Here is a 72,089-nt window from a genome sequence, read left to right as displayed (position 1 = left end):
TGGGGTGCCATTGGCGAGGTTGGGGTGCCATTGGCGAGGTTGGGGTGCAGGGGTGGCATTGGCGCGGCAGCAAGCTCCCTGGCGGTTTCCTGTCGGGCGGGGGGCCGCGCAGCTGGCACTGTGTCCCTGGGGGGGGGCCGTGGCTTCGCCTCCCCGGGGCCGCTCGCCCTGCGGTCGGGCACCGTGGGCTGGAACCGCCGCGGAGCTGCGTGTCCGTCCCCGCCCCCCCCGATAGCCGCAGTGCCGCACGCAACAGAAGTTGCTTTTAACCACCGTGGCATTAATTATTCTGCAGCATTAATTATTAATTTCCTTCATAGCAACGCGGTGCCTGGGGAATCACCTGCTTTTCTGGCTACCGTACAGCGGGAAGCAAACTTCCCTCCGAGCGCTCGCGGTCCCAGCCCTCCTCGCTCCTCTGCTGCAGACAACGCCAACATCACGTTCCCGAACCCAAGTCTGAGCGAGGCAGCGCCCAAAGCCGACGTCCCACCAGAGGCAGGGCCAGGTAACACGCTTTGCGTAAACGCTGATTTTCTCCGAGCGCCTCGATGCGTTTCCGAGGCTCTAACACATCCCGGACTTCCACCGAGTCCAGCCGCGCTCCGGTTTGATTCGTATTTCGGGGCAGCGCAGAAGAGGAGAGGAACTCGGCGTAGCGGCAGCGTCGTGTCGGGCGGGCAGGAGGAGGCGGCCGGAAGGATTTGGGACCTGCCCGCCTTCGGGAGAGGTGCCGGAGCATCGCTTCGGCGCAGCCCCTCCGGGCAGGGTCCTTATCTGCGGGCACCTGCTTTTTGCAGGATTGGCTCTTCGAGCCCTCGCCGATATTGCTTGTGCTGGATTCTTTATCTGTGGCCATCAGAAAGGTCTTTCGGACTCCCGAGCTTATGTCAAATTACTCTTTCACGACATATTCTGTGGCTTTCCTAATAGGCTTTAGCACCTGGTAGAGCAGTGGCTATTTGCAGCGGTTCTGCCTTTTGAGGCACGGGTTGAATCACACCCAGGTAATTATAAAGAAAAAACCCCCAGTGTGATTCATCAGGGAAAAAAATGCGCAAGATGTGGACTAAATACCTCTTTAGATCTCCTCTTGCCAGAGAAGAGGCGTTGTCATCTTAGTGCGCTGTTGTATTAAACGGCGATGCTAATTAAAGATGTATCACATTACTCAAAGGTAATTCAATTTTTTTAGCCCACAGGACAGTGGCAAAATACACGCTGAAGTACCACATCAATCGGCGCACGTTATTTAGAAATGTCGCAGCGATGTAATCCGAACGTAAAAAGGCAACACTTACCCAGTCCTTCCAATATTCCTCTCCCTAGAAAAAGAAATCCCAAGCCATAGAAGTCATTCTGACTCATGAAAAGGAAAAAAAAAAAAAAAAAAAGCTAATGTGTTATTCCAGGGCAGAAACTTTGGGGGTTTGTGTTGAAAGATTGAAAGACCTCAACGGCAATGAAATGCCTTCGGGAACACTTGTTTCTGAGGAGAGCGGGCAGCCGGCGGGTGCTGCCGGGGTCAGGGCTGCAGACCGACGCGCATCCCGCATCCAGACTCCTTCCCCCGAGCTCACGACAGCCCGCGCTGCGTCGGGCCAGGCAGGAACGTTCGCAAAGCTCTTCCTAAAAAAACCAAAACCACCAGGCGTTTGAGGGACACCTTGGTCGTTCAGAGAAATCGGGCACATTTCAAAATGAAGGAAAAAAAAAAAAAAAAATTGGCCAAGGAATTCTGGTGGGGAAATAGTTGCTGACTTGTGAGAGCAGGATGGGCTGGAGGATACCGGGTCAAGCATAAGGGTCAATAAAAGGCAACTTTCCCCATATATCCTCTAAGTATCTACCTACCCAGCAAGAAAGGCACCAAATAGCGCAAGAATCTGGTATTGCTAAGAGAAACCCAAGCGGAGGTGGGTTTCCTGGGCGGGGGGCGTCTTGGTGTCTGGTTTTTTAAACCCAGATAAATCACTCCCAAGCCCAAGCGATGAATATCCCTTGGGACAAGACGGGGACATTAGCTCCTCCTTTTGCTCATTAGCTCTCACACTCTTGGAGTCGGGGAGGTTGTAAGCCTGAGCTGGAACCGCGGCACCCCCCGCTCCAGCCCGTGCTTTGGGCACTTTGGGTGCTTTTTCTCCACGGAGGAGCCGTGCAATGGAGCGTGGTGAAGCACTGGTCCAGAAATAGCCTCTGAAGTCCATACTGAGACTTTTTAAAAACGGACGGAGGAAACGAAGGCTGGGAACAGCATCCTTTCCCCAGGAGAGCGAGGAACCATTTCCCAGTACTGCAGTAACGCATTTGCGCTAGCGTTTCGTGACGCTGCGTTTCAACAGAAATTCAAATTATTTGGACACACCTAGGAGGGCTGAAGAAGTGGCCAAGGGACAGTCAGCGGCGTCACTGGCGGGGCTGGAGGATGCAGTCCGGTGCCTGATCACGGACCCGGCTCGTCTGCCACCCTCAGTGGTGGGGAGGACGTGGGAGCATGCAGACACTCGATATCAGATGTGGCTTTGCAGCATGGGATGGGTGCCACAAAAAGAGTCATTGAGATTTTGAGCTGCATGCACAAAGCCATCATCCTTTACAAAGGGGCATCACACTTCCCCTAAATAAATGAAATTTTGCCTGATTTTTTTTCCTCTACTTTTCTCTTCCTGCTATCTGACGGGTCCCGTTCTCGGTTCACAATTCTTATTTTGGCAATGCAGAGAGGTCATTGATTTTAAAAGGGACGAAAGCAAAGGTCAGAAGTAAAACAAAGCAGAAGTTGGGGTAAATTAAAATCCCCTGGGTCGTGTGCTGTAGGGAGAGGAGGCTGAAAAATGCAGCAGCATTTCGGATGTCCTAAAGGTGGAGGCAGGGATGGATTGAAGCTCTTCCAGTCTCCTCATTTTTCCACTTCCTAGAGCAAATCCTCATGGCAGCTCGGTGCACCCAGAGCAGGAACCGCTCCCTCCGGCTCGCGGTGGCGTAGACTTCTCCCGTTTTTCCGAAGGCTCAGAGCTGTTGGAACCGGCTGAGTGGGGAGCCTGCCAGCTCCGGGTACAGCCTGCGATCCTTCTGCGTGAGACCCATTGGGTTTAATGGCTCAGATGCAAGAACAAGCTGATGCACTCTGCTTTTGAGCTTGGCATTGTGGTACGCTTGACAGTTACATATGAATATTAGCCATCTGCAGGATATGAAGATACAGCTATGATTTCTCTCTTTCTCTATCTCCTCTTTTTTTTTTTTAATTTTTTTTTTTCCTTTTAATTTTTGGTGGAGCAAATTATTGCAGAACCATGTTTACCGGTGGTGTCTTCGGTCCCGGATTGAAATGAACACTTCCGAATGGATTTGGCAAAGTTGACTGAGAGTAAGGTAATAAATGGGAAAAAAAAAAAAAAAAAGAAAAAAGAAAACGGTTTAAAAGCTATGTTGAGAGAAATGGGCTGTAGATAACTGCAGTTCTGATATGAAGAGTTTATCTGAACTTTGGATTGTCCAGCATTTGAATGGGAGTTTGGCACTTGTGTTGAGACAGAGGTCATTTATCTGGCTAGTCTGGATGACTAACCGTATTTGCAGAACGAGTCTAACTTGCAGGGCTTTAGTCATCTCTTTTTAGGTTACCAAATTAATTATTTTTGCATAGCTAAAACTCACTGTACCTGCTACTGCTCTGTAGTCCTTCTCTGTGGCATGGCTGACAGTCTGCATGGCAGAGCGGGAGCAGGGCAGGGATGTTGCGCAGCACCCATCCCATTCCACAGCGCCCATCCCATTCCGCAGTGCCTGTCCCATTCCACAGCACCCATCCCATTCCACAGCACCCATCCCATTCCACAGCACCCATCCCATTCCACAGCGCCCATCCCATTCCGCAGCGCTTGTCCCATTCCACAGCACCCATCCCATTCCACAGCACCCATCCCATTCCACAGCACCCATCCCATTCCACAGCGCCCATCCCATTCCGCAGCGCTTGTCCCATTCCACAGCACCCATCCCATTCCACAGCACCCATCCCATTCCGCAGCACCCGTCCCATTCCGCAGCGCCCGTCCCATTCCCAGGGGAGCAGGGACTGAATCAGGGATGTTTTGGCTCGCACGTCCGTGTTCGCTTTTACCTGTCAGAACTGAGCCAGCAACCGTTTCCCTTAACAGGAGCTAAACCCAGTATTTTAAAGGAGCGTTTCAGCCGACGCTTGACTTTCCCGGCCGCTCGGTCCGCCCGTGGCCCATCGCCAGGGAGGGAGCATCGCCTCGCTGAAAGCTGCCTCCGCAAACCAGAAACAACCACCAGCGGCGCATCAGCCCCTTGAAATGATAACTAGCAGTTGAAAAGGTCCTACAAAGAGGGGAAAATCCCTTTTTGCTTTGTCCCCAGCAAAGCAGAGGGCATCCCACGCCTTACCTCTTGCCCTGCCGCCATCAGCAAGGTAGGGGCGTCCCCGGCAGGCTTGCCGGCGACAGAAGAGAACGAGTGTAATTGCTTTCAAGAGCACAATTAAAAAATCACTTACTTGGGCTTTGTGTGATTTTGCCACAAATCATTTTAGCATGATGGGATGTGTATTCTGCGCCTTGAAAACATATGCTGGGGCATACTGGCATGTGGAGAAATTTAATCCAGTGCATTGATGTGCATCTAAATACGGGAACAGAAAACATCTTGATTGCCCATGGAAGGAATAACCTTCTCTGGGCAAAAATCATGCTCAAAGGAAACATTTCTCCCTGTAGTTCTGTTGACTTCACAGGGATATGGAGGGAGAGGAGGAGAACTGGTTCCCGCCTTACGCCTCCCCTGTTTATAGGGTCACACATCTTATCACAAGGAGAATTCCTGAGAAATTCCTGGGCCTGGGGGATGGGAGACATGGAGACGGCAGCGAGGGGGCTCATCCTGTCCGGTCCCGGCAGCGGGACAGCGCCGGGAGTTCTGCGGCAGGGCAAAATACAAAGAAAACCACCACAGGACTAGCAAGAAGAGCCTGGCGATCAAACCGAGAGAACCCATCGCGAGGCTTTTGTGCTCCTCCAGCTCTCGCTCGCGGGGACCTAGAGAGAGGGGCAGCAGATCAGAAAGACCGGCAGCTCATTACCCACGATCCCCTAACGAGCCGGACTGCCCCTTGCAACGCCCATGCTAAACTCACCTCACCTAATTAAACACCCAGGGGAGCTCCTCAGGGAAGTGAAGCGCTTTGCATAAAAGAAACACAAAAAGCCCCAAACCGACCCCGAAACCCCACCGATACCCAGGCGGCGGGAGGAGCTGCCTGGCAGCTGGGGCTCAGGGGGCTGCCTGTCACCCCCCCAAAACTGGTCATAAAACCGGGTGGAATTAGGTGCCAGCAGCAGCATCGCCGGAGCGGATCTGTCAGAGGGCAGGCGCTGCCCGCATCCCCTTGCCGCCGCATCGCCTGGCACCGCGCTTCGCCTCCCTTTTCTGCCCGCACGGCACGAACTCCCGCCCGGCCCGAACTCCCGCCCGGCCCCTCCGCTGCCGGAGCCAGGCTGGGCCCTGCCCGCGGAAAAACACCACGCCAAGTCCTCGGGTCAAAACGCCCAATTTTTGGCCACCCGGCGCTTCCCGGGGCAATCCCAACGGCTCGGCCGCCCGTCCTTCGGCATCGGCCCCGCCGGCAGGGAAGAGCGGGCTGCCCGGCTCGGCGATCCCTTCCCGCCGTGGGAACGGGCTCCCCGCTAACTTTGGAACTTCATCGTTAACAAAGGTTGTGTTTAAGATTCCTGTGTCTACCGCTTAATAACACCCAAATTAGTCTCGATGGAATTAGCTGTAATTAAGGACATTGTGAAATATGGTGGGGGCAAACAGAATTACACTGTATTACTTTATTAATAATATTCTTTAACTACACTGTAAATTGCTATTAGGCCTGCATATTACTGCCTGGATATGGAAATAGTCTTTTGCTATGCTAATCTAACACAATTTTCTTTTAAATGTAAACAAATTATACTCTATTAATATGCTGTTCTACTTGCATAGTTAATTATTGTAACAGTAAGGAATAAAATTGTTCTGCTTTCTCTGTTTCTGATGGAAAAAGGGCTACATAAATAGTTTAATAGGGAACTAATTATGCAAAAAATTTAGATGCCTAAAATGTGTTTGTAATTGCATTAAAATGGTCTTCTGTTCAAATATTGGAAAGCCTGCTAATTGGAGGCTAGCTGGAAATTTAAATATTGTGAATCAATGATTTTAATACAGTACATGTTTGGTTGTGTTTCTGTTCATATTTGTCTTCAGAAATGAAGAGAATATTTACCGGTGTTTAATAAGAGGAGTTCTGGCTTTCATACCAATGAGGTCAGTAAGCGGCGGACAGGAACGGTACATGCGCCCGCCGCGCCGCTGACCTCGCCTGGGGCGGGGGCGAGGCGCTTGCTCCGCGGCAGCAGCATCCCCGGCGAGGGATGCTCACCGGGACGGCGCGCGGGACGATGCTGCCAGGCCGCCGAACAAGCTTCCGCGGCCACCAGGTCCCTCATCACCCCGGGCGTGCGAAGACGTGCCAGCGGCCGTCCCGCGGGGAGCTCGGCTGCGAGGACGATGCCTGCCTGCCTGCCTGCCTGCCTGCCTGCAGCGGGAACACCGGTGTGAAGCGTGCTCTTCACTGCGGCACACCTAGGCAGCGCCTCGGGCTCGGTGTGAGGCGTCTGCACCGGCACGCTAGCACCCGAGTATAGCGATTTGGAGTGGAACCACGCAAACAGCTTGTGGTACAAAGAAAAGGATAGATTTCCAAATGGCTAATCTCCAGCCACCCACACAAGTTTTGTCTCTCTTTAGCACCTTTCTCTGTTGCTAAGTCTCGCATCCAAAAAAATGAAGAGGAGACACTCCAAATTATGCAGCAATATTGTGTCGAGCAGCTGAAAACAGGCTCGGAGAAGATCTCAGCGAAATCGTTATTATCTTTAGCAAAACGACACGGGGCAGCGCAGGGCCAGCAGCGGGACGCGCAGCGGGGCCGGAGCGAGCAGGCGAGGGCCGTGCGTGCGTTGCCGTGCCGGGCTGGCGCGGACGGCTGAGCACCGCGTGGGCAGGTCTGGGGTCCCTCGCTGCCACCCGAGGAGCTGGGGAGGGCAGCCAGCAGATGCAGGCGGGTCTGCGTCACAGGGAAAGGGTGACCGTCCTGTCCCGTGGCCCCGTCAGGGAGCGACGCTGCCCGCACGGCCCGGGCCGAGCTTCCCGTGGTGGGGAGGACCCTGCGTCCGCACCAGGTTGGCTCCCACGTGCTGCTCTCCGCTTCCCCGGCTGTCGTTTCACTGCGGGTCGTAGTGATCTGCTCGGTAGCCATCAGAGCGGCGGGAGCAGGAGCTCAGCAAGAAGCACGTAGCAACAGTGGCAAGAGAGGAGTTATTTACTCGGGCTGTCCTAGTGAAAAGAAACACAGCAGGGAAAAAAGCGATGCGATGCAAGCCGGGGCTCGCGGCCCTCCCAGGGCACAGGGGATGCTTTTGTGTGCCCGCAGAAGGTAAATGCAACGGGAACAAAAGTCCCTTGGCAGCGGCTGGGGCCCATCCAGCCCTGTGCAGCCGCAGCAGCCCCAAACCGGTCTCTGCCAGAGGGACGCCTGCAAATGAAGCCGCGGCTGATGACGCAGCTTTGGGGACTGAAGTAGAAGGCCACGCGAAGACGAAGCCCCTGGGGAGGGAGCCACATCCCTGCCTGCCGGGCTGGGGGCCAGCCGTCCCCGCATCGGCCGGCAGCGGCGGCCGGGGCCGCGTTTCAAAGCCTGTCTTAAGAGCAAGGAAGCAAAGGACCCGTGCTGAATGAGGACCAGGGCTACGCTCGCAGCGCGGCACAGGGCCGCGTCCATCCTCGGTCCCCATGAAGCGTAATGCGGCGTGGTGCTGGCGAGCCTGGTTGGGTCTCCTCCCGCCCCGAAAGCCGGGGAGCCGCGTCCCTGCCCATCTGCTCCCCTCCGTCGTAGCACCCAGCACGAGCCCGAGGCCACCCGAGCATCGTCCGGCGCAGCGGGGTCGCTGCGGTCGCTGGGACAGCTCCCGCGCCGTCATTATCCAGCTCGCCGCTTGGTAAAGCGTCAGCGACAGCCGGGGTATGAAAGAGGCCGTGGAAAGGCAATTTTATCCCGCACTCGATAATCCCTCTATTTGCCCTTCAGGATGCGTTAGATTAAATACAGACACTTAAATTTGTTTTATGTTTTTTGATATGACTGACCCGTGCTATTTTCGTATGAACGTGAGAGGGGGAAGAGGAAACCCTTAAAACATACCTGCAGTATGCACGGGCAGAGGAGAGCCCTCAAAGTGAAAACGCCTGGCAAATTAGATCGGTCCATGAGTTATCACTTCAATTTTCAGAGTAAATACCCTATCAAACAGAATTTCTTAAGCTTGCTTGTAAGAAGATGAAGAAATCATTTGCTACGGGAGAAAAAACAGAAAAAAAGGGGGGAAAAAAGAAGAAAAAAAAAGACATGTCATATCCCAGCTATCCTGCCAAAATCCCCAAACAGCTTCCTTGCTGTTTAAGAGAAGAGCATTTTAAATATCTTTGCAGAGTCTTGTCTGTTTGTCTGACAGATGTCTGCAATGTACTGGGAACTGTATTCATGCTTAGAATGTAAATAAGATTATAGGTCTTTAAATATTCCCATTACATTGTATTTACCTAGATGCTGATGAAAATAAATAGGAAGCGTTTCTGTTGGTTTTTTCCCTAGCAGGTTTTTTTCTCTGCATCCCACAAGCAGGCTTAACATTTTTTTGCCTTGTCAGTTAAACGCACAGGTTTCCACTCTAATCTCGTGGTTAGTCCAAAGCATACATCTGTTAAACTAAAAGGGCAATTTCTGCCTAAAAATATAAATTGCTCATTTGGAAGTATCATTCACACCACTGTGGTTTTTTTCTTTTTTTCCTCCGCCAGAACAAATAACAAAAGTCTCAACCGCCGAGTTTATTCAGACCCTGCTCCGTTCGCCCGGGGACCGCGGCGCTGCCCGGGGGCACAGCCGGCTCCCCGGTTATACCAGATATCCCACCGCACCGCAGTTCAGCAAATCAGCGCCGTGAGCTGACACCGGAGATGAAACGGGCTCTTTGCATTCACCAGCTCCCACATCATTAAACACCGGGAGCCGTGCAGGCGTGCTCGGGGCTCAGCTGCCGAAAGCGGGGCAGCTCGGGGGGCCCCCCCAGCAAACCGCCCCGCAGAGCGACCGGGGTGTCCCGGGATGGGTGCCCCTGCCCGTCCCCGCCCCCGGAGCGCTGCCTTTGGGTCTTCCCCTGCTGTGAGGGGAGAGGAGAGCTGGGCTTTGGAGGGGGCAAATGGCCTTTTTGGGGTGCACGGGGAGCGCGGACCCGTTCTCTGCAGACCGGCCGGGACAGGGGCGAGCGGGAGGGAGCAGCTCCGGGGCACCGGGGGGTGGCAGGGGAGCAGCGGCCCCGGCAGGAATTAGTCATTCCTCTCTTTCCATCCACTGCAAAGACTTAATTCCAGAAATTAATTCAACAAAAATCTACATTCATAAAACAAAGCCTTTCTTCAAAGCTCAGCACCAGATGAAACAGCCCCGCTGATTCACCCTTCCCCTGCCCCCTCCCAGGCCTCCAAATAGGTTGAGCGGTTTTGCTAAATACCCGGCGATCCCCGGCTTAGATCTCGGATGCCAAGAGTCAACCCAATGTTATGGCTGAGTAATAAATCCCCTAAAAGCGGTGTTTGAATTTGTAATGGAAATGTTGACAGACCCTCAACTAGAGCGGCGCAAGCTCCGCAAAGTCAATCTTGTAATTGATCCTGACTTCTACACGGAGCCACATGTGCGGGGCTTTGTGCGCTGGGCAGCGGTTGTTAATATAGCTGCTTTCACCTGAAACAAATGAGGTCTAATTAGATTAATCTGTAAATCAGTGCTCACCAGTTGTATGATTAATGAGCGCTTTGCATTTCTCAAAGATCAGATGAATGGATTATTTGCAGGGATTTAATAGGAAATAATAGATTTCCTCAGCTGTGACAGGGCTAGCTGGGATCCCGCGTCTTCCGCACGCGCCTTCGAAGGGGGAAGGAGCAGCGTAGACGAAGAAACTGGAGGCTCGAGCTGTCCTTTTGGAGGAGCTGAACTTCTGATTGTGCGGGTGTCAGATGGACACTCTACAGCTGTTCTGGAACCATGTGTCAACATTATTTACCAAACTAATGTGATGATAATTACGGCATAAAGTATGGGGAGAACGCATGCAGGCAGAATGGACATACATACTTAATGATTTTATTCTCCTGCATTCAGAATCAGTAGGAGCCGAGCTTGTCGCTGGAGACATGTTGAAGCAGCAGTGCAAGCTGTCTGTGCAGGATCCAGCGATGACTGTATGCGGCAGCATGCATTCAAAGTAAAAAATTAATTTACAAATGGTTTTCAGGGTTCCCACCAGATGGAAGAGCAATGAAGTCACGAGCGGTCCTTCTCTGCCGCTTAACCCTTGCGCTGGCGCGCCGCGGCAGGAACGCGGCCAGCTATAAAAAATAATAATCTGAGGCCCCATTCAGAGTTTATTTTTAAAATGGTTACTTTAAAACCGAAACACCTGTACTTTTACTGCTGGCTACGAGGGACTGCACCATCACATGCAGAAGGCAGATGTGTAACTGGAGCCCTCGTAACTGGTTCGAATTATAAAAACATTGCTTTAAAAGAAAGGGAGGGGGCTTGGGAATGCATTTTTAAGAAAGGCTTTTATTTCGAGATCAAACCTGAATCTTTAAAGAGTTTCTTCACGTCACCTTTTGCTCCTGCTGAGCGCCGGTTCTCTCTACAGCGAGTCCCACTGCCACGGATAAACCTACCAATTAATTTCCCAAAGCTGGTGAAAGCCGAGGGGAATCGGGCCCCGAAGGTTTCGCAGCCATCGGTTCCCCCCATCGGGACACGTTTCTTTCTCCTAAACCATCCTCCGACGGGGCATTGCTGAGCCCAAACCCCCCTGCGGTCATGCCCGAGGGGACAGGCATCCCGAAACCGTTCCCCGTCTGGACAGGTGAACAGCACGCTTTTTCACGAGTGCTTTGGGTAACACCACCTGGGGCACAAGGAATCCCTCCGTGGAAACTGCGCGCACACCCCCGCGCCCCGTGGGGCCGGCGGAAGATGTGCAGGATGCCGGGTGGGGTGGGGACCGTGCCCCAAAGCCCCGTTTCCAAGCGGGGCTGGGTATGGGGGCGGTGAGGAGGAATGGCAGGGGCCAGGGGCCGGCGGGGCCAGGGGATGGTGGGGCCAGGGGATGGTGGGGACAGGGGATGGTGGGGCCAGGGGACGGTGGGGCCAGGGGATGGTGGGGCCAGGGGACGGCGGGGCCAGGGGACGGTGGGGCCAGGGGATGGTGGGGCCAGGGGATGGTGGGGCCAGGGGACGGCGGGCCTGTGCTCGGCCTCGCAGTGGTCCCAGAAAGGCTTTATCTCGTCATGAATTGAATTTTTCAGGCGGCCTGCGAGAAGCGGGAGGGCTGAACTTGGCCGGGCTGTGTGCCTTTGCGCAATGCTGTTATAAAACATTCATTGTGGTAGAAGACGAAGTTCGGATGTGTTCCTAGAGCGAGCCATAGCATCCCTCCCACTATTTTTTCACAGGGGGGATATAAAACCCATGGATGCGCACCAATTTTTATCAGAGGAAGAGCGATTTATCCCAGGAGAGATGAGCAGCCCTTTCTCTCCAGCCTCCTTGAAGCCCTCAGCTCCTCCCTGGGGCTGCAGGACGGGCAGCAAGACGGGGGGGTGCCGGGTGGCGATCGGGGACGGAGCCTGCAAATGGCTTTTCTTGGCGGCTCTGTCCCAACCCCGAGCTGCAGCAACGTGCCCTCTGGAATTTGGGTTTCGGAGCTTCGTGTCAGAGTTGGAGGGCGATGCTGCGGCAGCGGGACCGCTCTGCGGGTGCAGGCAGCGACCCAGCCCGGGGAGCGGGGTCACGCCGGGGGGGAAAACCCCATTTTGTAATTTAGAGCTGGTTTTGCGGCAGACGCGGAGAGGTTCACGCAGCGGGGCTGGGGTGCACGGCAATGGCAGGGGCCGCTCGCCCCGAGCCTGGCCCTGCTCCCTCCCCGGTGCTGCCCGAGGCCGGCTCCGTTACCCGCTTCTATACGCTGCTCTGAGAAGGTTTGGATTTCTTTTCCCCCCACATTTTGTCTAGTAATATTGCAAAGACCATAATAGGAAGAAGAATTTATTTTTCATCCCAGCCCTTTCAATACCTTTTGGGATTATCCTGTGGCTCTGCAAAGTGACCTGACCTCCAGTGCATGGTGCCCCTTTTTTTTCTCCCCCCCCCTTTTTTTTTTTTTGGTAAACTCTGAGCTCATTTGAAAATTCCAATTTCTATAATAATTTGATGCAGCTGCTAAGATGTTCTTTTTCTTTTGATCACTGTTATTAATGATGTGCTGTAACATATGCAACGCTAGCAATCCCAGCTACTATTTCTTACAAAGATCATTTTGTACTTCCCCCTCGTTCTCTCCCCCCTCCCTCCCCCCCGCTCTGATGAAGCTCATATGTTTTAGGAAGTTCATCTCAGAGTTATTAGTCTAAGAATTAGGAAATGTGTGGGCAGCTCCTCTGTGGTATAAAAGAAATTGGAAAAAGAAACCATTCCCCTTTATTCCCCAAAGAAGGATATTGGCTATATTTTTGGTCTAGAGTTTACTGTTAAATATTTTACGGCTCATTCTTAATGTTATCTTTTATAACTCTTATTTGCGTCGATGTTTTGATAAAGCTGAGGTTTCTAGCTTATGATTTTTTTAAATTTCTTAAATGCTACCGGACCAAATTAGGATCTCGGTTCTGTAAACACAAATGCCAGGTAACTCCAGGGGAGTCTGCGGATTTGCCCCAAATTTATAACACGACAAGTGCGATCAAAAGTTGAAAACCAGGACTCTGATTTTGCTCCCGCTCCAAGGTATTCAAAACCGGTTGAATTAAAATCAGCGTATGTACAGCTCTACGAGGCAAGGGACAGACACAATTTGGCCCTAAAATCATGTTTAAACGTTGTAATGGTCCGTGCCGTGTTCATCCCACCTCTCCGGAACAAACCTATTGGCATGGTGCTCCGGAACGCCGGGAGCGTGCGACACCCGCCCGTCCTTGCCCGGGCTCTTCCCACTGTGTCCGCGCTCTGTCTGCGTCCGTCCGCGTCCACTGACCGCATCCACTGGCAACAACGCATGGGAAACAAGAAATTCTGAAGGACGGTTTGTGTGTTTTTTAACTGGCTTTTGTGGCCAGCAAGTATAGCTAAGCATATAGAAGGATCTACATCATTTAGAGACTGGACAATTTTATGTTTTTTAAATGTACCTCCTCTCATTCCTAATAATTTATATATAAAAGTACAGGAATTAGGAATTATTCAGCCCAGCAAGCCATGCTGAAGGTGGGTCCGCCCCCCAGGAGACAGGAGGCGAGGGGTGACACCGATGTGGGGCTGGGTGCTGCCGCCCCGTTGCACCCACTTGCTTGGGGGCACCCGAGACGCTCAGGGGGACGAGGGCGCAGGAGGGGCAGCTCCGGGCAGGTTCTGGGTGGAATGCAGGTGTGTGTCTGCTGACCCAACGCTAACACCCGCTCCAGGACGTGTCCCTCCACGCCGTGTCCGGCCCCCTGCCCTCGGTGTCAGCCCCGGGCTGGGGCAGCGGAGAAGAACTGCTGCTCCCCTGGCCCTGCATCCCCGTCCTCACGCTGCAGTGCCAGGCACAGGGGGTCCCCCGGGGCACAGGGGGGTCCCCGAGGTGACATCCAGCCCTCAGCGGCTCCCTCTTCGACGCGGCACGCTCGGCGCCCTGCGCCAGCTGCTCGGGGCGTCTCTCCCGCCTGCACACACCTGCACGCACGTGCGGAGGCGTGCGCACACGCTCGGGCACACGTACGCATGCTTGTGCACGCGAATACTCCCGCACACACCCATACGCGTGCGCAGACACACGCGGCCCCCCTCTGCCCCTCCCCTCCCGGGCTGCTCAGGGGTGCAGGAGCAGCAGCGGGGTAGGGGCGGCAGGCGCGGGCAGGAGACGCGGGGATCCCCGGGGCCGTTGGCAGGAGAACGCCCCGCTCGTTACACAAACAGCGCCGACCGCAGAAGACAACGCTTCAGGTTAAGGAGAGGCTTGGGGGAAAGGGAGGCTGATGTGCCCTGAGCTATGAATGCGAAAGAAGTGCCCTGCTTCCAGGCGGGGGCTGGTGGAAATGGGGAAGGGGAGAAGCGAAGGAACACAGCCCCGCGTTCGGGCGCGGTGAGGTGGGATGGTCTGGCAGGCGCGAGGCACCCCCAGCCAGCAGCGTAGGCGACCAGGTTGCCAGACCACCGCTTTCCGTTTGGCTCACCATCATTTGAATGCAGCAAACTCAATTATTTTTAGTCTTCTAGCAACGGCATAAAGGGAAACAGGAGACATGATGGAGGGCGCGTGCATTGACAAGCACTGCTAAATGGCTCTTTATTCACGAGGCTGGCTGCAGAAGTTTTCGTGCCCTACATTTGCCCCCCCTACCCCCCCCCAAGTCGGAACGAAGCGACCACGAAAAAATAAAGCAGGCTGCGATTCCCCCCCACCCCCCCCCTTCTTCTTTTCTTTTTTCTTTTTTTAATTGCTTCGCTATACGGGCAAAACAGGTGCTGAAATGTGAAACCCTACTGAGGGATTTCCTCTGCAGAACAGCTTGGTGCTAGCACGGACCTAAAGTTAGACGTGCTCCCAATGCTGCATGCTAAAGCGGCTGCCTCTCCTATGGAAAGGGGCTCCGTACCGCTGACTGTCAACAAAATAGCACACTGTCACTTTAAGAAAAAATAAACTAAAATATGAACTACCAAAAACCCTGCCATTTCCAGCCTGGGCTTGATTAATGATTTTTCTATCTAATAAAAGGTTCACAAACCATCTGTTTTTCTCCCTAATGCCTTGCCCAAAGGTTTTTCGTTCCTATTTCAGGCTTGGGGCCAACTGACATTCCCCTCTTTTTTTTTCCCAGCCTTGTAAACAAACCCTTCTCTCTTTTTAATCTTCCAGTGCTGTTTCCTACCCATCGTTATGCATATTCATTGCGAGTAAACATTTTTAGTGTCTACACTTAATCTCTTCCACTGGCAATTACTGTTCTATGCTGTTTTGTAATGCAGAAGGGCCAACGCTTTCCCTTCTAATAACAGCTGGGTCGCAGATGGGGCCTGCAGTCATTGTAGAAAATAAAAATTTACAAGATGCCAGTGGAATTTATTTCAGTTTTATGGAGTCACAGGAGGAACCTTTCTGTTATCCGCCTTCAGTGAAATCTGCAGGCACAAGGCAAGCTTTTGACATTTAATCAAAGGGGGGTTCAGGTAGGGTCTGGAACAACACGAGGAAGAAAGCAGGTGGATCGTATTAGGCAATGCCATGGTTAATTTATTTAGAAGTGATTGGCTTAGATGTGTGCAGCCAATATTTGACATCGTGTATATATCTTGTTTAGCATCCCGCTTCTAAATTGTTACCGCTGTCGAGGCGCTGAGCTGTCACCGCGGACCGAACCAGGTGTTAGGGCTGGTTGCGGCGCGGAGGTACCGGTGGCGATGGCGGCGATGGCGGCGATGGCAGCGAGAGCGCGGCAACCGCCGTGCGCCGGGCAGCCTCCCCGTCCCCCCCCCGTGCTCCTGCCGCGCTCCCCGCTACGGCGACGGCTCCTCCGGCACAGCCCGGCGCCTGCGACGGGGCTGCTGTCTACAGGCATCAGCCCTGAATTTAGCAAAGGAGTTTCGCCAGAAATTTCCTGTAATTTGAGGATATGAAAATGATTTTCCTTGGAATGTTTTTAGAATCTCATGTTTAGGTGATAGCAGAGATCTCACGCAGGATTAGCCTCTCCGTTACATGCTGGGAAGTCATTCTGCAGCGCTGAAGAGCTAAATGCAGATACAGAAATGAAAAATGAGTGTCTTTAAACTCGCCAGGCCACGCTCTGCTTTCACCAACCCCATAAAGCCGGGGGAAACTGTGACCTCAGCGCACCCGCTTGGGATTTACGCAACGATTTGGGGCAAACAGTCAGATCGGCTCGGCGCCGCTTCAGGAGAGGTTTAGGATGAAGGGGCTGGCAGCTGCCCGCACCGCTCAGGTCTGCCTGCCGGGACGGAGGGGCCGCTCGGTGGGTACGGCTGCTGCCCGGCAGGAGAACCCATCTCAGGAGGCAACGTGGGACGGCGAGGGACCACGGCACGGGGGCACGCGGGGCGCTGGCAGCGACACCCCAGCCGTGCGCGGGGCTCTCGTGCGGGCACGGCCACGGCACGTCGCGCCACAGCACGGCCACGGCACAGCTGCTACGTGGCCACGGCCGTGGCACGGCACCGCCACAGCACAGGCGTGGCGTGGCGTGGCCCCGGCATGTCGTTGGCGTGATGCGGCCCACGGCACGGCCGTGGTCCCAGCGTGGCCACAGAAAGGTGACAGCAGAGCTGTGGCACAGCATGGCCACAGCTTGGCACGGCCGCGGCGGGGCACGGCCGTGGTTTGCCGCAGCCGTGGCTCAGCCACGGCACGGCACGGCACAGCTCGCCTTTTCCCACCCCACGTCCCTCACCCTGCCGCCACCTACGCCGGCATTTCGCTCTGTTCCCAAGCCCGTACCCGAGGCAGGAGTTTCCCCCGGGAAGCCGGAGCGGGGGCTGCCCGAGGCCGCCGCGACCGCCGGCTGCCTTCCACAACCAGAGCGGTTCCTGAAATTTCCTGACGGGCAAATACGTGGAGGCACATAATGAGCTTAGGAGTTGAAGCAGTTTAGAGGAAACTCACAATAAATACAGGACATATTTCTATTCAGTGTGCATTGTACAGACAATTTTTCCAGATATTTTTAAGTAGTTGAGTGAGAAGGGGATAAATGGAAAGTCTCGCATCCCTCTTTTTTTTTTTTTTCCCTTTTCCTCCTCTGTTACCAGCATCCAGAAACAGAAACTTATCGACTCACTCAAATTAATTAGATTTTAGGTGGTGTGTTTTTTATTATTCATGCATTTTCTTCATTTATAAACCCAGGGTTTTCAAGGCTCACTCTCTACTAAGGGCAACAGATCTTTTCCTAAAGATTTGTCATTTTTACTTCTCAGGGCACCCTGCTTCCTGTAGAAGGAAAATACAGCTTTCATAGGGATAAACATGGGAGAAAAACCTTCAGTTATTGCAGAGTTTATTCTTGCCTGACAAATATTTCCCAGAGCTTGGATTTACGTTAAAAAAAAAAAAAAAAAAGCTATTAAAGTGTGTGGCTTAGTTAAAACTTTCCCTCCCCCCTTCCATTTTTAAAAATATGTTATTGCTATTTTTACATGCAAACTATGTTCAGAATATTGAATTTGGTACATTAAATACCAGAGATGAAGATCTTAGTAGCTTTTAATGAAGAGGATAAATTCTCCTAACTAGATTTCCCTGTATATCATCCCCAGTCCCCTTTTCCCAACCCTTTCCTTCATTTACAAATTCGAAAGCTGCAAATAAGCCGCTGTGAAGTTTGCTAATCTCAGCGAAATGCTGTTTCTATTGCAAATATTAGTCAAGATTACTAGCAGTGAGTCACGGGCTGGTAGACGGCTCGGCAGGAACCTCAGGGGTTATCCAGCTTGCAGATCCCAGCAGTTCAAACTGGATCTGGGTAATCCCAGCGTGAGCAGGGATTCCCTGTGGGTATGGGGTACTGGGAACCGTCCGCTGTCTCCAGCAAAAAAATGGGAACTGGGGAAGGAAGCGCTAATCGCTTTGAAAAGCTCACCAAGCCTGGAAAAACTTAGAAGCCGGAAGGGAAAATAAAGTGGGAAATTGCAGGTGCTGGAGAGGAGCCTGGGACACAAACACAGCCCATGCCAGCCGGGGGGACAGTCCTGGGGTCCCCGCTGACACCGGCGGCTCCCAGGCAGCCCCGAAACCCCGCACCCCCATCTCCACCCCGTCACATCCTCAGCGTCCTGACCCCAGGGCAGGACCACGGCGGCTCTCCGGGGAGCAGAGGTGCCGTCCTGGGCTGGCTGGAGCAGCGCTGCCTTACACCACGCCGGAGTCTGGCCCCAACCCTGAACGCGAGGTCTTGGTTTTTTTTAAATTGTGCCATACAGAGAGAAAGACAATAAAAAATAAACAACAGGCAGTCTTGATACATAACCTAAAATTATTTTTGCTCTGTTACTGCAGAAACAGCCAGAAGAGGGACCATAGATTAATTAGCATACTCTGAGCTGACATCACCGACGATGTTGCCGAGGATGCTTATAAAGCCAAGCACTGGTCTGGGCATTTCAGCTCTGTTATTAACAAAAAGGAATGGTAATCATTCCTGACAAATGAAAAGCAGCATTGGTGGGAGAGGAGAGCAGGCTTCGGAAAGGAGCTGCGGAAAATGGAGTATTGCAGATCACTCCGCTCCAAACGGCTTGTGCGACCCATGAAATATTCAAGAGCCGATATGGGCTTCTTGGGGCTCCGTCTCTCTCCGCATCCTCGTGGTTTATGGTATGGTCTCAGGCTCGGTCTCCGCCGCGCTGAACATTACTTGCCTTTGCAGCGAGAGCAGCGTGCGGCGCTCGGCATCGTTTGCGATGATGAGAGGCTCCTCAGCTCCCCGACTTTTCCCTTGCTCTTTATGGCAGGACTAACAGGTGGCTGCCCGCAGGAGCCCGCTCCCTGCCTGCGCCTGCCTGCGCTGGACCCCGCGCCGGCCGGCGGGGACGGCTCGGCAGTGCGCTGGATGGAAGAGGTTTTGCAGCCGAGCGCATCAGCTTTCTCCCATTAAAAGCAGCCTGCGGGCTTGCAGCCATCACTCCTGGCCATGAATTTCAGTTTAACTTTGCGCAGCATAGTCTTTAGGGTGGTGGAGTATGGCCAAAATCATCACTGTAGAGGGGATCTGGGGAGGAAGAAGAGGTGGCAATGGTCCTTCGGCGGCTGAAGGACGTGTCCGGGTCTCTGGGGCTGCAGCAAGGCTCGGGCAGCAGCGGCTGTGGGAGGATGACCCTGAGTGAGATCCTCTCGCCGTCTCTCTCGGCTCATCTCGCTGGTCAGTGCCCTCGCAAAGACGATAAATTGGCGTTTTCTCGTTATAGTGGACTTTCGGCAATGGCAGAAACATGGGAGCGGCCGCGCTGGGCCAGAGCGAAGGTCTGCCTGCATTAACCTGCCTCCGCTGCCCAAAGCGCTGCCCGCCCAAGAGGCAGAGAAAGCGACCCCAGACCAGGCTGCAAAATACGGCACGAAATACAGATCAGATGGGGGACACCCCTCGACTGTATTCAAGGAACCAGAACTTACTCACCGTTAATTATAAATAAATGGGATTGGACCAAAGAGGTATACGGCATGAAGAATTAGCTTATTTTCCTAATAAAAAACGAATCTACAAATTAAGCGGCCTTTGTTCAGCCAGAGCTTCGGACCAGTGCTTGCCAAAGGGCAAGTCCTTCGGCGGCACACAGCTGGCTCCTCCTGCCCTGCCACCGCCTGGCCCCGTGGCTGCCGGGGAGGGGGCACGGACACCCCTCCCTGCGCTCCGCCATGGCAAGGCAGTCCCAAAAGGCCCGGGGGGGGGGGAGGCTCGTGCGAACAGAAAGGACCATGAGCGGTAGGGCGCAGGAGCTGGCTTAGCAGGACTTCTGGGGCGGTTCATCTAGTATCGAGGATCGAGGGCTCTTGAGTTTCTGAGTGCTGGAGGGGAGGCTGAGGAGGGAGGGGGACTAATCATTCTTAGCAGGAAAAAATAGCAGTGAATTGCTGGTTGGGTACCAAAATGAAAGAGTTTCCTGAGATCTGGGGTTGCATCCTTATGCTAACAATATTGTACATCTCAACCTTTCTTGAAACTACACGCTTCCTTCCACGAGGTATACCGGACGTCTCTTGACAAAACCTGTGCCATTCAAAGTTGTGGGATGTGTTTCCCAGGTACGCAGTGCCGTATCAGAAAGAAGTCCCAGCACGGCAGGACAACCTGTAGGTACACAGCTAGACTAAGACATCGCTCTGCGCTGAAGGACTCTACAGCAAAGCAGTTCACTAGTCTGCAAAAAAATAAGTGAATAGCGAACTATTTGCTCAAAATGAGGTTTTTGGGGGAAAGTGATGGCTTCTCACCTACAATATGGAATTCTGAGAATGGGGAAATTTACTGTGCTTCATACTGGGCACAGAGGGCAGGGAAGAAGTCACTCCAGGAAGGATCCTTTCAGTTACTTTTGATGTTATTTTCTTCTAGACAGTGCTGCCGCTGCAGTCGGGGCTTTATATGCCAGAAGAGCGGGTGATTGTGAAGATAAATGCTGCTCCTACCCCGCCGAAACAGGCATTTGCAGGGAGTACAGCCGTCTGCACCGCGGCTCTGAAAACGGCCAGGCTGTCGTAAACTCCCTGGAAGAGCGACAGAAACACTTTGACAGGTGGGTTAGCTCTCTTTTAGCTCTGGCTTTGTGTTCCCATCTCAGGCAACGGTGCAAATATAGTTTATGCTATAAAAGATAAGGGTCATATGCATATAGAGTATCTGCATTACGGCTGGCACACCGTTTGCAGTTGTTTGTCATGGGCCGCTTGCCTGTTAAAAGTGACATTGAAAATATAAAAGGGGTAGCACATAAAATCCACAGCTAGTTTGGGCAGTTTGTCAAAGCTGGAAACATCTTAACAGAGCAGCAATGAGGCAACAACTTCCAAAGCATCAGCCGAAGCAGCTGGAGTTACTTGTTCAGAAGAAATCATCTGATAACAGTATATATATTAACATTTTCTGAAACCAAAATGGTACGTATCAACTGCAAACCCAAAGTCAAACCCAAAATGTGTATGCAAAATATGCAGCTCTGTTATCATTATTCTTATTATTTACAATTTTGAGGACAGTTTCAGTGACATATAAATGAGATAAGTACAAGCCACAGAGTTCAGTTTTGGTCCAAATCCCAAGCGCTGCTAAAAATCACTTCCTTAGAGGACTTATTTTTTCCATTTTATTGTGATAAGGATAATTTCTGAGTTTGTTCTTCAAATGGTACTTACCAGTTTCTAAGATGTTGGAGGCCGGCTTTATTTTTACACTCATTTTTCACAGTAACCCTGCTAGTGTAAATTTTCTTGTGAAGCACCACACCATTGACAGTGGTAGACAGCTAAGGGTTATGCTGCCTAAAAACAGGCTTCCAAAAATCATACTCACGCCCTACTGAAAAACAGGCAAGAAGCACCCAGAAAATGTCAAAAAGGAGACGCAGAGAGCTAATAACGTGGTACTTACTGATGGTTATCCAGAATTAAAGGGTTGTCAGGGATTTTACTGATCTGTGAATTGCATCGTTCCTTCCAATAGTGATGACTACAGAAATTTTTACCTTCTATCAGGAGAAAACTGTTTGAGATTAGCGAAGATGGAAATCGTTATCAAAGATTTTCCATAGCCCCTGTCAGAGAAGACGCTCCTAACAAGTACCTTTTGGAGAAGTCCCAGAAAAGAGTGTAGGGTCTGGGCTGGGCTTTAAAGGGAGCTATGTCCCCTCCAAAGATCATCGGTTTAACCTCATCGTGGGTCAGTGGTCCCAGGGCGGATACTGAAGGGCAGGAAAGTGAATGATTTTATGATTCCCGGCAGGAACGCCAGCACAGCTTCTTCCAGGAGGATGCTTTGAAGTGATGAGCACAGGGGACGTTCAGACTAGCACTGACTGAAATTGTACCGGGAAGTGCCGTGGGTGAATTCAGAGCCAGGAGCAAATGTAGGGAGTGACACCTACATTTTGCAAAATTTCGCAGCCTACTGAAGTAGGCGGCAGTAGATTCAGGAGCAAACCAAGTCAGAGAAACTGCAAGAGCATTGGGAGAAGCGTGATAGATTTAGTACTGATAAACGAATGACGGGTATGTGCAATGTCTCTTTGAAGGAGCTTCCCCAAAGAAAATATCTTTTAATTCCACAAATTCATCATCTTCAATGTCAAACAACTTAGGGAGAAGAATTAGCTGTGAAATTCAGTCCGATCCAGCAACAAGGCTGTAGACAAGCGGGAGGTAAAAAGCATGAAAGGAATGCAGCTCAAGGGTCCTGCTTGGAGCTAAAGAGTGGCCAAAGACAGCTGAGATGTGAAGTGAGTTAATCAAGATATACAAGAAAAGAAGACATGTAAGAATCCTAGATATTAGCAAATAGTGAGAAGCACAAAGCAAAGGGTTTTAAGTAACCATGTCCAGACATAGCAAAAACTGCAGAAAAGGCAAGAGGTGATGGCAAAGAACAAACCCTTGTCTCGAGGAGCTGACGGAAGAAGAAGAAGAAGAAGAAGGAGAAGGAGAAGAAGAAGAGGAAAGATGAAAAAGACTCGAGTGCAAAATCAGAAAATCAGGTTGAATCATGGAGTTTCTTCTAAATGCATATTAGAAATACTCAAAGAATGTTAAAACAGAAAATTATCAAATCTGTTGTATCTGTCCTTTACTTACAGAGTTTTAGCAGTGAGTTCAGAAAAGCAAGCTAGTTTTCCTTTCTAATTTTACTTCTAGAGGTAATATTAGTGAACAAGGTAACTCTTTGCAAAAATGATACCTTTTTTCAGTAGAAAAATAGCAAATTTTGTGCCTAACTATAATAAAATTTTGCCTTTATGTGATATGCTAACGCAGTAACACACAACACAACATCAGCTGAAATCTGGACTCTTTGTTTGCAGTCTTTCTTAAAACTAAAGCTCATTTCTACCCTTGGCTCCAACAGGGTTTCTATTCTGCTCCACGTAAATCAGTGGCAAAGCTGCCACAGCCTTTTCTGGAGCGCCCACAAGCCCATCACGAAGCTGTCCATGAAATGGTGGTCATTCTCCTCATTTCACAGATAGGAAGAACAGTATTTATATTTGGTTCCTGCAAAAAGGCTTCCTTTTGTACAATCAGCTGGGCAACTTTGCATTTGGCAACATCCAAGCACATAAATAATAAATTCATGACTCCGGAGCTGTAATACATGGTTTGGTGTATTCTATGCAGTAGCGTAAAAGCAATATAAAAGCAATCTGTAGGACAAGCCAAATTTTCATCCACCCCTATTGCTAATCTCTAAGAACACTGCAACGGTCCTTCAAATGAACTGCTCCAGTAGGACCAACAGCTACAACGCTGCACACACATGTGCAAGTAGTGCAAAACCCCCATTACCTGAATACCTACTTAGGGTTTACCCAAGTCAGCACCGTCACGCAGGAAGAAAGCAGGAGTGTCCCAGGCTGCAGCAGCAATGTCAGTAGGCTGCAGGAACAAGGAGCAAGCAAAGAAGAAAATCTGGCTTTTGTAGCCTAGCCCCCTGCTATTCCGTGTTTCTACTGGGTATAGCTACAAAAATCAAACATATACCACTAACCCCTCTTTGATACGTAAAAACGTAACTGGCACTGCATTCAATGCTTGCCATATATTCATCAGGATGACCAATAGTTGATGAAGCAATTTCATCTTTAATAAATACCTTTCGTTAAATACCAATACACGTACCGACTTTATTACGTTCCTAGGCCATGGTGTTTGTACAGCACAGCCTAACACGGCCGTAACTGCCATTAGGGCAGTAAAACTTTACATGCTATTTCCTTATACACAACAAATCTACAAGTCAACCACTCTTCTTCCAGGATGAGTGCCCAAATGCACCATCTTTTCACTGCGGCATGTGATGCAGCCCTTCTAAAGCTAACATCTGAGAACACACCTCTTCAAAACTGTTATTATTTACTATTTTTATAATGGTTACAAGTGCTCCAGATCCTTCTCGACAACACACGAAACACCTGCACCGTCCCCAGTTGCTTTACAATACGGCTTAGACATAAATCACTGCTGTGCTGGGGACGAGGATGTACTTGATGACCTCTCCAGGTCCTTTCAGACTACTTTTTATTATTTGGCCAGAGCAGACACAAAGTTTGGCAAGGTGAGGGTCTACAAAGGTAACTGCAGGTGGCTGGTCTCTGCAATGTGATCATGAGAGGGTACGCTTCTTTTTCTTCTATCCATTTCACTTTTGCATTTCCCCATCAAAACCTACATTTTCAAAAGAGCTAGAGAGAATGGTCAACACAGCAAAGCAATTCATATGGTGGATGATAGGAATTTTTTCCCCATTTTGACACATTCAAATGTTTGTTATGTGCTGGCCTGCCCATTAAAAGCAGCCAGTGCCTCTTGACATCTGTACTCTATAGCCAGCCTTATGCTATTAACCGTCTCTGCTACCACGACCGCTGCTGCAATATCCACGCTCTCAGCCATGCAGTCATATAGATCTCCACTTTTTTTCCTGGCACAACCTGTACTTTTAAAAGTAACAGCAGTTCTCCGAGCGGCGCCGAAGCCTGAGAAGAGCTGGCACGGGGCGTAAAGGGGCCCCGGAGGCCCCTTGCCGCAGCAGCGCAGGCTCGCACACATGGCCCACCTCCTCACCCTTCGCTCTCGCTGCGACGGGCCACGCAAGCTGCCGGCCTTTTGTGGATGTTTTCTTTAAATATTATTTTGTGCTTTTGGCATGGGGATGGAAGTGTAGTAACCAGCTGGCACGGGCTCTTCCCTTTGATTGCAGCATTGATTGTGCACCACATGCCCTTCGCCTCCTCCTCCTCCTCGGTTTGCTACATCACTGGAGCTGATTGCTGCGGCCACTCGTAGAGAAGGTTTGGCAGCTGCAAGACCCAGATGCCAACTTCTTTCGGCAGTGGCCTGTGGGTGTCAGCTTGTCTCCCTGTTTGGCATGTCCTCTGGCGATGAAACCTGCTCTGTGTCAGTGTGTTGTCTGCAGAATGAAAAAGTTAGCACTGAAATACATCTGAGAGCGCCGTGGAGAGGCTGGAAGGAAAACTCTGCTGGAGTTTGCATGGGAGGAGGAAGAGACCGGTCTATCTTTGACCCAGGACTCATCCGAAGTGCCTCTGCCACGGTGGCAGCAGGTAGCAGTAGAGGTGGCTCAAGAAGCACGTCTGGGAGAGGTGTCCGGGCTCAGCGTGGTTGGAGTCGTTCATCTGTGGGTCTTGCCGGGTTGGGTTGGGTTTGCCCTGCCAAGGGAGGAGAGCCACGGTTCCCTACGCACGCCACAGCCTGCGGGGCAGCGCCGGGCGCTCCTCGGGACAGCGTTGCTGAAGGATAGCGCTAGCTACATAATAAGAACACTACTCCTTATTTTAAAGAAAAAGGTACTTAACATTTTCTTGAGAAAAGACACATTCAGAATAAGGTTAGCTACCAAAGAAACTTGCCTACCAAAATTAAAAAAATAAATATATATTGCAGGACTAGTTTGGTATTTTTATAATCATTTTCCTCTATATATTTTAAATTTACTTTTTTATGATACATTTTTACACAACACATTAATCCAAAATATCAATTACTAAGAAGTGAATATAACTGAATTTTATTTTGCACATAAATCCTTTAAAAACCCTGATGTCCTACAAAACAATAAAAAAGATAAATAAAATGAATGCTAAACACATTGTTTCTTTAAATAATTTTTTTAGGTATATTTCTCAGTTAGTTAAGGTCTAAACAAGGATCTTTGCCTTTTTTGAAACGGTAATACTGATTGTCAGAGAAAGGAAGTCATAAATGGAAACGTGATTATTTCCCCAATGAAACCAAGGCATTTTTGCTGCCAACTTCAGTAACAAAAAGCAAAGGCCTTAACCATTTGCTCAGATAATTTGTGAATGATTACTTGTGCCTTTTATATGTTTAAAATAATGAGCGGATTGCAATCTGCAGCAATTAAAAATTCTGCTTTTCTCCAGCTCAGCATTAAGATTGTATTTTATTTATTTATGAATATCCAATCCATGTTGCTTTTCCATGTTTAAACCCCTGCACGAACTCTTACGCCACATCCCGAAGCAGATGTGCTGGTGGTTCGCACGGCATCCCGAGGCGCAGCAGATACACCCCTCCCCATCTCCAAAATGCTCGACTCTATACCGAGGAGTTGGATTTAGCAATAATATTTAAATGCCATTACGTCCTTTCGTTGATGTGTGCAGAATGGGCACAAATCAGGTTTGGTCTTGCCTTTCACGGGTGTAAATACTCCTGAGCGCCACGCTGCAAGGAGTGGGGAGTCAGGCTTGCGGCGAGAGAGCTGTAGGGTAACGGTCCTGCGCAAATCACATGGTGCAAATCAGTCGTGGCTGGGAGTGAAAAAGCACAGGGAATTTTATTTCTGGTGCTCCGATCTAAGCACTGCTGACCACTCCCTCCAACTAACTTGGGCACACTTCTGCGCTGGAGTAAATCAGCTCCTCTGGAGCCCACAGAGCTGTCACATCAGCATCTAATCTGCTCCTTGTGCTTACTATAAAACAACTCTCTGCATTATATTTTTGTTGTCTTATCTTTACCTCTTAACATTTAAAGAGGCGTAGAATATAGCTCCTAACCTCCACTCGCTAAACGGAAGCCCTCCCAGCAATGCCACAGCCGCTCTTCTTGTGTTCCGAGCATAAACCCTGGACCAGGGCCCATCTTTCCATTCTGCGTGTAAGCACTGTCCAGCACAACGGGCCTGAAAAACTCAAATAAATAAGTAATAATAATGCATCATGGCACTCCAGCAGAGGAACACAAGCTAACGCCCGTCTTACTGGCACCGCGGTCCTACCTGCACTGAGGACAGCAGGAGGTGGGAAAGAGGAGGACTTCTCCGTTGCTTGGTGGTGCAAAGCGAACGTGGGTTAGAGAGAGAATTCGCGACTGCCAAACACAACCAGAACAGAAAAACCCGCAGAACAGAATAAACCACCTCATTTATCTGCTTTAGGTAAAAATAGGAGAGCAATAGATGTTCCAGGAGCTATGACAGTAGAGAGCACGTGAACACCAGGATCTAAAAAGACATCACTTAAAGACTATAGAGATGTTCTTTGGCAGTACCAGATAGATACTGCTAGAACGAAGGAACTGGCTTGCTGGAAAGCTGCCTTCCCACCAAGCTCATGACTGGGGACCTTCCCGCGTCCTTGACACAGGCACGAATCCTCTGCTTCGTCAGAGGGAGGTTTACATGCAGTGGCCTGAGCAAACCCCAGGGAGACCCTTCCTCCTCCACCATCAGGCTGCCCTGTCCCTCTCCCATCCTGCCAGGCTTGGGGATGCTGTGGTGAATCCCCCGGCGCTGGGGTCCGGGGCTGGGCAGCGGAAGTCTCGTTGCTTGCTATTGCGGGAGGAGGAAAACTGAGTCCCATCACTCAGTGGAGGGTCCCAGAAGGGCTGGAGAAGGACTTCAACAGCATCTCCCACATCGACACACTTCCTCTCTCCTCAAGCACACAAACAGGCACAAACACCCATATTTAATACTTTGAAATCTATGTATATACACACATATGCTGTTATTTTTACAACGTTTGATATGGATTGTTGAGTGTAACAGCTCCCAACTAGAAATATTTTACCTGTGGTAAAACAGCATAAACCTTGTTTAAAGTGCCATTTTCCTAAATAGGGTCGTGAAATAACCGCGTGGCTTTAAAATATAGTTTCTAACTCCTAATCAACCTTGGAGTACTCTGGGAAAGGACAGAGTTTCTTCATTTCTCCTCCTCGCTGCGGCTGAGACCACTGCCTGGGAACGCAAGCCTCGCCACCCGTTTTAGCACAGGCGTAGGCAGGTCCTTGCCGAGGAGATGTCACGGTGACCACAGCGAAGGCAGGGAGAAGCTTTCAACGAATCTGAAAAAGGCAGGAGAGAGATTACACATGCTGCCTGTGTCTTTGTCTTGTCACTCCAGCCCACTGCTCTGGAAGGGAGCGCGGCGTCAAGCACAATGACAGACGCTGGGGAGCCATCCAGCACCCAACGCCTCCCCGGAGCCGCATGCTGCCGCTGCTGAATGCCAGCCCGGAGACGCCGGGGTAGCGTGGAACGGGCCCAGCATCCCCAAGTTTCGCATCCTCTCCTCTGCTCCGCAGGGATTTGCCGCTCAGGGGAGGGAATGTTGGAAATCAAGAGTGCGGGGCAGGGGGGGGAACACCACTGCCTGGGCGGACGGAACCAGGTTTGTTCGTTTTCCCAGCTCAGAGAATACGGCGTGCTTTATCATCCAAGCGTTAATGCAAGAATTACTTGAATACCCGGGGAGAAAGCATAGCTGTAAAGCCAGGCACAAAGAAAACTCAAGTAAGACTTAGCTTTGGCTGGGGCGGGACACCAGAAAAGGAGCATTTTGCGGGGTCGGAGAATTGTGATATCCCTGAGAATTAAGGCATTCGGCTGTGTTTCAGGCCCAAATTCCCAATGGTCACTTGGAAGTGAATCTCAGTGCCTCAGTAGGCTTCTGAGAATTTCCAAGGATTAGGTTTAATCAGTGATCTGAAGTAATTTAATATATTTCCAGTGCTCTCTTCTTTAATACTTAATGACTGATGATTAGGTTTGTGTATCAGATCTGAAATCTGCAAGTTATGTGGCAATTAATGTTTGAAGTACTCTGTAACTTCAAATATAATGATCATATTTGCAAAGTAATTACAGAATATATGCGACTAATAAATAATAACACTTAGCACTTACACAGCACTATTCACCTGAGGAGCTCTAAACGAAAAAAAGTCCAAAAAATAACAGACGCAATTCAAACGCGAACCAGGTTTTCAGCGACACCTCATGAGAAATGATGTAACAGCTTCTGCGCAGCCAAAGCACGGCGCGTGTCGCGGTGCTAGTTCAGCGCCGCGAGGCGCACATGAAGCGGGTGACCAAGAGAGCAGTTTTTAGGTGCAAGGGCAGTGCTGGGAGCTGCTGCCTGTGCTCCGTGCGCCCACCCCTCTGCCACAGCCCGTCGCCCTTCCAGCTACGCTTGGGCAAGGCTGCGTGCGGACGCACCCTCAGCCACGTGCACGCGAGATTTAAAAAAACCCCACTCCGCAAACAAAAGAAAACCCCAACTTTTAAAACGCCCAGCCCGCTCAGCGGGTGGAGCAGGATGCGCTGCAGTGCGCAGGGAGGAACGGGTGGGCAGACGGAGGGAGGAGCAGCGGGACGCGGCTGAGGCCCAGCACACGGGCTGGGTCCGGCCCTTCCCTTGGCGCCCGCGCGGGCACTGGCTCCGTCCTCTCCCTGGAGCTCGGCTTTGGGAGCGTGCCACCCGCCCGCAAGCAACACAGCCATACTCAACAACAGGCAGGTGAAATCCCAGCCTGCAGAGACAACGAGACCACCGCTTTTGGCAATAAATATTTAAGCGCCGAGTCCCTGTTTTGAACCAGCCAAAGCATAAGCAAGCTTCCCCTACAGAGGCAGATGTCGAGGAAACGAAATGCACGTAATTTGAAAGAGCGAGTCGACAGAAAAGAGCCACCACCGAGCCAAGACCCCCTCTGTAAGTAATGTTTTGGCGCAGCACCTTCCGGCAGACCACGCTCCAGCTGCGGCATCCCCGCCGCCCCTCCTGGCCGGCCGCGTGCCGGAGCAGCGGTGCCGCTCCGGTGCCGGCACACCAACGCCTGTCTGCCCTGGTCTGCTGGCTCCGCAGGAGGTTTTGGGCTCATCCTTCCCTCTCCCGTCCTTCTCAGCAGATGAGCGCGTTAGGAGAAAGGCGGTGATGTAACGCGGCAGGGCCCAGCCTCGCTCGTTTCCATTACACGAACTTCCTCTCTGCTTAATTCCTGGTTGACCTTGAAGTTTAATTACAGGCTGAAAAGAACAGTTACGTAACGGAGGCAGCAAACCTAAATAAAACAAAAACAGAAGGGCCATATGCCACATAGCCCAGAAAAATCTAGAATCAAATTACACTCTTTGAATTATTTACAATATTTCTTCTTGCCAAATCAAAGCAAATATTCCACTTGCTTTAACTTCACTTAAGAGCTTTAACTGTTTACTGTAAACCCAAGCATACAATAGCTCTTTCATCAAACACTTAACTGCACATTTCACATTAATAAATATTACAAGGATATTTTATTATAAAAAAAAGGCTAGATGTAGTTTTCATGAGTCTTCTAGCTGCTACACTGAAAACGAGCCTGAGCGAGGCATTTCCTCTCAGGCCATGTAGTCTAGCAGCATTTGAGCTACTGAGTAAATATAGCGAGGCTAATGGTATTATGATGACTTTAATAGCGGTTTCCCACCACATATTGAAATGGAAAAATGAACAAGGAAACATTTCATAATAATGAATTGTGTTTGCACAGATTTATTCATTGTAATATGATTATAAAATATTATGTACCCCTCTGCGTGGCTGTTCAGTCTCTCGGATCAGGCGATTGTCTGAGCATGCCTATCCTTATTTTCAGCAGGGAGCAGGACACGCTTTGTGCAGCAACAGAGCTTCCACCACAATGGGTCATCCCATCTTCAGGCATTTAAATCAAAGATCTAGATGACAGGACGTGGATTTAGTAACTACGTTTGGAAAATGGTGACCACTGTCTTTTAGTTTCCTTATCTGGAAAAACAGGATAATACTTGTTTGCCTGCACCATAGGAACCTCCTGAGGGTTGTTGACATTTGAGTGGCACTGCGAAGAAGTAAAGAAGTGATGTGATTAATCACTGTGTAAGCTCCATGCTTTACAGCTAGGTGAGATGAGAATATCCCTGCCTTGACAAGTTGTGTTCTTGAAAGACAATGTAAAAATAAAGAATGAGGAGGGTTGCAAGGATAAAAAGGAAAAGGGAAAGAGAAGATGTAACAGATTCAGCTAGTGGCTTCCAGGTCCACATTCCCACCCCCACGCCACCACCCATTGCCTCCTCAGTCGGTTTTGCCTCCCTTTTGATTGCAATTCACCGGGAATGACATGCACGGAACCAGATTTAAAAAAACCAAACCAAACCAAAACCCAGCCAAACAAAAAAGCCAACCCAGATGAACATTTTCAAAACTCAACTCATTTCTCTGGGCCTCCTCACAGAAAGAATTCAAGCACCCAAAAGACTCTGTGCAATCTTTTACCTGCAAAAAGGTTTTGTTCCTTCGAAAAGGTTTTGTTCAGTAAGTGCAAAACAAGGCTGCTCAAAGGGCTGTGGGAGGGATGTCTCCACACTCTCTTTGGCGCTGTTTTGCTCTACTGAGAACACACAGACTTCCCTGGATTAGAGGAAAAGAGCGAGAGCGAGCCCGTGCCGTGGGCTTCTGCTCAGACACACTGCAGAGGGTGTCCCAGCTCCTGGCCCAAAAATTGTGCACATATTTCCCATAAATACCGAGTATTTTATTCATTATTTCACACAAGTATCGTTGCAGAATAGAAATATGAGATGCCATTGCAGCAGGACCTGCAAGACATCATCTTCTTCCAGATCTGCCTCTGATCATTAGCTCAGACCATCCCGCACGCTCTCGGTTTTTCTCTCTCCCCAACATCGTTTCCCTCCGGTTCTTCCTGTGAACACCTGAGTATCTGTCCCGTGCAGAGAGGAACAGGTCTTCCACTTGGAGACTGCAGTCACCACTGAGGTTATTTGGGATATGCCTTTTCAAGAGAAGAGTTACGACTATCCACCAAGGAAATCTGAGGATCAGTTCACTTTGGAGAGACAGAGCTCTCACAGTATTTATTTGGTAAATATTGCAACTTCCAGCAACCTCTGTATGTAAAGAACACGGGTATATCCACAGGCTATTCAACGTGGAGCAGAAGGTCCATCTGCTTTATGCCTGACCACCACTTTGGCTCTCTAGTGATGTGAAACCCAAACTTTTACTGTCTTCGCAGTTGGCAGAAGACTATTTTCTCCTGCACCTCCATACTCCTGGTAGGTATGCATCCACTGCTCCCAAAATAAACTTAGCTTGAATCTAACTTGAGACAGGAATTGACAGCATGAATCATGCTGGTGCAAACGTCATCTCAGTAATTGGAACATGGATGTATGCCTGTGGAAATTATAAAAGTAGCAAATAACTGTATTACAGAACTAAGGAGAGGAAACCTGGCTCTGCCAAACCAAAGAAAGCTTTACTTGGCCTTCGGTAATGTCAAGAGCGAGTCTCATTGCCACTCATTACAGCTGACAGTGTATTCTGCTTACTGCACCCGTCTGCAGATGGGATTCATTGCACCTAACTTGAGTCATCTAGGAGTCAGGCATCTGGTCTGAGCTACTCTTCTCAGCTACCCTTGCTGCAAATGGAAGAGGTGAGTACCTCAGGAAGAGAGAGATTCAGCACATCTATTTTCAGGAGCAGTCTTAGGTCAGGACAAATCACCTCCAATCCAATCTCCCTCTATTAATTATAGAGGGAACCTCGGTTTTTTAAGACTAAACCAGCTAATTTTCACATAGCCAATGACAGCTGTGATAAATCTGACCATGTGGGATTGCACAAAGATTTTAACTTTTACCCCCATTTCAGTTATCTCCAAGTATCTGTCATTCTGTTCAAACTGTGATCAATACTTTGTGTCAAGAAATATCACTGAACTGGTGATTCTTTCTTTCATGGGCACGTTATGAGAGACAGGCCTGTGCTAGGATGCTCTGGAGCACCTCACGTAATATTTCCATAAATATAGAATGAGTTGAATTATCCATACTGTATCCACATTTCTCTTCACTATGACATGCCAAATTCATCTCCTCTCTTGGATCACAATTCAGGTAAGTACAAGCAAGCCAGGAAGATGTTTATTTCATTTTTAATGACTCGAAGATGTCTTGAGGTCCTTCTGGTTATTTGAGAGACAGTATTTCTCAACTGCTTTATTTTATTCATTAAGCTAAGCTACTTGACTTCCTTCTGTGCTCCTTGAAGTGCTCAAGAGAGTCTGAAGAATTAAAAAATGAGGTTCCCTCCAGACAGCATGTCTTCATATATATTTTTACAATCTGAAAAAAACCAACCATTGAGTTTGCAGAACCATGTTAGGAAGTAAAGTAACCTTAACTCAGATTCCTCATGCTTATGGGACACAGGTACTCCTCGTTCTGTATTTTCTCTCATCCAAGAGCTGTTCTTCAGCCATCTGCATCAGGCAGAACCCCTCACCGCTGTCGTAATCTTTTGCCTGACCACTACGGGTTGGGTTTGTCTCATTGCCAGCTGGGGCTGTTCTGCACTTAAGCCCATCAGTGGCTCTTGCTGGGACTTTCCCACTTCCACTGGCTCAAGATCAGAGATGAAAAATGTCACTTTGGCTGATCCCATGTATTTTGACCTCAGATGGCTTTTCTTGTCCAGGAAAAGAGAGCACACAAGTCCTTTTCTATCCTATTTCAGAACAGGAAGATCAGCAAGGAAATCCTTCTGCCACTTTTGTGCCTTCAGCTTCCTCCAGCTGAGGTTCTTCAGACCAAGGAGTCTCACCTTAAATCTCAGTTCTCTCTTTTGAGGCAAGCCAGTGCTGCCCATACCAGTACATCCCAAATAATGAGGCAGTCAGCAGGATTTATACATATTTGCAATATAATTTGAGTAATGGCTTATCCTTGACAGCACATCCTGAAGTAGAAGTGTCTTAAAGATGAAGCTGAGGTTTAGGTTTGTGCTCGCTGAGAAAGAGCTAGGGGGAAGGGTTCTTTTTTTATTTGGATATGAAAACTGGACATTGGAAAATATCAGAAAAATCAAGGTAATTTATCTCTTTTTTCCCCTGAGTAAGCTGAGTCTAAGTCTGCACACGAAACACGTGGCAGAGAAAGCCGCATATGAATCCTCTATTTGATGAAGAACTGTTTCACTCAGGAAAGTTGATACAACCTCTATAGACACTCTTTGGTACAAATAGAGATAAACCAGGAAGACACTTGACAGAGGAGCAGCTTGTGGCTTATGAAATCAGCCAAGCTGGCTATGATGAGCCAGATCCAGAACACAGATGAAATTTGCTTAAGTGGATCTTTATGAAAATGATAACTTTACAGTCTTGGGAAAATTCCCAGAGAACAGGGAACGCTGCTAGCACGGACACAACGTCAGCTCGTTCAGGTATCAGCAAGGCAGGAACAGACATCTTCTCCTGATCAAACCCCTCTGCGCATCTCAGGAAAGTGTCAAAAAAATGACGATGGCTACCGAGGCGGGCTTAGCTCCAGCCTGCAACATCTGAAAGCAGTGCTAGCTCTCCCCTTCCCCCTTCTTGAGTCTTTCACCTACTTGGCTGTGTACCAGAAAGAGCCCGAACAAAAGTGAGAGACCCTGAAGCTTGAAGCCACTCTATAGTTAGAAGCGGCGCTAAGATTAGAGAGCGAGAAGTGTGAGATAGCTGAAAGCCTGTGAATCGTGCTAAGGATAGAAAGTTAGAAGTAGGAGGCAGCCAAACTCAATACTGAGAAATCAGAAGTTGAGCACTAAAGTTGGATGAGATTTATGGGTAGAGAACATAGCCTCTTACTGCTCTGGAGGCAAGGTAGTGCCTAGCAGCCAAGGATGTTCTGCGAAGCCACGCTGTTCGGATCTGATAGCCTGCTTCCTAAAATAGGGATTATATCACATCTTTTGATAGAATGCGCTATGCACGTAAAGTACCAGGAGACCAGAAAATATGCTTTTCTTGCCCGTAGCTCCCAGGGAAAGTCCTGTCTCTCTTCGGCGCTCTAGACAGAGCCGGCAGCCAGCCAGGTTACCATGCATTCAGAGATGCTCTTACTGCAGTGCTTCCACAGCCAAGAGATTTGCATCGCATAGATCTGCCTCTAGACTCTAGAAACAGGCTAGGTAGTGATCTAATGAAAAGGAAGGGGTGAATGATAGTACCTCTACGCTGTTACTGCTCACGAGCAGCAAGGAGGGAACGCCGTGAGTTGGCCTCATCCTCTAAAGCCAGTTAAAATATGTCATTAGCTAGTGCAAGTCCTCCAACCTGTTTCAAGGTACATCTCCAGGGCACCCGAAGCACAGTGCATCATGCCGTTGGAAAATGAATCCAAACCCCGTCCTAATCATATTAAAACCCAGCACCATGGCCTGGGAAATAACAGATCATCTGTGATGAAAAGCCAGGGGTCTCTTGGATCTCACTAAATCTGGGGAAATTGCTGCTCAGTATATTGAAGGGTCTGCAACCATTTAAAACCCACCACAAATTTTAGCAACAGGAAGCGATGTAGAACCAAGAGCTCAAAAATCAATTCTTACAAAAAAAAAAAAAAAAAAAAGCCTGAGAGGTGTGAGATTTTTTTGCTGGTTTTAATCCCTGTTAAAAATCAAAGTCTGTCAGTCAGTAGCAGTCAAGTACAGCAGGTCAGAGATAACCTGGCAGAGCAGATCAGCAAGGAGAGAAAAGGCACATTGGAGCTGGCATCGCAGGCAAACCTAGCAGCCTCCAGTGGGTACCATAATTAAGAAAGACAGGTGGGAGCGAAGCTCTGTGCAGATGAGAGAAGGCTCCACGCCACTACCGTGCTCAGCCTCTGCGTACGGGATATCTTAAGCAGGAAAAATATCTCCACGCGTCGGCCGCATCCGAGGGGCGCTGGCAAACCGCTGCTGGAAGCGCCTTCTCAGCAGAAATCTGCATTCAGCGCAAACGCGGGGCTCTCGTGTTTAGGCCACACTTTTTAAACTGAACAATGCAGCAGCTTTTCAGATCATGGTCAATTAAGTGTTGGCAAGATTGCATAACTTCATCCAAGCTGCGGATGGCCATGATCAGCAGCAGCTGAAAAGTAGCCAAGAAACATGTGGATTTGTGTTGTAAAAGCTAGAAGAGGCAATTTTAACCATTAAAGTGCAAAAATGTAAAACTAGAGTGAACAGGATTAATTACAGAGACTATGAGACTGGAGGGGTGAGTGGTGGCAGGAAAAGGAAAAGGAGAATGCTCTGCAGATGTTTAAAGGTGAAGTCCCTTCCTTGCCCAGCTGACTTTTCGCAGCTCATAAGACAGGCTTGGCTATGAAAAGATTTGTAAATTATTATGTGAGTTATACAGAAAATTCCAGTGTGTGGCTCCTCCTTTTATTGGGCTCCATTAAAGGTGTAAGCCCACCAAGTAATTTTGTTAAAGGCTTGTGAATCAGTCTGGAGCTGGTAAGAGAAGCCTTTTTGGCAAGTTCTGTCCTTGCTAGCTGAAATTTTAACAAGATGTTTAAATTGTTGACTGAGGCTCCAGACACTGGATTAGGAAGCGTGCTTTGGCAGGTGGGAGAAAGCAACAGAAAACTGCCTTTGCTTTTTTAAAATGAAAAATCTGAACTTCATGTGAACAAATGCATTCAAATGAGTCATACCATTGTGTGAACAGTCAAGTGAAATATTACTCCTGAAAGCTCTTTCCTCTCTCAGCTGGCTTCACAGGGTGACTGGGATACGGCACAAGGACCCCAGCGCTTTAACACACACTCTGCACTCATTACAGGCAAGGAACACAGAGCAGAACATTCGTTGTGTATCGTGACAGTCCCGCTCTTCTTCCTCCATGAGGACATCAGCCAGTCTTTGATGTTACCTTTCTCAGGCAGAACACACCGCATGGTCTCCCAAAGAGTAGTCTGGGAGTCAGTCACCCCAAAGCGTGACTGCCATCGCAGCTGGCTTCAGTCGGAGCCACTGATGATTTTCTTGCATCAGCATCATTTATGTCAGCGTATGACACGCAACTGCCAAGTTACAGACTTTATAGAAATATAAGGTTCCGTATATGAAGAAGCTTTACCCAGAACTTGAGCACAGATGTCTCAAACTTTATAATAGATTAACAGTCTGGAAACAGCAAGTACCAAAGTGGTCAATGGTGCAATGGGGAGAGCTTTCGGTCTCCCTTCTAATTACATGGAGAAAGAAGATAAGCTCAGGTAAAGGACACGTGAAGAAAACTGGTACCTGAGTGGAACTGGAGGGAACCTAAGAACCTGGGTGTAAAAGCACACAGGTGACCTCAGATCAGGTTCTTTTTCTGACTGCAGCTGGAGGATGTAAGAGGTGAGATCCCAACCTCATAATTTGGTAACTGTCTAAACGGGCTGCCAGCTGGATCACCGGATAAGGAGACAGAACTGTCGTCTATTGTATTGCTCCTCAGATGCTTTTATAAGAAGTGTAACTGTGTTGTTGGGGTTCTGAAAATACATTATTTTAGTTATCCTTTTCTAGCTTCTGGTAAGGGTGATGTTGAAATAACTAGAAAACACCAAAGCAGCGCAGTTCCTTAAACCAGAAAACCAGCTCATTCCTGTAACAGCTCACCCCCCAAATGGTGTTTGGGCGTTGTCCAGAATAACCAAATAGGATACCTCTTCTTAGCTGCTGAGCTAATTCGTGAGTTAATGAGGCAGAAACTCTGTGGAAGGAGCACTTTCTGCTGAAGAGCATTACCCTTGGCAAGGCTGAGCACAGTGGAGAGCGTCTGAACCCTGTCTTGGGGTACGTGTCACACCTGCCATCTTCTGCAACAAACGGCTGGGGCTACGCAGAGACCTTCGGCACGCAATCTGGACCACTCTGCCCTGCTCCAAAGCCATCGCGACCGTGATCCACGTGTGCAGATGACCCAGCGGAGGGTCAAGGCAACGTTTTGCTTCCTGGAGCATTTTGCATGTGCCAAGGCAAGACCCCATTAACTTGAGTCAGACGTGAACTCTCCGTACTTGAGACGTGGCCTCTCGCATGAATTAGTATCACACATGCTTTTTCAAAAAACAGAGAGACAGAAAGAGATTGAAGACCAGCTTTGAAAGAAATTAATGACCCGTTTTGGAAATGTCAGTTTAAGTGAATTACCAGCTTCCTACTCTCTGCCCCTGTCATTATTTTCCAACTTGTGTAACAAAGGGGACAATGTCCCAAGGCAGCAGTTTCCTTCGCTACCCAGCTCTGAACAATGTACCTGCATGAGGCAGAGTTCTTGGCTAAAGAAAACAACTCTTCTTGTCTGTCACCTGGGGTATCTCTAACATGCATTGTTTTAGCTAATTGTGTACGCGAAATATATATATATGTATATGCATGCATGCTCGGGAGAAGCTGGCTATCCAAAATCCTACGTGCCTCAGCAGATTTAAAGCACCGTTGTAACAACTCAAAGGTATTGGAACGGGCAGGAACAAAGACACTCATAAGACCTTGATTTAATTTTGGAAAAATCAAATTTCCAGTTGCACTAAGAGGCAAACTAAGTACCTTGGATCTTACAAAACCCCATTAATCAGATTTTGGTTTTGTAAAGCTGTACCTAAACCCAGAAGTATTTTGAATATAAATTCCAAAGTTTGGAGTAGGATTAGATAAAATACTCTAATGTAAGCCCATGTCTAGTTAATGGATAGAGTTCTCCTTCAGTATTTATCTTTCTGCTGCTCGCTCTTTATCACTCCTTGATCCCCAGCTAATCTCTACTTCATAACTGAATGTTTTCTGTGCATATCTTAATCAGCTCTGCCTTCCAGGTCAAAGATCAGGGCATATATTTTAAAAGGGCATTTCAGACTAGAGCAGACACTCAATTGTTACGGTTGCAATATAAATCATTTATGGAGAGAGAAGCTTTCTGGCTAATTCTCAGAGATATGCAAATGATAACTTCTGCTCGCTGCATGTTTACAATGCAATAACCATAAATGGAGATAAAACACGAAAAGTCCATGTCCCACAGAGGGAGGGGTGGGCTGATCTCGAATTATGGATGGGTTGAAAAAGAACAGATAGTTTGCAATAAATATCTAAACTTTTAGGGCAGGGTTGTTTTTTTTTTTTTTCTTTCGTTCTTTATACAGCAAAAACAATACAAGGAAACCACACAGGAACAGCTGGATCCCAAACAGCCCTGTTTTCAGAATATATGCACCAAGATATGCGCATACTGCTGCTCCGGGGGCTGCTGGTGGCTTTTCAAGCACGGAGCACAGCGAGCACCGTGGGAGGGCTCGCAGGCTGTTAAAAGGGAATCTCTGCTGTTCCTGCAATGGGGCAACTCCGCTCCCATCGAAGTCAATGGGAGTTTTACTTCAATGGAGCAGAGTTAGGTTAATGCTGAATGTTTTGGAAAACACCATTCCCACTTGCCAGCCTGAATCCTCTGAGATCTTCCCGTCATTAGTTTAATTCAACCATAAATGTTTGGAACAGCAGCCAAGGGATTAAAATGATCAACAAAGTCAATTGCTTTGTTTGTAAATGTTCTTTTGCTTAGTTTTCTGCAATGTAAAAGTTGTTCTATGAACCTTGTTTTGACTCATTTAAACCCCATTTAGTAATCCTGCAGGAAAGACAGTATTTGTGATGTTAGTGTGATATCTTCCGCCTAAAAAACATCCCCTACCCTTGTGAACTTCTAGTTGCTTGTCCCAGATTGGGCTGGTAAAGGCACTTCTGTTTTACAGAAGTGTGTTCATATTTCAATAAAGAGCTCAAGAAAAAAATGCCAGAATTTTGTTCTTTTCCCAGAGTTTTTCCAGATGAAGACATCGAAGCTTTTAGAAATGCCTGGCATAGCGTTTTTGGAAAGGTACATTAGCCTGCCTTTGAATTTCAGAATTGACTTAGTCTAGAAACCTCACATATATTTTCATACTCGGAGGCTCATAGAGAAATAATGAGAAGGTGGAAATGCCAAAATTATCTGCAATGAAGAAAGACTAATTTTAACTGCTATTCAGAAATCTGTGACGACCTGCAGAGGTCTGTCCAGGTGAGATTCTTCTTGGTTTGGCTGTGCAATTTAAGTGATCAGCTCTGCCACGTTAGACCCTACTACATCTTCATTAAGAGGGTGACCTCTATGAAAAATGCTCGCCACTTCCCAGCTCGCTGCCACCCTCCGCCCCGCACACCATCCCCGTAGCGCTGCCATCGCAGTCGCCACCAGCCCCACGCTCCTGCCACGTCAGCTGACGGCGTTTCTGGCCGTGCAAAGCAGGCCTGGGCAGCAAGCCACGCAGCAGAGGGTTTTTATTTCCCCTTCTTGTTCTTTCCAAAGGAGGGACGAGATGGACGATCTACCTGTTGGCTTTACAGCAGTCTTAGGATGGACTGGGGCACCCTGAAACGTTGGGTGGTATTTCCCCCTCTATTCCCTGGCCACAACTACGGCCCCCTGCTCTGGAGAGGGATGTCAGATCTCTCCTCCTTCCTCATCACCTTTCATTGTGACAATTAAATTGCAAACTTGGCTCTCAGCTGGGCCCAAAAAGCTTCAAGAGCGGAGGTCTGAGAATCTGCCTCTGCTCATTTTCCTTTTCGCTTGATGTGAACGCTTCCCAGCCATTTGATATTCCCCACTCTCTTTGTGATTGATAAATGTGCATTTGTGCACAGGTGATTTTTCCACCTCTCTAGTCACACCAGCTACTATACCTCCCATTGAGGTAATGTAAAGCATCCACTGCTTATCTCTGAGCAGCACATTAAACAAAGCGACATAATGAGCTGCATTTTGTTGAGGGCTCTCCAGGTCCCCCAAATCCTTCTCAAATGTTATTGTTTATAAAATGTTTGATAAAAAATAAATGATGCTTTCAATTTAAACAAAACCTCACACTGTTACCGGTTTTAATAACAGTTTTGACAGATGAGATTTTCATCATCTGTTTTTTCTTTGTAAAGGCTTCTTCAATAAACTAAAAATGCTTTAAACTAACAGATGTGACTATAAAGTAAGGCTGAGCGTGAGACATCAGGAGCTGAGGTTTGTCAAATGCTACAATATATAAATTAATTCCTAGTTTAAGCTTCCACTGAGCATTGGAACATCTATTTTCCCGTTGTTGGTTACTGAGTGGTTAGCTGACCTCACGCAGGTTTCACACACGGAGAAAATCTGAGCTTGAGAAATCTGGACTTGTACAAATAGGATTCTACATGTGTTTTGGGCACTAAATAATGCAACAATTTATTGATGGCAAGTAAGAAGTTTGAAGCCGGAGCTCGACACCTGATGATGGTCTGGTATCCATCAAAGCGAAGCATTTTTCAGTTCCTTTGAATTCTTAGCACTTTAAAATTCAGGCTAATTATCTGAATGCTGTAGTAGGAGCCCAGAAGCCTGTTTTTAGGCAAGAATTTCAAAACCTGCAGCCTGATTTCCTCCTTAACATTCCTCCACCTTTTCTTCAGGTCTAATCTATTTAGCTTCTCCTATGTTACAAACCTGTCAAACCCCAGAATCAATTTAGGGTCATGTTGATGCTTGAGTAACTGATCAGCTGTGTATTTTTTTATCTGTGAAAAGTTCAGAAATTAGAATTTCCAATGATACTCTGTTTTCTGTAAACAGCTTATATTTACTGATTTAGGGAGGAGTTTTGCTTTGTTTAATGGGCTTTAAGCAACACAATTTTTAAAGCTTGATTGCTCGTAAACCCTAATACTGTTTGCTTTTAAATTTCTGATATTATTATTCTCATGCTTGGCATGTTTTTCATCAGTCCTGCTTCTCTGGTGAGTTGAGCACGTGGCTGCGCTGCTGATGCGGGCAGTGATGGTGGGGTACGGTGAAGCGCGGGGGAGCCAGCCCTCTCCTCGGACGGTAAGGAACACTTCTAAAGAAAACGTTGCACCACTCGTCAGCTCTGGTTTCGGTCCCAGGGGTATTTCACAGAATCACACACAATCCCAGACTGGTGGGGGTTGGAAGGGACCTCTGGAGATCATCTAGTCCAACCCCCCTGGCTAAAGCAGGATCACCCAGAGCAGGTCGCACAGGATGGTGTCCAGGCGGGTTTGGAATCTCTCCAGAGAAGGAGACTCCACAACCGCTCTGGGCAGCCTGTCCCAGGGCTCGCTCACCCTCACAGTGAACAAGTTTTTCCTCACGTTCAGGTGGAACTTCCTGTAGTCCAGTTTGTGCCCCTTGCCCCTTGTCCTGTCACTGGGCACCACTCAGAAGAGTCTGGCCCCTTCCTCTAGACACCCACCCTTCAGATATTGGTAAGTGTTGATCCAATCCCCTCTCAGTCTTCTCTCTCTTCTCCAGGCTAACCAGCCCCAGCTCTCTCAGCCTTTCCTCATACCAGGGATGCTCCAGTCCCCTCCTCATCCTCACAGCCCTCCGCTGGACTCTCCCCAGTAGTTCCCTGTCTGTCTTGAACTGGGGAGCCCAGAACTGGACACAGAACTCCAGATGTGGCCTCACCGGGGCAGGGCAGAGCAGAGGGGGAGGAGAACCTCCCTCGACCTGCTGGCCACCCTCTTCTTAATGCGCCCCAGGACACCACTGGCCACGAGGGCACACTGCTGCTCATGGAGAGCTTGTTGTGCACCAGGACTCCCAGGTCCTTCTCCGCAGCGCTGCTTCCCAGCAGGTCAACCCCAACCTGTCCTGCTGTCTGGGGTTATTCCTCCCTGGGTGCAGGACCCTACGCTTGCCCTTGTTGAATTTCATACGGTTCCTCTCCGCCCAACCCTCTAGTCTGTCCAGATCTCGCTGAATGGCAGTGCAGCCTTCTGGTGTGTCAGCCACTCCTCCCAGTTCAGTATGGTCAGCAAGCTTGGTCCGGGCTATTGATGAAAATGTACCCAGTACTGGGGCACAACGCTAGCTACAGGCCTTCAACTAGACTCTGTGCCGCTGATCACAACCCTTTTATTTCCGTAACAAACTCCTGCTGGGTAGCTTGGAGGCAGAGGAGGAGCAGGGAAATGAGAGCACCCTGGGTGACAGGTCTCCTCCGGCCAGAGGACACTTGTCCCATGCCTCTGAAGCTCCCAGAAGTTACAGTTACACATCGAGTTATTTTCTTTTGCTCTTGCGATTCTTATGCACGTGTTAAAGGTGTTAGGTTTCCGTATGTGTAGGCAAACCACACAATATGGCCATTACTTCAGCTATGTCTCCAGGTTTTACTGGAATACAAAAAATAATAAATAAGACATAATGGGGTCTTGCCTCATGACTACGATTCTTAGGTGCTGCTGCAATACAAAGGCACGCATAAATGAATTAATAATAGCCACAAGGGTGATGGTATGTAAATATATTAGCTTAGGCTAGGAAAAAAAAGGGTGGATGAAACAAAAGTACTGATGCCATAAAAATTAAAAAAAAAAAATTATTTGAGTGTATTGATCTGATAAGTGAAAACTTAAATAGGACTTTGGAAGAGAAATTTTCCAAAAGACACAACTCCTCTGAGATCTTCGCTGTCAGAGGCAGACAAGGTGCAACAAGGACGAATTCTCCATCCGAGGAGCCTTGGATATTTATGTAGATTCTTGAAAAGGTACATTATACTTACTTTTATTTGATGTTTCATTATGGAGTCCCAGAGACTCCCCTGAAATAACTCCTCGTTGTTATAGATTTTATACCTTGATATCGCTCTATCTCAGATTCTCTTTTCAAACTCAGAGTGCCGTTCATTAAATTCTTTCTTCTATGGAGCCATAAATGCAGTAATCTAGATCCTGATAAAGGCTTTAAAGCTATCCCATAGGATACTTGCGGTTGGAACTGATGGAACATTAGTGTCAAGGAAGCATATTATTTGAGTCTCAATATAATTAATAAACCCTTTCTCTCCCCCACAGGAATGTGCTAAATCTCCGAGTCTTGTTTGTGTTAGGCAAAAGATTTAGTTACCTCTAACAGAAAAGAGGGGAAAAAAAAAAGATGAAAAAGGCTTTAAATATTTAACAGTTTAAACCCTACATAAATTGGAGATTTGAATAAAAAATCAGCCCAAGTATATTTGTATGAAACTGGTGAACAGAAGGAATATACATGCTCAGAGGAATAGATTTTATGCCAAACATCAATCAATCCCAGCTCCGAAGCCTATTTATAATACTGTGGGGGTTCTGGACGGTTGCACTTCACACTGTGAGGACCAATCCATGACATTATCTGTTGAACAATTGAAGTCTTTACAAATAATTAAAACTCTGTTTGAAAATGGAGATATTTTCCACAGCTTTTGTGTCCATGCACCGGATCATAGATATTTGAGTGTGTAAATAATGACTAGTTAATGTCGAGAGCCTGTGGCATATTTGCCTTGCAATACTGCTTTCTGCTGTGTCTTCCTCTCTATCTATTCATCCGTTGGCACAAATATGTATTTATTTCCACCTTTCGCTTCCCTCTCCCCTCACCTCCATCCTGGGCAACTGAGTGCTGTTCCAGACCCCGAAGCAAAAGAAAAAAAATCCTTTTTCCCTGCCTTTGCAACCTCCTGTCCTCCTCCCAGACCCTTCTCTCTTTCTCCTTCTTGTTGTAGCACAACGTTTTCCAATCATTTCCATGTCCTCTGGGGCTGTTAGTAGTGCCAGGCCAGGCCCCACTCGGTTGCCCTACTTACACCTACAAAAACTAGGGCTAACACTACCCGAGTGCATGTACGGCGCTGTCGGAGGTGTGAGACTCATCAGGCTCTCTCTACAGCGAAGAAATAGGTTGAGAATTGCACAGATTGAGAAATGTCTCAGCTGTTGTTTCCAAATGATGGAGAAGTTGGTTGGTGTTGCATGGATGTTTCATGGTACCTCGTACCCTAAGGAACTGCCCTGATTTGTTGAATTTAATCAAGAAAGATACCTGATCACATTCCTGATGAGGGGAAGCCACAGAGGTGGGGCCAGGGCTGGGCCAGAGCTTTGCCCATTGGCACCAAGCAAAAAAAAAAAAACCCAAAAAGAAATAGCAGAACTTGCCATCTTGTTGCTGCTATTGATGGAGATCATTCTGCACACCTCTGTGGCGCTACGCTGCTCTGGCACGCCACGTCGGTCCTCTCAGTGAGGGACCTGCGGGTGGGGTGCCAAGATTCATGACAGGTTAAGGTCACCATGACTCTGCTTTAGTATTCAGAGACTACAGCTACAGCGTGTGTAATAATAGGCATGTAGATCAAAACAAATGGTGCTGGCGATCCAATATCTATGCATCATACATACATACATATATATGTATATACCTATCCCTATTATCTCTAATATAGGAGTATGGACCAAATACCCACAAGTGACTGGAGCGCGTTAGCAGTGCTCCGGGACCACATCTTCTATTTAAATCCTACGAACCGTGTTTCCCTGCCCCAAGGTCACCGAGCAGTGCTAATCGCAGTGCACCACACGTACAGTGCAGCCAGAAGATTGACTCCAGAAGCACGCTCCTCGCGAGAACTCAAACACCAGCGTCCCTGCGTCCAGAGAGCTGGAGCCTCACCGCTGATCTGCGCTGGCCCTGTGCCGTTTGACGCCGGCACGGAGGGGAATGGCGCAGGACACGACATCCCTAGCAGGGCTGCTGTGGTGGGTGATGGCCACCCACCTCTGAGCCTTCGGTGTGGTGGGGAAGAGGAGGGAGCTTGCTCATTGGCACAAGGTCAGCATCGTCTTCTGCCTGTGGGAGAACTGACAATCTCTAACTGTCCAGCACTGATCTCAACACATTTTCTTGCCAAGGGAGGTGAATTCAGAGGTAAGAGCACGGGTGGAGGTCACGGGGAGGTGGTGCATCCTCGTGTGCTCCAGCACGCTGTGCTCCAGACACTGCTCAGCACAAAGAGCCCTCAATTCTCAAACCTTCTCAAGGATGTGCTTATCCTAAACGTGAAATTCATTCCCTAAAAATTAATGAAACCTTTCACTGCTTGCAGTAAGTCAAGTGCTCATATACCTTTTCCTGGACCAGGGCCTGAGCAAACAATAAAAAGAAAAATAAACTACCTGTCAAAGCTAACACGTGTGGATTTCTTGAGGCTACATTTAGTAATAGGTTAATAGGACTCACATTTCAAATGAAACCTTCTAGAACTTATTTAAATTTTAAAAATAGTTTAAATTATTTTAATGTTTTTCTTACTAGTATTTCTTGCATTATAAGCAGCGCCCATCCACAGTTAGAACATCCAGATGTTTTAACTAAAGTTAAACTATGAAACAGAACAAAAATAAAAACCCATGAAACATTTGCCAGAGAGCTCAAGCACATCTGTTCAGAAAAATATAATACTAGTTCAAAATAATAACAGCAACTATCATTTTCAAGCATGCACGGGATTAAAATAAAAACAAACATGGTTTTGTTCAGAGGATGAAGAATTGGAAAGCTTAGATTCTGCCCTGGAAATATTTGAGCCCCTTTGAACTAGGGAAACATAAGTATATAAAATAAAATTGGCAGTGGTCGGCGTCCTGGGTGCATGAGGTGGATCACCCCCAGGTCCAACCTGGCCAGGAGCTTCACTGGGGTGCTGCCTGCATCACAGATCACAAAAACAACCTTGGATGAGCTCGGCCATCCAGGCAAGCCCCAACACCACTGCCGCACATGTACAGGGCAAAGAAGAGGTGGTAGCCTCCTCGCTTGGGGTCCCTCCAAAGCATTGGGTCCCCAAAACCCCAAGCAAGGAGATTACTGCTTCTTTTGGGTTTAAGCAGGAAAGACAAAGTTCTGCAGATTGCTATCTTACCTTTAAGCACCCAAATGCAATTTAAACGCACGTTTTCCCGCTACCAGAACGGCATTGTTAGTAACCTGCCTGAAGCCTATCTGCATGAGCTCTTTGTCTTAAATTAGTTGGGTATTGTGAGGCCTCATCCTGCTCCGGCTGCATCCATAGGAGCCCTGTACCACTGAGACGAGTGATGGGGAACCGGTTCCTTCACCGCCAGACTAACCGCTTTCCAAAACAGCCTCGCATACACACGTGAACAAAAAGGTTGCACCCGTAAAATTGGAGCTTCGGCATTTCTCCCCTCCCCGAGAATGTGGCTCCCCAGTCTCCGTGATACCCTACTAGAAAGCAGTTGCTAAACCCACCCTGATGCTTCTCCACCTAGCAAACAGCTCATTATTTTTATTTTGGGTTTTTTTTTTCTGCGTTGGCAGGGCTCTGGGTGCCCCAACCGCCGAGCTGGCTGCGTGCGGCAGAGCAGCAGGGGGAGCTCAGACATCCCATTTGGCTCTCTCCAAATGTCAGTCCTTAAGACCTTCTGAGCAATTAAACAAAATTTAGCATGAATCAATCATACAGACACGCGGGTGTAAAATAATGAAGATAGATGTTGTTTAAATCCTTATAAGAGTTCCTGCCTGAGCTAGATATCATCCTGAGTAGTATTAGATTATCCAAGTGACCTTAGAAGCGTTCAAGTGTCCACATTAGCACATCGAGATAGGAGGGAGCGGGCAGCGATGTGGAGCCCCGTCAGTTCATTTGCCTCCTGGTTTTGGTCCCTTCTTTTTCAAGGTAACTCCTTCCCCCGAGCACTGCTGGCATGATCTGGATGCACGGAGGCAGAGCGCCGCAGCGAGCAGCACCAGCAGCCTGGCTGCAGCGACTGCCAGAGCAAGAACACTCGGTTCTCTGGGTTCCTTCTATCTTTCTACGAGCAAAATAAATCTTTTGCTTTGAGAGTGAAAATCCTTCTTAAAAAAACTCTTCCCAGATGTGGGACCAATATATTTAGTTTCACTTAAAGTTCCTGAATCTGAAGGTCTATGCTGGGCTGGCCGCTCACGCCTGTTTCCTCATCTGTGCTTTGCGGAGGAAACAGGTGGGTTTAAAGCTCTCTAAAGACACCAAAGTGGTTCTTTACAAAGTGACTTGCAAAGCAAAAATGAAAAAAGATTAATTTTTTTTTCCCAGGGATTTTTGAGCATATGAAGCACAAAAATAATCACATAAATGGTGCAAAGAAAAAAAAAGAAAAAAAGATTTTAGTCTAAGTCAGCAGTCCAAATGCAGCCTCCACGCTCCCTGCTGCTTCGCCCCCACGTCACAGGGACATGACATCTAAGTCTGGATTTCAAGGGGCTCTTCTGCTTCATGCTGGCAGAAGACGTTAAATCCCTAGGAACTGTGGGAAGTTGGGTTGCAAACACTGAGATTTGTGCAGGTGAAGCCATCCAGAAAGAACAAAACATGCGATGCATTTTTTTTTTTTTTTATTCCTTAAGGACAAAAATAGGTAATATTGGAGAACAGCCATGGCAGCAGCACTGAGGGCACAGAGGGCACTGCTGCCATGGTCAGCCCGTCCCCAGCACCATCCCCTGCTGTTCCTGGCTCCCCTACCGTGCCTGGGGCTGCTGCTGTGGCTGTCACCACCACTGTCCCACCTGGGGGGTGTCCTGCTGCATCCCCCGTGGCTCCTGCTCAGCCTCTGCCCTGCAGCAGCCCCCTCTCCCTGCTCCCGGACACACACACGGGCTTGAAATGCTACACGTGTCTTCCAGACCGACCAGACAGGTCTCCTGGAACAGTGAGACGTCCATGTCATTTACAGATGTTTCCCTCCTCTGCTGTAGCTTAAATAACATAAATAAATAATGAATTAAAAAATCTTGGCTCTTCTAAAACAATCCAGATCTCTATCTTCCACCTCCAGCATCAAGTAAGAAAATAGACTGGTACCTTATTTTCTTCCTGACCTACGCCAAGTCTTTAAACTGGGTTTTGCTCCAGAACTTCACCATTTTCACTGACAAATCTTTGTACTTTGTGCTCCTCTGCACAGCTACGGGCCTTTTTACATAGAGTTTTGCAGAGGGCTTGGCTTCAGGTGCACATTGCACATTTCACTGGGGATTTGATTGTTTTGTCCTGAGCTGAAACAAAAGTGGCATAAAGTCAGTTTAATTTCTGTGATTTCACTAATGTGGTGGGAAAAGAGGAAACTGGCTTCTTCCTTGGAAGAAATGCTGATGCTCTTTCATAATTTCTATAATGACATTTGATATTATGGTGATGAGCGCCTTAGAAATACATATGATAATCATTATAATCAAGCACATGTGTCTGGAGAGTGTAATAGGTACATTCTATAAATTGGAAAATAAACATGTGTTAAGGAATGACTTCTAATATTAATTTCCATTTTTAGAAAGCAAGGTTCCAGATCCAACTAGGGATTAAAGAGCCAAAACGGGACTTTGAACGGGACAGATGCCTAAATCCCAAATGGTAATCCACAGCCCTCCCGCCCAGTTGTTGCTAACCGTGAAAGCAACTAAGCTCATCTGGTGACTCAGTCCGTGAAGCGTTCAAGTTGCGCAGCCACCAAAAATTCTCCGTAAGTGAGGTATTCCCCGGGGTGCTTCCCTTCGCCCAGCGGAGTCACGCCAGGGGCTCTCCAGACGTGCCTATTCCTTCCCTGTTCGGTACGTTGCTGCGGTTGATCCCCTTCTCTCTGAAGCCCCAAATCTTCTCTCTGTTCACCAGAACATCTAAATTGGGGTTCAGGCTTGCACCGGGGTAGGGGTGCCCAAGGAGTGGGTGCTCCTCCTCGCCTTTGTGGGGGCTCTGTAACCACAACCTGACTTTCCTCCTGTGCTGAAGCACAGTTTTGCTCCTACGGTTAAATGCAGACGTACAAGTAGGCCACCGCATACGCAATTTAGCAGTAAGTAATTGGAGGCCACTTGTATAAACCAGTTAATAATTATAAGCAACAGCCCTGCCTCACCTCCACGCTACCCAAGCTTTGCACCGAGGTAATGTCACAGACAGCAGCAGAATTACTCCGGGACAAAAGTAGGGCAATGCTCTGCTGAATGAGGCACATCGCATTCTTTCTGAATGGAATAAACCCAAAATATCACTTTATCGACCTCTCAGGCAAGTCCAACAGCTGTTGTAAATCAGAGTAACCCCACTGGCTTCAGTGGATCTACTGCAATTTATAGCAGCTGGGAATCTGGCCTCGCGTTCCCCAGATAGGTACTGGATTTTACCATTAGCAGTTTAATCCTGTAAGTAGGGATTTATTACAGAAAGAAAAACATGAATAACTGTGAGCAGAATGAACAATGTTCTATTTTGAAACGAGTAAAAGAACAACACTAGAAGGTGCATAATAACTCTTGAGAACCAAAATGAGCACAGCGAAGCCTGAGCAGCCAGGCACTGGGGTTATTTGGCCCCCCGAACCGGGGAATTTAACTCCACCAGAACCCCTTGGCCCTTGACTGGAGTGCCGCTAAGATGAAAGACCCTGTGTCTCCACGGCGCTACACAGCCTATTGATTTTATAAGTCATCAATGTATATTGTCTGTCTATACTATTAACAGGACAAGCAGGAGGTGCACATAGTCATTTGACTGCAGAAGCCAGTTGTCCCATGCTGTGCCCTATGGGAAGCCACTGATTCTTACACTTGGAGCAGGGACAATGCAACTTAATCAGACTGACAGGAAACAGGCAGCAATTACAGTGTGCAGCTACATCTGCTGGGTTCCACTTCACTGAAGGAAGAGTTATCTCAATTTTAATGTACATCCCTTTTTCATGTTTCATTTAACCTCTGCTGTATTATTAAACACATCAAAATATAATGACAGTCGTTAAAAAAGAAAAAGAGCACATTTTGGAAATTTTGGACTCTCCCCCTTTATCTGTAATTTACGGTATCGGGTTTACTTTCCTGCAACATTCTGCAGCCATGGAAGTCTAATTTAATATATAGTTTTGTTGATTTTAAATAGCAAGTACAGACCCAATCCTACTTCTTGCAAAGTCAATCGCAAAATAACTACTGATTCACTGAAAGCAAGATGTGACCTGCTGATACTAAGTCTTATTAATTTAGACAGCAGAGTGAAGCCTTCCCAATAGTTTGCTCATTTTCACAAATTGTGTTGCTAACCTTGAAAGGCTCTTATCGTTAAACTGGCAAAGGAATAATTCCGAATTCTTCAAAGCGTCTGCGTGAAAACTGGGGGAAGGGGAACCAAACCTGCCTCCTGAAGGGTAATGGGAGCCGTAGCACGGACTGCGAGGGACAGAGCCTTGTCCCGTCAGGGCTGAGCAGGTAACCGAGGTGCTGGTGCCAAGGCCACCGTGCTCCGCCGACCCCCTCCAGCTCATGGGGAGCCGTTGTGCTCACACCAGCTCCCACCTCGCTCTGAGGGCGTTTAGGAACTTAGGGCAGATATACCTCCATCCGTACAAAGGACAGGCCAGTAATGTCCTCAGCTTAGCAATGGATACAAAGCGCGACTCGAGAAATCACTGGAAATGGGACCCAAAGTTTTGGGTCTGGGTGCAATAGCAAAACTCTTGGCTGCAGGGTCTGGTGCAGCCAAGGCTGGGTCTATCACCGTGGCATCAGGCTGGAAGTCTCTTTCCCCATCTCCTAGCCAAGAGCTGGGGGGATTGGGAAAAATTCTGCACCCAACCATGTCCCTAAGTCCCATCTTCAGGGAGTGGAGGTGATTCATCTCAGCAGCCCACCTGGCTAGTGGGAGAAGGGGCGAGACCAGGGGCTTGCTCACATCCCTGCAGTTCAGGAGAAGAACCGCTCGGGACGGGAGCCCAAAGGTGGGAGAACGGCTCCTTCAGTTCTCCCCACCCAGCTTTTGCACACCCATAGGATTTGGTCACAGCACGGTCTTAAGTAAATAACACCACTAAATATTTTTAATAATGTGCCTAAATGTGTTCAGGTATCTGCTAAGAACCTTCTTATTGTTAATGATTTATTGTTGTCACTAAAATTAGGCTTGGAGGCTTACTATATCCAACTGCCTCAAATTTTCAGAAATATCTTTTCTGGTCAGGTATTAATTTATTTCTCATTTTTATACAATACTTCCAATAGATGTTAAATTCTTCATATTGCTGTACAACATATCTGCGTAACATCTCTATTGTGCCGTTACTCTGATTTACTACCTGAGAGCTGCTGTCAAGATCTGGTGCTTTTTCCTCTACAGCGTCTCATTAACTACCCCAATCACAACCAGGAGCACGTCTATGGGCTTTTGACATGCCCACATCATTTTTTCTCCTGCTCTGCCCACGTCCCCGGCTGGCCAGGCAGGAGGTCTCTCCAAGATCGGAGCGGTGTGGTGGTGTCAGCGCATCCCTACCCTGGAGCCATAAGCCATGCGGGGAGGACGGCTTTAGCAGCCCCACTTCTGCAGCTCTGGGTGCAGAGCTACGGCTACTCTGCTACTCCTAGCTACTCTGCTATGGCTTCTAGCTTTCTTTGGCTGCTCCTCCATTCATGTTTTTACTCAGTTTGGTTCTTCATTCTGCAGCCTACCAAGCAACAGGGTCTTCTATCTGCTCCATCAGACGGTAATTTGTAAAGCCAACAAAAGAGCAAGTCAGCACTGTCTCTTGAGCTTCCCAGTGTCATCTTTTATCAGTGTGCATCTACTAGATATCTACTAGATACTAGGCCAACCCTGCCTGTAATCACTCCTGAGCTTGGGAGAAATCTTACTAAACCCAACTCCTCCGGGTCAGCAGGGGCATTCACACGCTTCCAACATGAGAGTGTGCACTGGTCTTTGCAGAAGCGAAGCCTCCCGTGGTAAGCCCGCTAGGACCAAAGCTGAGTTTATTTGTGTAGAAAAGTAAGAACAAAACAAATTAGTATGATGATGCCATTGCACTAATTATTACTTCTTGGTAATAATCCTAGAATTGGATGCAGAATAATCCTACAGGAATATATTGTTATAATTTATTTATCTAATATTTTGTTCACTGAGGGAGGCATATGAGTTGCGCATCTTAAGTCAGATTCTCAACCGATTAAATCTATACTGAATTCAAAGGAAATCAAGCGATATACATCACTGAAGGACCTCACTCCCTGTTCTGCAGACACTCCTAGCAAGTCTTTCACTGCAGAGACCACACAGTTCTTCAAGACCACTGCATCGCACACAAACGTCTAAATTATTACGCAGGTAGCTCTGAGCCGCAACAAAATCAGTTCATTTCAAACTGGCGAGCTTTCTTCCCACAACGGAGGGAAGCGTTTTGACAGATATCGGCGTGAGAAGGCAGCATGGCTGCAAGTGAAGCTCCAACAGAAGCTGCAGCCAAGAATGCAGTGGCATTAATAACTCTATGGCTACAGCTCTCGGTAGCTACAGCGTGACTGAGCCACTGCCTAGAAGTTAAGTGTGAATTAGGGAACCCTTGTGAGCAAAGGAAGCTCTCCTGGCCACCTTAGGCCACAAGTCCCATTTGGGAGGTGCTTCCAACGCAGTCCTTGTACAACAGAGTGGCCCAATGGCGCAGTTGACTTGCAGGCCTTGGGGGGCAGGTCTATACCTTCACGGTGAGCAAGATGGTGTCTTAATAGGGCTCCACATACTTCTAAGGGCTTAATTATGACCCCTCTGTGGAGGACTTTCTAGAACTGTATTTATCCTAGCGCCTAATGTTCTTGGAACGGTTGTAGTCCTGCGGTGCTGTCACACTGATCAGCGGTTGACGACCATCCTGGCTGGAGGCAAGCTCCCCCTCTGCCTGGTGGACAAACAGGTACATGACGATGCACCAGCAGCAGGAGCAGAGCAGGCAATGCATTTTCCGATTGCGCCCCAGCCCGTGAAGCTTGCGGAGAGGTTTTCTGTGAGCGGGGACACAGCAGCAATCGGGTGTGACTTAACTGCAAGGCGATACAGGCTATGCCGTAAAATTTGCTGGGACTGGTACTCACTGCCTTAAGGTGCTCCATGTGGGAGAGGCTTCCACCGCGCCCAGGAGAATGCCCGTGATTACAGGACGTATTCAAGATTTCCTCCTCGGCGTGCCAGCTGGGGCACCCAGGGCACTCGTGGGGATAGACACTGTGGACGGAGGACCACTTTGGCACCAAAGACACTATAGCAGGGTAGGTCATAAACAAACACTGTGTATAATTTTCAAAGGGAATTGCTACAAAAGCAAGATTTTACAGGGAATATTATGTTCTAAAATTTTGTTATGCAGTTGTGGTAAATGCACAAGCACTTCTAGGCCTGGGGGTATGCTCCAAACCTCGGGGCTCCTGCAAGCTGTGCAGCGCACGGGTGTTAGAACCCAGCACTGTCACGGTGATGACTTTCCTCCATTTACTGCTCTAACTATCAGGCAAGGCTTCTGAAGTGCACACAGAAAGCAGCTCAGCAGCAGGTGAAGCGCTGCAGCTGCACTGATGTAAATGTTCTCCTTTGTTGTGGAACCAAAACGTGCCAGGATTCATCGCGCAGGATGGCAGGTTTCCTCTCGCTGGAAACCAGCTTTTCTAACACTCATTTTATGCCTGAGCTTCTAGTCCATTTTCTGCAGCAATCTTTCACTGTTGCATTGAGCAACAGTGGAGCTTGGACGTGGCCTTTTCAAGGAGGGAGGGAATCACCAATGTTTTCTCAATGTTTTTTATTTCTAGTGTTGGAGGCAGGTTTCTTCCTCCCTCCTGGAAGATGAGAACCCTTGCATGCACGGTGAAGCTTAAATGACACGTCCCCTATGCCTCCTGGTTTATTACAACTTACTTGGAGATGATTACAGCTCCCAAAAGCCTTACCTGGGTTACCACTAACGTCTAACCATTAAAAATCAGATCTGTTCTACCATTTTAAATTAAGGGCATGAAGTTTGAGAAGAAGAAATAATTACCCATTCTGTTCTCTTGTAAATACAAAGTCCTGCTTGCTGCCAAATTCTCCTTCCCTGAGAGGCAGAGGACAGCCTCCACCAGGACATAATTCTCACCTACTGCATGTCTACCTACATCTTTTTGCCTGCAGCCCAGTTATGCATCTAATTAATTAAGAATCACTGGTTTACATGTGACAATCTAAAACTAGGTTGTCTAACATAAATTGAAAGTATTAAACCAAGATGATACCTTTAAGCTGTAACCTAAACAAAATATATGAAAGCAACTATGTGTGGAAAACAATGAAGAAACCAACCGGAGGGGGTAATCAGCATTTGAGGAGTCTTTAATCTAACAAGGACATCTTAAGTGAAGTTGCCTGAAAAAAAGGTTATGTGCAATTGCCAAACACCTACCCATATTCAGAGGATTCCTCTGAAGCACCGCATGTTAATTGGAAGGAAGTTGGAAAGCTTTCTATCAGGATCCTATAATAAGCTTCATTAATATGGGGTACAGTGGTGTATTGCATATTAATAAAAAGGCAGCCTAAGATAATTAAAGGGTGAATAAATTGAGAAGTACATTGTCTATGTCTGGCAGGAAAGTCTAACCTGCCAGTATCTGATCCACGTGCTTATAAAAAACACAGATAAGCGAGCGTGCACCAGTAAGAGATGCAAAGCAGTAAAGGTAACTGAGCAGAGTGGCTCAGCTGGAGGTGTTATGAGAAAAGCAAACATCCTGCAGAACTGGGCATGTGTAGTCTCTTTTTCTTAAGACTTCGTGAGCGCAGGGCCTAAAGTGGTTGTTGCTTTGGGACAAATGACCCCTAACTCGTAATACGTACTGCTGCTCAACTCTAGGAGCATAACTAAAAGAATAATTCTGTTGAGCAAGACCTTAGATTAGATATGAATTATTCCATTTTCATTTCATTTAGTTTGATTTTCTCTCTATTTCCTATTTTCTAAATTAAATAAACCTTGCTTGATTTAAGATAATTTGCCTTTACTGACTATTACTTAAGGATAAGCATTGCAAAGCCATTCCACAAGAGGAGGAAAGCAAAACCACCGAAATTTAGGGTTTAGCGAAACAAAACTAAAGCAGATATCCAAGTGAAATATGTGATGAAAGGTGAATTGTCTACACTTTAGCCTCAAGAGCTGTTGTGAATCTGGGGAGATTCTGGATAGAAAGGAAATAGGGAAAATCTTAAAATGAAGGTGCTAGCTACATGTGTCCAAAACTTCCCATGTACAAACAGTATGTAATAGATCTCGTCCAAATATTTCCTCCCTTTCTCAACATCTAACATCACTCCCACATTGTACCACTCTACACATGTACCCGCTACTCATTTTACTGCCATCAAATAAATAACAGAATTATCTCATATTTCCATCCTATGCACCGAAGAGACATTTGTGATTACAACATCACTCATCCTCCAACTAAACAAAAATTTCCCAGGTGTATTATACTGGCAGAGAGTTTTCTGCGGCACAAGGATGAACAACAGGGCTGGGGAGGGAGTTACCTACGGACCGGTAGGAGTAACTCTGTGGTAGGAGGAGCAGCACTTTTGGTGTAGGTGAAAATCTGAGGAGGGGAGCAAGAGCACCTGCTTCCATAGATGTACTGCTCTCCAAGAATGGAAGATGTGGAGAGTCCAGAAAACCCACTGCTGTGAGAGGGAGGCCAAAAAAGGTCTGCGGTTTTAAGCACGGCATGTAAATGGTCATCGAGAGGGCATGTTTACGGGGAAGTAGTCCCTTGAGCTGAAGAAGACAGAAGGGAATAATGGAGATAAAAAAGGTCGTCTCTGTGGGAGCTGTAGGTGCACAGGCTGCGAGAGGAGATGTTTGCAGTCTCAATATGCTGTACATCTTTAAGAAATAAGCTGGCTTTGACCAATGCCACAGGCTTTTCCAGAGGCTCTACAGACACTGTCAAATTTCCTTTGTGTATCCTATGCTTAAAAATTTTATAAGCTGAGCTACTTTTGTATTTACAGATAGTACAGCAACAGGGACCCATAACCGGTAAATAGAGTTGGATGATACACCCTTTTTCTTAGGGGTTATGTGGAGAGATTATGGGCTCCAACAATTTCACTGCCTTGTTTTATTTCTACTTTATATTGCAGTTGCATCTGGAAATCAGAAAATTCAGTTTTAAAAATAAGAGAGGGATAGATAGGGGAGCAGAGGAGAAAGGAGGAAAGCAAGAAAAAAAGAGAAGACATGAGCAAGTTGGACTGGACGTGTTCAGTTGCTTATTTGGCTTCACCTAATCACAGAGATTTCCCCCAAACTATTAATATTTGAAAGCTGAATGCCATTTTACTCCTTATTTTCTCATTACATTTCACTGTTTCCAGAGAGATGGGCAGCAAAACATCTTTCTGACATTGCACCCTCGACCCCATGAAAATCTTTAACAGATTAATGTCTGCAGTCTCATATCTCTTTAGTAGCCGCTAATCTATGCAAAGCAAATTGTTTTGGATTTACCTAGAACATCATTGCCCACCCTGTAATTTGTAACTGCTGTTTGCAGTGACAGAAACTCTTAATCACACTACACGCTAGAGATATACCTTAAACTCATTAAAAGCAGCAAACTTTTTAAGGGCAAAACACCAGGAGCAGCTAACCACCTCAGCAGTTCAATTCTGAACAAATTTTTTCCGTGGGACAATTCTTTCCACGGATTATCGTCCCTTGCACGGTGCTTCTTGCCCAGAATGGGCATTCGTTGTCTTGGACCCACCAACTGCACCCATCTCTTGGTGCCCACTGCTCCCACCTCCATGGCACCCCAGCGCACAGCTGGAGAGGGGCAGGGAGGAGCCGTGCCGTGGGGCAGCGCTCCCCAGCACCAACCTCCCATCTCCCGTCCCATGACAACTCACCGACCCCACGGTGGGACAGGTCCCCTGGCCGCGGATCTGCCCCCAGGTCTGCCACCATCACCGCTGCTGTGCTGCCTGAGCACCTTCTTGATGAAAACCGGGATGTTCCACCTAGTACAGAGACATACCCGCTTAGATCAGAATGTATCCGAGAACAATTTTCACATGAAGATGTTCCTTCATTCCCATCTGTGCATATCACAGTTTTAAATACTGCTTGCACTTTCCAAACTCTTGCTTCACCAGAAAAAATAGCCAGAGCAAACTACAAGAAAAAAACCAAACCCCCCAAAAAACCCCAACAAAAAAACCGAAAATGAGTAACGAATAAAAAACAAAGAAACAAGGAAACGCTGAAGCAATCACTCCTCCTTATGCATTTGTTTTGCTGTCTGACATACACAATAAATTGTAACAGTTACCAAATAACCATTCAGGTTCAAATGATGTACACACATCTATAATCTTAGTTAGCTGCTTGCTGGCGTACTTCAGGAATGCCACTGTGTCCTCCAGTGTAATTCTGTATCAATGACTTTTCCAAATAAATCTAGTTGCTGGTTTATATTAATGAACTGTCACAGTTCCCATTGTTTTCCCATGGTCTTGCAGCTGCATTCTTTCACAGGTGCTTGGCAAATTAAAATGATGCTGGTTTGGGGTTTCAGGCTGATACAAAATCACTCCTTCAGCAGATTGTTAGGGAGTTATTCATGCAAGAAACACATCTTTACTTTAGACAGTCTGCTTTTCTCCTTATCCTTCTCTTCCTTCACTGACCCTTCGCATGTCTGATGCTTCCTGGTGATGAAATAAAAAGCAAGATTGCTTCTTGTTTCCACTTAGAGAGTAACTGGCTTGACAATAATAAGCTTGGAGTGGAAAGCACGGCTTGACTCTGCTCTGCTATCCTGATGTAAATCAAAAGCACGCCCAGGGAAGCCAGCGTGCTGGGCCTCATGATGGTGTAAACTGGAGTAGCTCTGTTGTCTGAGTGGAGCTAGACTGGCTCACAGACTAGCCAAGGATCTGGCACAACTGAAATGGGTATCGCTGGTAGGATCATCAGGCCAGTAGGTTTGTTAATCTACTAAAAAACATCGAACAACAATGGTAATTATGATAGTTTAATTTCTAAAGCACAATTCCAAGTGAAATCTTAAAGCATTAGGAGTATTTCTGAGAGAACTCCCTGCCCCTGGATCCTGGGGAACAGCAAAGCCCGGCAGCTCTCCCTGAAGTCAGTGGGAGATGTGGGTGCTGCCACTTCTCAGGCTCAGCGCTCCCGTTACTCTGAGACAAACAGACTTTAACCACCAATTACAAAGTTAGAGGCATCTGACATTTCAGGCTGTCTCCATTTTCGGATGCCAAAGCTGTAACATTCTGGTAAGGACCTCATCTGATGGCAGGCAGCTCCACTCATTTGCAGGATCTTTGTGTACTCAGCAGGGAGATGCTTTCTCAGGGTGGGTGACTGCAAGCAAGAACCAGCCTCAGTGCTTTGAATTGCCAGCTGGAGGCATCTTAGCTTTTGCTATTGACTCATGTTAAGCCTAGGAATATCAGCTGTTTCATCTGCATCTTCAGACTAAGCTGTAAAGTCACAACCTACGAAGCTCTTTGCTGTTGCACCTTTCCCACTGCGGAAGCGGAGAGCTGCCCCGAGAGCTCGCGAACGGCACGTGGCCGTGCCCCTTCCGAGCACAAACAGAACAAGGGGAAAGCTGTCGGTCAGCTGAACTAGATATTCAGCTGGAGTAAATCCGTGCAGCTTTCCCTGACTCAAAAGGTAGCACGCTGTATTCTCATCCCTTGGGTAAGGCTGAGCTCAAGGACGTGCAAAAAGGGTCATGGAGGAGTCTGCAGACTGCACGGACCGCCGGGCTCCGAGGATCCATAGGAAATGTGCACACCAGCTGTGCCTCCGTGATTCCCCACCGAACCCAAAGGCTCACTATTAAAGTCATGGGTGAGGATGAGGTATTAAAAATTTGCCATGAGGTTAAACAGTTGTTGAAATGATCGAGTAGGGCATCATTGCTTTTATTTAAAATATTTCACTTGTGACTCAGTATTAACAACAACGAGAACATTTAATATGCAAGAACCTATTCATTTACGCTAGCCAGATGCAGTTTTGCTTTGTGTTTCCTCCCTCTAGTGCTTTTTTTCTCCTAATCCCTCATTTCTTTTCAACCTTTTAAGCTCTCTCTCTAGTTTTACAGACAACACAATCAAGGTATCTGAACAAGGCCCTAGAGCTCCTGCTGGGGAACAGGAGGTTATTGTATTTTAGGGATAACTTCATGCATTTCCATTACTCCTCCTAAACCGATTTTTAGGTATTTATTTACATTTAGTGCATATTAAGCAGCCAAAGAACGTCACACTGGAGAAGATACGCACGCCGCAATCGGGAGGTTCTGAGCCAGCAAGTTTCAGATCTTCTGAACGAGCATAAGGCGGAGGGAGATCTTGTGCCAGTGCCCGTTTTACCATCTCCTGTGCAGGAGGTGGCCCAGAGACAGTGCAGAAACACTCCGACACTCGGGGAGGGCATGTCTGGGAGCACCGACCACAACTCTGCTGTAGGGTTATCACACCAGGAAACAGTAGCCCGGGACAGAGTACTCAGACTGGGCCTATTCCCTCTTCTGCTTTCACCTTCTGCTGCGTAGAGCGCTCTGGTTTCCTGCAGATCAGCTAACGGACTTCACCCAACAGAAGGACCTCTCCTGCCACCCTACTGATCACGTTGCTATGCGACATTTGAGATACTCTGGCAAGAGACATAGCGCAGTTTCAGGGTTAAAGTCAGCTGGTTCCTCTTACCAAAAAACTGAAGAGCCTCTAGAAGCACACAGAGGAAATTACTAGCAAAGTTTGTTGGATTTGATTCCACAGTTTCTAGTACTAAGGTGAAAGTTATCAGCACCGCTCAGGGCCAGCGAGAGAGGTGAGTGGCCAGACCTGGCCAAAACAAAGTCTACAGTAGATTTATTTACTGGCAGAAAGTTGAGCGGGTGTGAAGCAGTAGCTGCCAGTCAGCAAAGAGGATCCATGGCCTAACAAGACCTCCCTGGAGCTATCACCCATCACGTTTCCCACGGTTTCCAAGTCCCAATATGTTTCCAAGTCCCAATATTGTTAATGATCCAGGTTTCTAATGAAGATGACAATTTAAGGTAAATTACGTTGATTCATAAGCTTTCGACTTTATAATTGGTTTATGCTGCAGGGCTCGATGCTCAACATAGAATGTGGCATCCATAAAATGTACTTGCCGTCAGACTCCAGCTCCTGGGTTTGGTCCCAAAAGGACTGGGAGTCCTGGGGGAACAGGCCAAAGCATGTTTATCTTGACGGAATTATGGGAGAAAAGTGAAGGACGTTTTATTTTTCAGGAAGGACAACTTACACCAAAAACCCCAACATCCTGATCCTACTGTTTCTGATACCAACCAAGAGCTTTTAACCAACGTAAACCCCATCTCAGATCACACAGTGCACAGACCTGGAGCACGATGCACATCTTCTTCAGGGAGATGTTTTGTGATTCAGGCTCACCTGATGCTGTAGGTTTGCCTGTTTTGCAAAACAACACACAGGTACAGCAAGGAAGGTTATGGGAAAACAAACTTAAGAGGGTTATGATACGTAAGAAGAAAGTAGTGCAAGCAAAGATCTTGCAGAAAAGCAGCAGATGCTTAAGAATTGCATCTCAGGATTTCTACACCGTTACACAGAGTGCAGTGAAGGTGTAGAATGGCATTCAGACACAGCACGTGGTGATAGACAAGAAAGCCTATGAAGAGAAGTGCTACAATCAGCATGGGGATTTTGTTGATAGCAGTAAGATTATCTGTTATGGATCCTAGCTGCGAGTAACTGGGTACCCACTAGAGACGCACGTTGCAAGAACCCACTTGAAAAAGCAGCAGGCAATAGAATAAGAGAGTGCAAAACCATCACTGGCTGTGGCAAAAGGCACCGTACGCCAGAGAAAGGTGGAAAGCAAAAGACGGGAAGACCTTCTGAGGTTAATATCCTAGGCAGTTCACACTCTCCAGAGTCACGTACACTCAGTGAAACCTTACAAGTTGCATTACGTGAGTTCAAAATTAGTGTTTCTGAACATGAGAAAGTTCAGTCCATTGTGTGGTGCTGATTACATCTGTAAAAAATGGCGTCTCATAACCCTATTTCTTGCAAAAATTTAGAATAGGTTTCAACCTTAAATATGACTGCTCTTTTTTAAGATTCCAGAGGGCCCTATTAGCCATACCACGTTAGCTATCAATGCAGAACTCCTAAAGCACACCCAAAAATCTGTCTAGCTTATTTTTAAAAAAGAATGGGAGAATCTTTATTTAAAAAATCCTAAAACTGCAATATTACTGCAACTCCATCATGTTAAAGGTATGACGTCAGGTTGTTTAGTTTAAAATTTAACTTTTTATCAAAACCAAAACATCTACAAAAGCCAAACTCTAGTTCACTCTCTATTTGTGACAGTCTTTTCTTGATACCTCCCCTTAAACCTTGCCTCATCAGAGGCCAGTTCAGCACAAGAAAAGACTTTGGAATTTGATCTCATTTTTAATACAAATGTCTTCATGCTTTCTAGGAAACATTGCTTAGAATAACGTTTATGTTGGATTTAACCACTGTCCTGCAATGCAGTATTAGCCCACAGAGGGCTTGCTACTGGTTTGTGCAGAAATGACAAGTCGCAGGGTGTTTCATCTCTTTCTTGCCAGCTGCTAATTGCATTACAAGATGCTAACTTTAAGCATATGAAAGTCTTATTTCCAGCCTCCAAGCAGAGAGGCAAGGCCAGAGAGGTGCTGTGCACCTGCAGCTCCTACACAATTTGCTCTAATCAGGTTATTCTCCCTCTCCTGGGTGCTTACAGGCAGCCTGTTGTCTTAGCAGTTGGGTATTTCAGTTCAAATCCTAATGCTCCCTGTTACTGCCGTCAATGAACTCCAGCCCCATGCGACTGGCAGGGTGTGCTGAAGCTTAGTTACGTGCCCAAGACCACAGCAGACGTCAGTAAGGGAGCACAGGTTTGACCCAAGACGTGTCAGAGCTTAGCCACTGTCCGTCCTCTCCCCTCTCCAGAAGCCAGTGAGATCCTGTTGGTGGTGGAATTACACTAGTGTCACCAAAATACACAAGTCAACCCTTAGACTTTTTCCAGATTAGAAAATCCAGCAAATACAGCGGTAACATGCTCAGCCTTGATTTTGCGCCATTTGTAAGAAATATTTCTTCCTCATCTGCTGGCTTATTACCGTATCATGCTATCCCGCCTTTTTCCTTCATCCCAGAGTGAGGTATTAGGTCCACTCAGTGTTTTTTGCTGGGATGTTTTTGATGTCTTTTGGGATTTCTTATAGCCAGAGGAAGCTTCTCTCTTGTGCTGGACACTCACGCTGGACATTTGGGTTGAAAGGCACAGCACTTGGGATTTGGTCGTGAGTGAGGTGCAAAAAGTAAACAGATGTTATAAGTGAAGAAAACTAAATTAGATCATGGAATTTCAGGATTGTTTCATTTGGAGTCACAGCTGGGAATTTATTAGGAACAGAAATCAGGACAACTATTTTCTTTCACTATCTTATTTTCAACCTGAGAAAACTTGCCTGAGCTCATCTTAAAGTTGTGCAGCTACAAAGTCACCTCTCAGCCACCTTCTCATTCACCTATTCTGAGATTGCCAAACCTGTCAAACACTGCCATTGGGCTGTGAGTTACAAGTTTAAGAACGCCTTTGTAGTCCATGGAGATATGTGGGTGTAAGATGGCCAAACATAGGTGTCTATGCTAGGGTGAGCAGATACACGTACCTCACATGTAAACATCTAAAGTGCAGACAGCCTAAATTTAGGTATCTGAGTCAAGAGTAAATCTTTCCTGCAGCGATAAGAAGCACTTCATCGGGATCCAAGACCAACAGAGGTTTGATGCTAGAAAACTCATGCCGCTATGGGTTTTCTGCTCTTTTTATTACTGTTTCCTTTCCAAATTCATGAAGATGAAAGTTAAGCTGTTCCTAGGTCTGTGCAGTAATTGCACAGTGGAATATAAACCAGCTGCCCTTATAACTTGTGAATAAAAATAACAACAGAGCTGGGGAATTCAGATCTCACAGTTCAGCAGGAGCCTATCCACTAACCCTGCTATGACTCTACGCTCTCAACAGAAATGTCATGGTGTATGAGTTGACTTGCATGAAGATCTTGTTCTTATTCACTGTTCCTGATCACTTGTTGAACGATGCCAGGTTGATAAATAACATTTGCAACATAATCTGTAAATGACTGGCTCTTCTTGAGCAGGGTACGTCTTCAGATAAGCCTCACCATCAATTTAGACTGTTAGATGCTACACCTCGAAACTTCAGCAGTAGGTTGGAGAGTGGATGAAAATATATTTTTGTAAATATAAAGCAGAAGGTACTAGACTGACTGTTTCTTGGCAAAGGAGGTGCAGACTGACTGCCTGTGCCCACACAAGAGGCTGGAAACCAGTAACAGGGCTGACTTCAGATGAGAGCAATTCATGTTCTCACTTGGTTAGAGAAGCTTACGTTTTCACTGGTGGGGGGATCACTAAATCAGTGCGATGATCTGGACTGAGATTAGAGCAGGTTATTTTAGGTAAGATAAACAATGATTTCTGGGATGCTTTTGACCAACAAGATGATGCCAGCTCCTTTGCCAGAAGCATAACACAATTCTGAGATCTGCTGTTCCCTGTTCAACAGTTTCCAGACTCTTTGCGTTAAGGGTTCACACATCAATCATTCCCTTACTGCCCCTTCCTAGCTGCCATAAGCATCCTGCATTCCTTTATAACTCCATTTATTACAGAAAATCTGTAGGGAGCAAAGGCTGCTGCTTCCTTCTCTCATCTTTCTACACTGGTACAATTAAAAATCCAGAAATCTCGATGGGAACGTGACTTTGTTTTGGATGTTGGGTTCCCTTTCTTCACCATTATCAACAGGAGTCGATGGCCCCGCACCCAGGAGCATACCCTGGTATGCCCAGTGTTGCAGTAAGACTTTGCAACAAGCACGTTCACGCTCAGGGTAGGTGTCACCAGGGGCCGGGGCAGAGTAGCACGTTGCAATGCTCACCGCAGCTGCAATTGAGACCCTCGGCAAAAATGTGGACGGTATATATAAACTGTGCTACGTCGAACGCAGTCCTTCATGAATAACTTTTCTTGCAGTTTCAAGTGAAATGGGATGAGTCTTTCAGATCCCAATATTCGATAAATTCAGCACTGTTATCTTTATTTTTGCTATGCAAAATATTAAAAATAATTTTACTTGGGAATCATGTAGCTATAAATGTTTTAAGCCTCGAATTACTTCCTCCCTCTTCTGCCAAAAGACACACAATTAAACAAAACGGCCTAAAGACAGGTCGAATGATCTGAATCTTCTCATTTTTCTCCTTAAGTTGGAGTGCTGAAGCTGCAAGCATACAAGCTCTTTTCCACAGCCATGAAGGCAAGAACTCTACTTTCCTTCCACACAACAGTATCAGGCAATACTGCCCTACAGTCCCTATGGCTTGTTGGGACATTAGATAAACGGAATCTCTTTTGATTAGCAACAATTTTGTCAATATTCATCATCTGTGAAGATATACAGAGGAAGAGGTCAGGAGAAGGCAAAGCACCAGTCCTTCCTTTCCATTGTTAATATTCTTGGAATTCACTAACAATAAAAGAAACAATTAGGTGGACAATTATTTCAGTGTTTCCTTTAACAACAATATAAAAAGTACAAAATGAACATTTTTGTATGATATACTATATTCTCTCTGATAGCATTCTGATGTTTTCAATTACTCTTGTTTCCAAGATTACATTGCACAGATAAAATAGTCATCTTGGAACATTAAAAAAAACAAAACAAAAACCATCATTCTCCATTTATGTAAATTTTATTCTTGACAATTATAATGAAGGCCACATAGAGAAGTTGGTGCATTTGCAACATCATTCTATTCATGCCTTCATTTTTTAGGCTTGATTGTTCAAAACTCCACTGAATAATTGAATGAATAGATGATAGCACACAAGAATATTTTCTTTTAAATAAGACATTTAATTATTATGTTTTATATGATGTGGAACATTAAAGTCACTTGGAAACAGCTTCAAAAAAAGGCTTTTTTTTAAAATGTGGCTTTTGTTCAAGATTATTTATTTTAGATGAACGAGTTTTGTAAAAGTGCCCAAGTGATTTAGGAGCTTCAATTCAGGAATAAGCCAATGAAAGCAGAGCTGTTAGCATACCTAAGTATCTTTGTGCAATGTGTTTTAAATCACTTTGAACAAGCAAAGATTGAAAGACAAATTTGTCTAAAATGTAAATAATTTACCCATTAATTATGAAATATTTTGTGTGAAAAGTGAACAAATTTCTATACATGTATATATGTAGGCCTCATACTTTTTTTTTTAATGAATGTCATGTGTATTCTAGGTTTTATTATGCCTAAATTCATGTGCATAATTCATAGGGAATCTTAGGAAAAGAACAGGTTTGTATGAAGCAAAACAAGACAGAGAAGCAGCCAAAGGCAGGCCCATTGAGGGAACAGAAAAGAAGGTAGTACTTGCAGGGAGACTTATTTATGGCCTCAGCTAAGCGAGCGATGTTCACACCTGCAAGGTCTAAACCTAGGATGAAGGGAACACCACGGTCTACGTTACCAGGTTGAGGAGAAGGCGGCAGCAGAAGGGACCCTGCCAGGGTCAGGCAGAGGAGCATCCTACAGAGATGGAATTTGTATCTCCGCACACACAGAAGATACTCGGGCTGAGTGGCATTCATCAAAATGTGCCAAAAAGGGGTGAGAACCAGTCACGTGAACTTTCTTACCCTTCCTCCATGAAATGGAGTGAACAAGTGCAGTTCTGTTTTGAAGAAGTTGCTTTACAGTCATTTTATTGATTTATTAAGGTTGAGGCCCCATATATAAAAACACTTTACGGGTGCCAAGTACAGCTGGGTAAGCTGTGGTGAAATACTCGGGAAGCAGACAGCCGGGGCAGAAGAAGCTGTGCCCAGGCCACCTCATGCTGTGGCAGAAGGACACAGGACCGAAGTGGCCAAATGTGCCCTGTGCCCCTCCTGCCCATCCCTCCTTTCACCTCTGCCAGCCAGCCGCGATCCCACCGTGCTCTTCCTCTGCCTGCCGCAAGCCTGCAACAACTAACCAGGGAATGGCGAGCCAGCTTCGTATCCTGCCTACCCCTCCACATCAGTGAGGTTAGAGTGGAGATTAATTTAACTCAGTATGTTCTGGTCTATTATTTCAGTAACTGTTAGGTTTTACCAAGTGATCTGGCACTCAGATTTGCTTGGATTGTATTCTCCTCTGCTCATATGGTTCCCGCTCAGCAATAGCCAGACTTAGAGCTCTGTTTGTGTCCTATCTCTTTTTTTCAGAAGAGTTACTTTTAAAACCTGGTGCTGCCTGAATTTCTAATTCTTAAAACATTTGCAGAAATAGAGACTTCATCCCACACAATGGATTATCTGAAAGAAAAAGGAATATTGGCACAAATATCACTCTGGCTGGGGTTTATTCTACAGCAAAGCAAATAATCTGAAAGAACAGAAGAAGTCTGGTGGCCTGACTCCCATGTGTAGGTAGCATTGATGAGTAACTTCAAATTTCTGTCTGCAATACTTAACTGTAACTTCAGCTAGTCATCTCGTGCCTTAAATAGACCACAAAGTTCTTCATTACAGCATGAAGATATGTCAGCTTTTGAAAGCAGTCCTTTCAGAAAACTGTAAGTAAATTTTACAGCCTTTAACTTCACTATGGTCTGGCCAAATCCAACCATTTTCATCTATGTTTTTTGTGCGTTTTGTACTTCTTCACCCCGGGTAAGCAAAGATTATTCCATGAAGTACAGACACTCAGGTTTAACATGCTCAAACATCATTCCTTGTGCTCACAGCCACAGGATCAGGTGCTCAGCATCCTTCCAGACCCAGATGTCTTGGAAGTTGCTATGGGCTACCACCCTGCAAACACAAGGACTTTGTTATGTGTGTGTGAGAGGTGGGAAGCTTTGAGATGCACCAGAGTGTGATCCAGGGTGAAAGACAAGTTTTAAAGCACAGACCTGCTCTTGAGCCAAAGAACTATGGATATCTGAACAAACCAAGTCTTTAGAACATTCGTATGTGAAGAAACGGGGAGTACACCTGACCAGTATTGCCTATGATTAGAATATTTGATATAGCCAGAAAAATCCCAAATTTTCGGGCACAAAGCATTCGTAGCATTCTGAAACAGAAGCGGAAAATTTCCGGACAAGTACAGGTGGAACACTTGTGCAGAGATCAACTTGACCTGTTGTTCAATTAGCCAGTGAGAGAGAAAAATGTCATTAGCATCTGCTGAACAAAAAGGATTGTTCACAAAGAAAGAGGTGGTCAGACCCTATGGGATATGATACAGTTAGGTATTTTCAGTATTGAAATCTGTGGTTTATCCAAAAATACAAGCGCTCGGTAAAATAAATGATGCCTATGTGCTGGTTTTGTCTGGGATACAGTTAATTTTTTCATAGTAGCTGGTATGGGGCTGTGTTTTGGATTTGTGCTGAAAACGGTGTTGGTAATATAGAGATGTTTTTGTTATTGCTGCACAGTGCTTACATGGAGTCGAGGCATTTTCACTCCTCACCTGAACACCTGCCTGCCGATGGGAAGTGGGGAATGCATTCCTTGTCTTGCTTTGCTTGTGCACAGCTTTTGCTTTACCTACAAAACTGTCTTTATCTCAACCTGGGAGTTTTCTCACTTTTACCCTTCTGATCCTCTCCCCCATGTCGCCATGGAGGAAGTGAGCGAGCGGCTGCATGGGGCTGAGCTGCTGGCCGGGGTTAAACCACAACAGCCTCATTTTATCTAACACGGGGGCACAAGGGCATTAGTTACACCAGTCATTGTCACACTTAGTTCAAGAAGAATTTGAGATTTAAGTTCCAAAGGCAAAGTCTAAGTTCTAAAATTAATTTAATTTTAGAAACTGAAATGTTGAAGTTTAATTTCTAAGAATTTCCTCAGCTGGCAACACCAGGACTAGAGGCTGACAAAAGTAATGCAGATTTGTGATATTTTGGCATCCGGGTATTCTTTCTATACCTGTAGGAAAAAAATGTGATGGGTGGGGTACTGGAAAAGATTTTCTACTGACTTATAGCTAGGGTAAGCTTTTACAGGATGCTATCTGTCCAGAGCCAGGAACACTACGATGCAGTGAGCTTCTTGCCACAGATCTATCACAGTGTGCGAGATGGTGGTCTAATTACCTAGTGAAAATAGCTCGAACTTTCTAGAGACTTGGGGTTTTCCTTTAGATCACAGCTGAAGTTACTGCTACCAAGAAGAGTATGTCTGCATTCCACACGGAGATAAAGAAAAATACATTTTGTCAGAGGAGGTTCTTTTAATACTGAAGTCATAGGAAGGAAAGAGGGGATAGTTCCTGAGGCAGAGCCTAAAAATAGCAATTTAGGTTTTGCCTCCAAAAGAGCACTAAATACATGTTTAATTTTAACCACATGTGTGTTCCTATCTTGATTCAACGCAACATTTAAGCATGAAGCACATGCCTAACTGGCATTTAAAAATACACCCTTAGAGTTAAGCACATACGTGTGTGCTTAAAACCACAGAGATAAAACTGCTCATGTCCCTACTTCTGAGCATATATTTAAGTGTCGTCTTGTCATTGTGCGTAAGAAAATGGAGTGCTTTGTTACAGTAAAGGCTGCTCTACCGCCATGGAAAGCACCGCAGTGGTCCAAACACATCTGCTGAGAGCCCTTGTTTCATTGCAATCCTCTGAGTAAAGCCTGGGGTGTGGAAAATAGATGGAAGGAAGTAAGCATCTGGTTTCATACTGAATGTATTCCGACAAGAAGATAGAATTTTTCCCAACTTCAAATCCTGAAAAGAAGGCCTATGAAAGAAAGAAACTCAATGCAAAAGCCAACTGTGACAGTAAAGGGTTCAAAAGAGCAGAGGAGACATTTTGTTAGGCAAAGGGAACGAGGTAGGACACCCCCTCAGAACCTGCGGCTGTAAAAATAAAACATTGTTTCCTGGGGTCTCTGAAGATTTGGGGTGATATTTGGCAGTGACAGTCAACACTATGCAGAGCGTGAGATAGAAAACTCAGCAAAGACCCACAGCGTCACTCTTTTGTCAAAAGGGATGGTGATATTGGTAACCGAAGGTGAGTACATTGAATTTGACAGTGATAAACCCCTGCGTGGACGTGAAATTTAAACAGAAAAGACTTTGTAGAGTGAGGCTGCAGAGTGTATTCTCACCCTGTAGAGTGAGAATATAATCCTCCTGTCTTGCATATTCGTCCACATGACACAATAGTGGGAGAGCTTCCAAGGTACTTATTAGCCAAAAGTGTGAATGTTGGCCAGATGGTTTCTTTGGATTCTGAATAGTCACGAGGATCAGACCTGTGATTTATTGTGGGTTCGGTAAGATATGCAGCTACAAGAGGCTTTGCTGCTGTTGTTTGGTCAGCTATGGTTGCATGTTCATGCTGCTCTTGCTTTACTAAATCCAGATGCCTTGGGTGAAGTGGTGGACTTACCAGAAGCCAAACCAGCAGTAGCCAAAGAGAGCTGAACAGATTGTCTTGCAGTTCTTTGAACTGTCTCATTGGTCATTTAAATATTTACTGCCAAATCTGATACAGCATCTTCCTTTATGTCATTAGCAAGAGCACTTAGTTTAAATTAAGAACCCAGAAAATAGCCCGAAATGTATTTCCTGAAAGCTGGGGCGTGGACGCTGGCTAGTTCTTCCCAAAACATTTTGGCATCCATGGAAAGATGGATCCTCCTTGAGGATTTTATTTTCGCTTTACATGAAGTTTTCTAATTAACTGTACTAGAATGAAAAATCCTACTTTTGTAAAATGTATCACTGGTTACTCAACTCTTAACTCTACGATGGCCTGTTCACACTTTCAAACACCATTTACAAAGCTGACCAACAGAGTCCTTTTTTGTTCTCAGTTCACTTCAGTGATTTAGTCCCCACTACCTGCTTCTGCTGACCAAACTCTCTGAAATGTAGAATTCACTAAAATTTTCTGACCAGCTTCACAGTAGGAAACACACTAATGTTCAAAGCGTTCCATGAAGCGCTCCAGTTTTCCACTGAGTACTGAAAGATATTTTATGGGTTTTGATAATATTCAAAATATGATGTGGAAAATGCACATATATTTACTCTTTCAACATATATTCGGGGTTGTTCAGCCTGGAGAAGAGAAGGCTGCGGGGAGACCTTAGAGGCCCTTCCAGTCCCTGCAGGGGCTCCAGGAAAGCTGGAGAGGGGCTGGTGCCAAGGGCAGGGAGTGACAGGCCAAGGGGAATGGCCTGAAGCTGCAGGAGGGGAGATGGAGATGGGATGGGAGGCAGAAATCCTTCCCTGTGAGGGTGCTGAGGCCCTGGCACAGGGTGCCCAGAGAAGCTGTGGCTGCCCCTGGCTCCCTGGCAGTGGTCAAGGCCAGGTTGGATGGGGCTTTGGGCAACCTGGGCTAGTGGAGGGGGTCCCTGCCCATGGCAGGGGTGGGACTGGATGGGCTGTGAGGTCCCTTCCAATCCAAACCAGTCTGTGATTCTACGATATCTTTTCTGTCTTTATGATTATTCAATCATTGCAAAAAGTGCATAGAGAGTAGACGCAAAGTGCTGAAATTCTGTATTGGCAGCGTTTGCAAGCCAGCGGACACTCGCATCTCACAGCTGTGAATTGCCATGTGCACTGCAGGGCCCAAAAGAGCAGAAATTATCAGGGATAATTTACAGGAAATGAGGTACAAACCCAGCTAAATCCCACTGTGGACAAAGTTAGACTGAATGTGGTGTTTTGCTGCAATGGTTTTTGAAGCTATACCCCCAAATCAGCTCACATTTACTGACATTTCCAAGGTGAGACCCACCCTCCATGAGAACGAGAAACTATTCTACTGACATCAACAAGCTCAATTTAAACTTTTTTTGCATTTTTACAACAACCTGTTTAATAGTGCCTCTATTTTTTTTAATCTCTGAAATAAATTTTCTTTTAACAGGCTTCCTCTTACAATTCTATGAGAAGTTACTGAATTTTTTTCTGTAGCCACCTTTAATTTCCAGTGGTAGCCTCACGACAAACTACTAATCTGACACGGTAATGAACTCCCAGAAATCTTCCCATTGCTTTCAACTATGTTCTAAAATTTCTAGGGGAAATCCATGTATGATGAAGGCAAGCACTTTGGTATTTTTGCTGTACTACATAAAAATCTGACAGCCCCATATCACCTATATTCATTATTTAACTGGAAAAAATGCGTATCATGTGCAGTGGGCTCCCTGCTTCCACCATCAATGATCATTCTTCTAACAACTCTCACAGTTTTTGTAAGGCAAAACAAAGTTTGTGATTGCTTATGTAATATTCATTATTACCACATTTTTAGGGAGTTAATCTGTGAACAAGTTATCTCACATACCCCACCTGCAATTTCAGATGTGTTACTGACTTTGACTGATTATAGCTATCAATATATATATAAAATACGTACATATATATCTCCATAAATACATGGTTACATATATCCAATGTCATCTTTCCTCTTCCTGAGTGGAAGAACAAAGACCTACTTCCAACTCTAGTTTAATATGGAATTCAGTTCCCTGCAAAGCATTGAAACTAGTTTGCCATAAAAATTAATTCTGATAGATTTTCCTTCCTCATATTCATCCCAAATAATCAACTTAATTTTGACCAAATGCTAATAGATTTTTTGGCAGTTGTCACATAGCTATTCTCTTTGTTT

Source organism: Balearica regulorum, chromosome Z (genome assembly GCF_011004875.1).
Source record: "Balearica regulorum gibbericeps isolate bBalReg1 chromosome Z, bBalReg1.pri, whole genome shotgun sequence".
Lineage (NCBI taxonomy): Eukaryota > Metazoa > Chordata > Aves > Gruiformes > Gruidae > Balearica > Balearica regulorum.
This window is presented reverse-complemented; position numbering follows the sequence as displayed.